Raw genomic sequence first — 72089 nt, forward strand, 5'->3', positions numbered from 1 at the left:
CTTCAGTATTTCTGCTTGTTAACATCAGGTGTTTTCAATAATGCTCAATCATCACTCAAACAATCACTTAATTATCTCATTAACTTTAACACTCTTGAGTCTGGAGCCAAATAAACTCACAGGAGAGTTCATTTAACACTGGAGTGTTTGCTGTGTGAGTTCATGGGTGGAAAAAATATATGGCAGGACTTTTACTTTCTGACCCCTGGACTCTCCACCTCTGGAAAACAAGGACCTTGAAAGTGTCTCTTCAAAGTCTTAATGCTGTAGACTTTCATCAATAAACAGCTGTAGCTGCAGACAGATATTCTTAATGCTGTTGATATACTGTGATGTGTGTTTTCCTGACTTCAGTTCAGCGGTCTGAGTCGGAGGAGAGAAGAAATGCTTCAGTGTCTGTGGAGGATCAGCCCATCCAGTCCGACTGGAGTAGACCACACATTACTCAAAGCAGCCAAGAGTTTAAGGACAGAACTCTCAGAGAAAACACAAATAATGCAAGTATATGTTTCAATACTTTTGGGAAAACAGTGCATTCAGGGATTGCTAGTCCATCTTTTGTAGGGCCGTCGTCCTGCAGAGTTTAAGTGCAGGTAACGTAACAGTGTGTTCTAGTACAAACTCCAAACACAAATTATAACCAACAACTACAGAAATGAGGAACTTTACAGAAAATGAACTAAAACGACTAGCAGGTGCGACGATTAAATGAGTTACCATAGCAACAAATGAAAGAGAGAAACATGAACAAAGAACACAGGAAATGATGAAATTCAAACTATAAGTCCATGATAGTGAAATTAACAAAGACTGAATGTCTCTGAGAGGATCTGAACGCTGATGGACTGTGGCCCTCCAGATGCTGGACACATTAATCTGGTTTTAATACCAGAGATATGTCAAATATCAGTTAATAGCCATCGTTAATTTGGTGCCGTAACATTGAATTTTCAAGCTTATGATATACCGGTTTTATGAAAAATTACGTTGTTAAACATACTCTATTTATTTATTATGGCCATTGCTGTATTTAATATTATTTTTCTCTCATGATATCAACAACAATATGGGAAAACATTCATTTATGGCCTCTAAATCTAAATCTAAATCACTTTTTATGATTTATTTTATATAATTATGAATTTTATATTGTTGAATCATCTATTCAGCCAATGCATTTATAATCACTCCTTATGTAGTTTCAGTTCAGGTGACTCTATTAGTGTTATAATTCTGCTAATACTGATGTTTTCTCACAGGTTTATATACCAAAGGACAAGCCTCAGAGGAAACGTTTAGCTCTGCTGATCACCAACATACAGTTTGAGTACTTACCTTACAGGCGAGGAGCAGCGAGAGACGAGGAGAACATGGAGTGGCTGCTGACAGCTTTGGGTTACAGAGTTGAGAAATACACAAATCTAACTGGGCAAGTGCGTATAGAGCTAGTGGACTTCTGATGTGGATATAGAAATGTGAACAAATATTTTACAATGCATTATATACTCTGCATTTCTGTAAAAAATAAATAAATTGTTTTTATTGACAGGCAATATCTGCTAAAGTCAAGGACTTCGCTGCACGATCTGAACATAAAGACTCGGACAGCACCTTTGTGGTTCTGATGTCTCATGGGAACATAATCCAAAATAATGAAGACACAGGTGTCAAATATGAGGACAGATTCCTAAATAAAGATGCCATTTTAGGTGTCAACTATCATGAGAGTAAAAACCCCAATGATTTCTTCATTGTTGACGACATCTACTCCAGTCTGAGCTCAGAGAAATGTCCTGCTCTGAATGATAAACCAAAGGTTATTCTGATTCAAGCCTGCAGAGGAAGTACGACATTATCATATTTCTGTTTCTCTTTTTACTCTATATTCATATTTTTCCTGGATTTACAGTAATATTATTATCCATATCATTAACCGTTTCTCTGTCCAGATCATGCAGGAGGTGTGTATATACAGTCAGACTCCGCTGTGCACATAGAGAAAGACTTCATCTCTTTTAAGTCCTGCCTCCCTGGTACGTGTGTCACGGGGTGACAAATAAGCCCGGGACTATCCCCGCTAGAGAAATGCCCCTGTTGAGATCTGGGAAGTGAAACACCGTCCCAAAGCTGGGTGAGTGCCTGTCGCTATGGTAACCGAGTGGCGGATTGACGGCAGGTGTGGGTAATTTGCGCTGAGCGTTTGAATGGGGCCACACTAGCTCATGAGAGTATAAAAAGTCAGAGGAAGAGAAAGTGAGGGTTTGTTCTTCCCCTGTTTGTGGTGTTCTTTCCCCGCTTGGATGTGACTTGTTCCTGTTGGGAAGTGTTCTCTGAAGTGTGTCGTGGAGGGCTTGTTGCGAGGAAAAAAGAATATCGTGTGTATGAGGAATTGAAGGCGGAAAGAGAGAGGGAAAGAGGAAAGCACATCGTCTGGATGGGAGAGTGAAGATAAGTAATTGATTATTGAATCTCCTATTGCACGCTTGATACTGAGATAGATGTGGGTTGAAGTGCTTGGAGTGCGCTGTATGAATAACACTGAGTGAAGTAAACTGATTCTCTGCCGTTCTTATCTCCTCCTTCCGTTCGGATGGTGAAGCGAATCCAGTTCATGCCTATGAAGAAGTGTTTAGAACTTCCTTTCTCACACCGCCGATCCTTCGCTCTTTAGATCGAGACCCAGGGTGAGTGCACTTAATTACACTTTAACGAGTGGACTTGTGGTGTTCGAATTGACGTTCCTATTGGAGTGTAATTGCTGTGGGTGTGTGGAAGATTGCTTTTAACTGCTGTGCACTCGCCCAAGAGTCAGGCTGGTATATTGTACATCATCAGAGCCTGGAGAGATCGAGTATGCCCAACTGGGGAAAGGGTTTGAAAAGACAGTTGGTGTGAAGTCTCTGTTTTTCCCACGACACATGTGAGAACATTAAATTGCTGTGTGAAGTTATGATTCTGTCTGCCCTAGAGAAAACCCAGCTCAGTCTGTGACTGTGAGTTCGCTACAGCCTCGAAGCCCACCTGTACGGTGTGAAGTTCCTGTCTTCCCCACGACACCTGTGAGAACATTATATTGCTGTGTGAAGTTATGATTCTGTCTGTTCTAGAGAAAGCCCAGCTCAGTCTGGGACTGTGAGTTCGCTACAGCTTTGAAGCCCACCTGTACGGTGTGAAGTTCCTGTCTTCCCCACGACACCTGTGAGAACATTATATTGCTGTGTGAAGTTATGATTCTGTCTGTTCTAGAGAAAGCCCAGCTCAGTCTGTGACTGAGTTCGCTACAGCCTTGAAGCCCACCTGTACGGCGTGAAGTTCTTGTCTTCCTTACGACACATGTGAGAAACACTAAACTGCTGTGTGAAGTTATGATTCTGTCTGCCCTAGAGAAAGCCCAGCTTAGTCTGTGACCGTGAGTTCGCTACAGCCCTGAAGCCACCGGTACGGTGTGAAGTCCCCGTCTTTCCTACGACACACGTGAGCCGTTCTACCTGTGACCGTGAGTCCGCTACAGCCCTGAAGTCCATCTGTAGGGTGCGAAGTACTCACCCGCCCAAGACACCCGTGAGAGTTGTACACCGCTCCTGAGCTTGCCCCCTTCTGCCCTAGGGGAAGTCTCGTACGGTGTTTACGGAGGACCTGCTGCAGTCCTGCCTGTCCACTTCTTACCGTTGTAATTGCCCTTGGTGTAGAAGGAGTTCGGTCAACCTACTTACCGTAAGATACCTACCTGCACATTATTGACGGCTGTGAACTGTTCCCCACGTGAAAGAGGAGAGGAAGCTTTGACCATCCGCTCATCGGAGAACTCACCTGTTCACCACCTCCCATTGGGACCCTGATACCAGCTTGGAAGAAGGAGCTCGGTCAACCTACTTACCGTAAGATACCTACCTGCACATTATTGACTGCTGTGAACTGTTCCCCACGTGAAAGAGGAGAGGAAGCTTTGACCATCCGTTCATCGGAGAACTCACCTGTTTCACCTCCTCCTATTGTGAACCTGATACCAGCGTGGAAGAAGGAGCTCGGTCGACCTACTTACCGTAAGATACCTACCTACACATTATTGACTGCTGTGAACTGTTCCCCACGTGAAAGAGGAGAGGAAGCTTTGACCATCCGCTCATCGGAAAATACACCTGTTTCACCTCCTCCCATTGTGAACCTGATACCAGCGTGGAAGAAGGAGCTCGGTCAATCTACCTACCGTAAGATACTTACCTGCCCATCATCGACTGCTGTGAACTGTCCCCTACGCGAAAGAGGAGAGGAAGCTTTGACCATCCGCTCATCGGAGAACTCACCCGTCCATTACCTCCCACCGTGCACCTGATACCAGCCTGGGAGAAGGAACGTTGACAACCTACTTACCGTAAGATACTTACCTGCCCATTATCGACTGCTGGGAACTGTTCCCCTCACGTGCAAGAGGAAAGGAAACTTGGATCATCTACCCACCTGTGAGGAACTCACCTGTCCAATACTTACCTGTCCAGTACTCCTCACTGGGAATCGCCGCCCGTGGGGAAGGGTGTGTCTGCTTGCCCCGCCTGGGATCCTCCCTGGACGAGGGAGAGAAGACTTTTAGATTAGGATTATAAATTATTTTACTCTCAATAAAATTGTTACTTTTATCCTCTGTCTCTGGTCTCGTCTCTGGCACGCTCCTCAAAGTGTTCTTGGTCTAGGGGTGGGTGTAGTCTGGTTCGGCCCATCCCGACCTGTGACACGTGCTCAGAAAACACCGATTTCTGAAATTGATTTGTAGCTCACACTACACACTGTTCATTTTGCTCATATTCAAAAATAAAGCAACTGTTGTCCTTTTTAAAAAAACTAAAACAATGTTACTTTAATGTTGATTCACACTTGAAGAATATGGGGCGCCGTTTGTAAAGCGGCTCACTCTGAAAATAACAGCAACATTTTGTCACATTTAGCTTCAAACAATGTTTAAAAAACTGGTATGAATTTTTGACGGTCACTTTTTAGCACATTTACAACAATATTTGTCAACTTAGGGATATTTTAAATAGTTAAATCTAAATACTAAATGTTACACCTAAATGCTAAATGTTAAATGTTAAATGTTAAATCTAAATCTAAATGTTAAATCTAAATGTTAAATCTAAATCTAAATGTTAAATCTAAATCTAAATCTAAATCTTAATGTTAAATCTAAATATTAAATCTAAATCTAAATGTTAAATCTAAATCTAAATGTTGAATCTAAATGTTTCGGGTGAAACTAAATATTTAACTAATACGCAAATTCAAAATGTCGGTAACCGGATTTAGATTTAACATTTAGATTTAGATTTAACATTTAAATTTAGTTTTAGATTTAACATTTAGATTTAGATTTAACATTTAGATTTAGATTTAATATTTAGATTTAGATTTAGATTTAACATTTAGATTTAGATTTAGATTTAACATTTAGATTTAATATTTAGATTTAGATTTAGATTTAACATTTAGATTTAGATTTAACATTTAACATTTAAATTTAGTTTTAGATTTAACATTTAGATTTAGATTTAACATTTAGATTTAGATTTAATATTTAGATTTAGATTTAACATTTAGATTTAGATTTAGATTTAGATTTAACATTTAGATTTAATATTTAGATTTAGATTTAGATTTAACATTTAGATTTAGATTTAACATTTAGATTTAGATTTAACATTTAAATTTAGTTTTAGATTTAACATTTAGATTTAGATTTAACTTTTAGATTTAGATTTAATATTTAGATTTAACATTTAGATTTAATATTTAGATTTAACATTTAGATTCAGATTTAACATTTAGATTTAGATTTAGCATTTAGATTTAGATTTAACATTTAGATTTAGCATTTAGATTTAGATTTAACATTTAGATTTAGCATTTAGATTTAGATTTAACATTTAACATTTAGATTTAGATTTAGCATTTAGATTTAACATTTAACATTTAGGTGTAACTTTTTATATTTAGATTTAACTATTTAAAATATCTCTAAGTTGACAAATATTGTTGTAAATGTGCTAAAAAGTGACCGTCAAAAATTCATACCAGTTTTTTAAACATTGTTTGAAGCTAAATGTGACAAAATGTTGCTGTTATTTTCAGTGTGAGCCGCTTTACAAACGGCGCCCCATAGAAGCAGTCTGTTGATGTTGGCCAGTGTTTCCTCAATAATGAGCAAAGTTTGGGTTGCTTTGTGAAGTTCTTCAACCAATGGTTTTTCTCCACAGGTATCCGTGCATACACTGTAAAAAATAATACATTGATTTTATTAATATCTAATTAATAAAAATGAGGCAACAGATTACAAGCAATATTATTAATTAAATTTAACAAATTAGAATTGAGTAATAATTAATCAAATTAATTCCTTAAAAGTTAACCATTTAAAATGAGTAAAATGTACAAAATATCTTTTATTGCCAACATTGAAGACACCTGGTGTTAACAAGCAGAATCACTGAAGGAGAAAACCATAATTAAAGTCACCATTGTGGAGATCAGTGTGTGTTTTAGTTGGGCTCTTGACCTTAAATTATTAACTTTAAGTTTTGTTCGGCTGCTGTACATGAGTTATAACAGCCAGATGAACAAAGAGAAAAGGTGATCTGATGGTGTTGGTTGTGATTTAACATAATCATTATTTCACAATCATTAGACCTGAATCACTGAACCTCATATAGAGTCCAGTTTATGAGTTAAATTAACTTTATTAATTACAGCAGTATAATATTTTAGCCTTTTCAATGAAATCCAAATGATCAAAATCAATAATAAAAAATAAATAAATATGTATGTTTTTTTTGTTTGTTTGTTTTTTGGCACAAACACATCATGATTTTGCGTATGAATCTCAGCAATGGTGACGAACAGATCACCTCTGAACATAAGCTCATTATTTATTCATGCAGCAATGCATGATGGGAGCCATGAATGAGTTTTGATTGGTGGAACCCAGAATGCACTGCAACAGGCTTTATAAATGTCACCATTGTTGAGATTCACAGGCTGATTCTTGATGTCTGTGTGTCTCCCTTTTATGTAAGAGAAACTTTTTAGAAATTATTTGCCTTACATTGTAAAAGTTAAAAATATTATGCTGTACAAGGACAGTGCTGCTATAATTAATAAAGTAATTAATAAAGTAAACCTAACTCATAAATTGGATTCTATATGAGTTCAGTGATTCAGGTCAAATGATTGTGAAATAATGATTATGTTAAACACAACCAACGCCATTAAATCACCTTTTCTCTTTGTTCAATTGGCTGTTATAACTCATGTACAGCAGCCAAACAAAACTTAAAGTTAATAAGTTTAAGGTCAAGAGCCCAACTAAAACACACACTGATCTCCACAATGGTGACTTTAATTATGGTTTTCTCCTTCAGCGATTCTGCTTGTTAACACCAGGTGTCTTCAATGTTGGCAATAAAATATATTTTGTAAATTTTACTCATTTTAAATGGTTAACTTTTAAGGAATTCATTTGATTAATTATTACTCAATTCTAATTTGTTAAATTTAATTAATAATATTGCTTGTAATCTGTTGCCTCATTTTTATTAATTAGATATCAATAAAATCAATGTATTCTTTTTTACAGTGTACAGGGATACTGACGAAGGAAGTTTTTTTATCTGTTACATCGTGGATGTGTTCTGTAAACAGGCTCATGCTGATGAAATTAAAGAGTTGTTCAGGAAGGTAAATGTTGAAAATCCCATTTAAATTGGTTTGCTTTATTTCAGCCCAAAAGCAAAATAATCTCTTCCAGTGCTTTGCTCAGGTAAAATACATACAAGAGTTTGCTTTGTCACATTCACTTGTGATCTTTTTTTATGATAGGTCACCTCACGCATGGAGAAAGACACACGATTCACGGGTCTGGAAAAACTAATGCCGTGTATTGACAGAACGTCCCTTCCCAAGAAACTCTACCTGTTCCCTGGACTCTGAGGATGTGCATTGTAACATCAGTTTAAGGCAAGACACCACAGGCTGATAGAATGCAAAGAGGCATTATCTAAATAAATATGCACGAATTTGAATACATTTTCAGACCAGAAATCTCAACATTGGATGAAGTCTTGTTCGAAACTTATTTTGAGAAATGACTTTGAGATTTTTATTGTAAATGAAATCTGGATATAGTTTAATAAAAAAGCAAAATAGAACAAAATCTCAAGACCAGTGAACGAGTTTCTTGCCTTGAATCAAGTTAAAGAGGCATTATATGCAAAAATGCATTCCAGATATATACAGGCAGTATATTGCATGCAATTATCACTTATATTCATTTTAATCTCATTTAATGAAATTTGTAATGTACTTTTCCATTTTCATATTACAATATTTACCATTTAACTGCTAAGAGTACTTGCTCTACTTCTTTCATTAGATAGCTTCTTCTTCTTCTACTTTTGATATAACTTTGATAAAAGTGCAAATTAATCAATAAAGCTTTCCTAATTTGTTCCCATGCCTTTGTCTCTTGCCTCTAGCATCTGTGTTTGTAGAAGATTTCACATATGGGAAGCGTCCGACTCATATTAAATATATCAGACTGAATCTGATATCGCTGAATAAAAGGGAAACTAACAAAACTCTCCTGTTGCTCTAAAGCTTTTGTGTAGCGCTCTCAATATCCTCATTGCTGACCAAATGTGTTTATAAAACAAAAATATATAAACAAAAAATATAAAAAGGTACTGTAAAATATCAAAGTACAAACTAAGAATTATAGTTTTAATAATTTCATTATAAGTTAATAGTGTTTAACACAGTGAGCCAAAAATGACTTTACAACAAAACACACCAGTTGAGTTGCAGAATATAATCTATATTGATATTATTTCACGGCTCTATGAAATGCTTGACTCTGATTGGTCATTCGGGATATTCTGAGGTCAGTTATTCCTCAGCAATGAATTGAAAAGTGGTTGAAGACTAGACGACCACAGACCGTTGACTGAACGTCTGATGCGTATGACACGCAAACAAAGTCATCGTCTGATTGAATACTACAGGATGTCCGGGAAAACAAATACCAATGTAAACAACTAATGGGAAAACTGAGCGCTGCTAAAAGCAATAATGAGTCATAAACAGTTCAGTAGCCTAGTGTTACGGCCCAGTCGGAGAGTCACATGATAGACATACATCAAAACGCTACAAAACAATTCGCCTACTTATACTACGCTCTAAATGTATGTACGGATTGTCGGATAACATAATATTTTTTATCAGCTTAATGTTGATTATTAGTCACTGATCAACCCTTTTATCTAACCCTTTCTACTCAACTGTCGGTCGCGCATATCCGCCATGTTTGTAGTTTTCTGATCACTTTTTACTCATGTTTGTAGTTCTGAACTGGATTCTCCTCCAAAGCGCAGGGGGTTGTGGGTAATATTAGCTGTTATAATGAGCTCGGATCAATCCACCATAAATAGTCGACCATCCGGGACTTTTTTTTTTTTTTTTTACAAATCTGCAATTGCACTCTTCAGAAGAATTTGTGGAATTACATATTAATTAGATACTGAAAGATACTGAAATAATGATAAATATAGAGACTGATATAAATGGGTTTGATATAGATTTGCTGAATGCTAGCGGTAGATGAGAAATGATTTGCCTTTCTATTACTAATAATAGAAAAGAAAACAGTTCAATACTTTTTCTTATACCTTTTACTTTGTTTTAACAGTTTTGTCTAATAAATGATCAGACAGTCACAGAGCTGTTAAACAGAGACATGAATAAATGGGAGCTCTGGCTCTATATTACACTATATTAACATATAATTAGTTCAGGAATCCTTTAGTTTTACTGGTGTGATTTTCAGAAGTCTGTTAGAAAAGACCATTACAGTAAATGAAGAGACATTTCCTTTTCATCTGCCTTGTCGGTCACTCTTTCCTAACAAAATCCCCAACATACCCATGACTAAACCAAAACAGATGATGAGCAAGACTCGATGTCTCTCCATGAACGATGGCTCCTTTTCCACGGTCAGAGTAACGTTAGCTGGGACGACACGCAGCGGGACGGATTGTTCTTCTAGGATCATGAAGGGAAAGAGTTTACTGGCCAATGGCACTCTATCAAATGCTGCAATGACGTGATTAATCGATCCAGCCGTCATCTCTCTGTACGAGTCTCCATCACGTCTGAGACCCCAGAAGCCGTTTTCAGGGGTCAAAGGTTGTGTAGGACGTTTTCCCTCCAATCCAAGACACACTCCAAGGCTCCAGTGCCGACTGTTTCCCACTTCAATATCCCATGTGTGAACACCATCACTGTATCCCACACTTCCCAACACCATCCGGTTCCTGTGCAGAGGAAGAGGGTTGGGTTCGTTCTGCCGACGGAAACATGAGGTCACAGAGGTCAGATCATCTGACACAGAGACGTCTGGTGGAGATGTGTTTGGGTTCAGGATCACGGGATCGGAGGAGAACAGGGAATAGTCATGTATGTTGAAAAGCTAAGCAGTTCTTACAGGAATGATCTAGCACTCACAGTAAGGGCAGACGTCCTTCATCTTCTCCCACACTTGGTACTTCAAGTTGCCCAGATGTTTGGGAACATCAATAAGAGCTTCTGAACTCAGTTTTTCATCTGGAAGCGTGTATTTAGCTCTACTCTCTCTCTCTCTCACACACACACACACACACACACACACACACACACACACACACACACACACACATACACAAACACAAACACACACACACACACACACACACAAACACAAACACAAACACACACACACACACACACACAGACACACACACACACACACACACACACACAAACACACACACACACACACACACACACACACACACACACACAGAGACACACACATAATCAGTTTTGAAAGTTAATGCCCATGAATATTCTAAAATGAAAAATGGAAATCAAAATACATGTTCATAGTTCTTTGATAATTCTGAGAAAAAGAACAGAAGGACAATAATATTAGACCGTATTATAATTTAAGAATAGACTATAACCACCAACAAAAGTATACCACCTCAACCATGTTGTTATTGTAATATTACGTGTATTCACTAGAAATTCAAAATATTACAGTTTTTTTCCAACTGCTTACACACGTTTTCAAAACTATGTCTCCTTTTTTCAAAACTCTACACACAATTCCCCAAACTGCACACACAAAATGCAAAATGCCTCACATCTCCTTCAAAATGTAACACTGCATTCAAAATGCCATAAACACAAGTCAGAATGAAGCATTTGCATCAAATGGCAAACACTTCTTTCATAATAGTACATTTTTGGATATACCATGTAAACACTGTTGTTCTAAATCTAAAGCTCTTTGGTGTTTCATAGGCTTATGTCTACATTTCAATACAATGTTCTACAGTGAAAGTAATCTGATGTAACAAGTACACTGTAAACACCAATGCAATGTAGAAACAGAACATATTTATTAGGCCTAACATTATTGTTGTTTACAGTAGCATACAACAAAACCATAAACATATGTACTGTAAAACAAAAGTATATTCTTTAGAATACAGTAAATAACACAATTGTGTGTGTGTGTGTGTGTGTGTGGGGTGGGGGGGTCCCAGGAATCCATTGTTCAAAACAGATCATCTGACCTTTGACCTATTTAGGCCTATACTACAGTAAAGCAGTGGTTGGTTAGTGATCATTTAAGCAATTTGTGTTTGCACATATGAGGAGTGTGTGTGTGTGTGACCTGGTGTAGCATTTTGATTGGTTGTGTTTGGAAAGGGAAAGCAAGTCACTTCCTGTTAGATTTTTGTGTTTTAGGTAGAGAATTGTGTGTAGTGTTTTGAAAAAAGTGTTTAATGCAATTTGAAAACTGAGTCAAAGGCTGAGAAATAGCTTATGGTTTTGGAGATTTGGTATGTAGTTTTGCACTTTGAGTGAGAGGTTTCAAAAATCGTGTGACATGAAAAGATTTTGTGTGTAAGCAGTTGGAAAAAACTGTAAATGTAAAAAGTGGGTAAATGTTGCAAATCTAAAAGTTATGACCCTTTTAACCCCAATGCAGTCAGTCATGGTAATATTAAAGATCAAAATATTAAGAGATTAAAATGATTCAGTCATGGTTAATATTATGTATATAAGCAGATAATTTAGATAAGAGCTTTCGAAAATGACACGCTATACACTTATGCCCTATGTACTCAATCTTGTAGCGTATGGATTTCATATTGTCCCAAACTGTGTTTTACTAACCGGGAATTTAAACCGTTTACATTGAGAACAAATGACGTTTAACACAACTTCCATTTGCCAACAAAAATGAATTTCTTTTTTTTTTTCCAGAGCTGTGTGTGGAGTGAATGGCAGGATTTACCACAGTGTGTGTGTGTGTGTGTGTGTGTGTGTGTGTGTGTGTGCAGACCTGCAGGAAGGTGATGTCCTCGTCCTCAATTTCTTCTTTCAGTTCTCTGACTCGGTCACAGAGAGACAGTATTCCTCCTTGTATTCTTCTTTTCATCTTTCCTCCCTTTTCTTTCTCTTCTTCATTTAGAGCTGCTCTCCTGCTCTCCTCCTCCGTTCTGAGGAACTGATGGAGTTTCTCAAACTCCTCCCTGATTCTTCTCTCTGTCTGCTGAACTTGAGACTGGGGGAATGTCATGTGGGAAACTGTTAATCATCCACACGCAAAATCACAAGACGAAAAAAAACATTTAGGTGTGTTATCCCACATGACAGATCTAAAACACAACATCTTCTTACTAAAGGCTGTAAGCATTTTCACGATAGACGTTCCTCCCTTTGCAAAACATACTGGAAAATTAGCAAATCAGAGAAGCTCCTCAAAAGTCAATATTTAATTCAAGAAGCCATTTAAACTTTTTTTGTGAAGAAAACAAATGTGAAATTTCTGTTCAGTCTTTATGCTAAACAAACCTCACCTGGATGCAGCTGGAGATTTTGTTATCTTGTGATGAACCATTCTGTAATGAGACCAAAGTCTTTTCAGCTGAACGAAGATCTCCTTTCTGCTTCCCCTTTAAAGGTAACAACACATGCAATCATACACAAACTCATTTAAACCATTTAAATTTTCAGGAATGAACTGGGCTGCAATGCTTACGCATTTAAAGAGATAGAGATAGATAGATCACGTTTGAGCTTCAGCAAGAACCAATGAGGTTCATTCTCGTGTTACGCAGCACGTTTGAGCTTCAGCGAGAACCAATGACAGGGTTCTTGCAGGGTTCAGTAAGTAAAATTTATAGGACAAGTTCGGTATTTTACACTTAAAGCCCTGTTTACAGATCGTTTCTGATGAAATAGAACGGTTAAGATTAAATTTTGGACAAATGCTGAAGACAAGCTATGAATTCTCAAACATCTTTCCAGCCATGACCTATATATACCCTTGCATCAGAATGTTCTAAATTCCCTGAATTTTTTGTTGAAAGTTTTTTTATTTTCCCCACATGAATCTGTGGACGCACGATCTATCACCAGATTTTGGGAGTGGGCTGTGCGGTGTTGTGTCTCGTGTCTCTTCAACCGAAATGAAACTGCCTTGCTGCTGGATGTGTGAATCCTCTACGGAGCATCAGCCTTGCACTTTCACGTTGTACTTTGCAGCCATTGGCAAACAAAAAAAGGGGCAGAGTGTAAAAAAGTGACTTTTTACATTTTATTTTTAGTTCAAAATCTCAAAAAACTATAGTTACAGATATTATTATTATTGCAAACAAGACCTTTTGTTGGCCATAATCTGAAGTGATTAACAGTTTGGATTTTCAGGATGTCAATAATCAGTTTGCATTACAATATTAAAATCTAAGAAACATGTGATTTTAGTGGGCAGTTGGTTGTGACTGGCTTAGACCTTGGCATGTTTGAGTCATTTTTCAACTGTGCAGATTTAGTTAAGATTTCTTAATTATATCTGCAGCATGCTTTGTTCAAATGTATATCTTATCTGGAAGTGAAACTGATGGTTATTATATTACACCTGTAACAGATAGGTTCACTAATTCTAAAATGTATACTTTTGCTGCATACTTGCAGCAGATTATACCTATAACAGTTGGGTTCACAAGTTATAATTTAACAGAGAACACTGTAAAAAAAAAGTAACCTGATCTTTTAAGAATTTTTTCTACTTCAGCTAACACTTAAAATGACTTTTGTTGATGCAACCTTCTGGAATCAGATCAGTTTATTATTTTGAGTTTAGTCAAATTATAATACTACAACTAATAACAATAATAACAATTAATGTAAATTATCACATGAAGCACATTTCATTTTTATTTAATTTTTTTAGGTTATTGGGGGGCACTCTTGTCAATGCCCAGGGGCACCAAAGTAACAGTAACAAAGTAAAAGTTTACAATTTAATCTGTACAAAGACAAAAAAACAAGGATTTCAGAGTTAAAAACAGACATCATCTGTTTTTGTGTGTGCGAGTTTGAGAGTGTGTTTGAGTGTTTGTGAGAGAGTTTGAGTGTTTAATCATTAATTATTTGGAGTGCAACATTGGACCCTTAAGGTGTAAATTCAGTTTATAGCTAAAAATATCCAGATATTGTATAAACCAGCTGTAGAGAGAAGCACAGTGTTCACACACAGGTACATTACTGCATGTTAGACTGTTAGACTCGACGATTGATCTTTGTAAGTATCCACAGGAGATGTGTGTGTTAGATTGGTGAGATGGTTCGTCTCTGTAACCATTCACAGCTCAGGAACTGCATGATTCTCACGCTAACATGCATGATTTCTCCCAGGTTATACAGCATGTGATAGAAGGTGTGAACCGACAGGCTGCGCGTCTCGTCTGCATACTTCAGCGCCACGATCGGAGTGTAAAGAGGATTCGTCGGGTTACGGAACGGAGGACGAGGCGACTCGATCACCTTCTTAGTGACCTTCAAAAACAGAGAGAGTGAGTGAGTGAAGCTCATGTGACTTTATTCACATTACTTTTTCATTATTTAGTCATTTTATTACATTTCAAACTAATGCAATTAATGCGAGATAACTATAATAATACCTGTAATGATAACTATATTCACGTTCATACCAGAGGACAACTATAACAATAACTAAATTAACGTCCACACAAACGGACGATATTTGTAAAGATAACTACTTTTGGTCTCCACGCCAATGGACGATAACTATAACGATAAGTATTTTTGGCCTCCACACAAACAGATGATAAATGCTTGAGCTTTTTAAAGTCGGTGGATTTGGATTGGCTGTCAATGTTTTAATCGTTCATCACCTGGAAGGAAATCTTTCTGAAAGTGATTCCTGCGATATCGTTGCTGTGTGTCGTTGTTTTAGTAATAGTGTGGACTTTGCTATGTGCTATATGACTTTAAGTGTTGTAATGATTATTAAAGCTTTGTTTCTAGTTATGGTTCTTGTTGTGAACAGGTATGAGTTCACATGCGTTCTGACCGTCTTCAGGTGTTTGTCCCAGGCCTTGAAAGAGGTTCACTTGGGTGGGCAGGTAGCAGTTCCTGAAGTGATAGAGCATCTCAGGATCAGCACCGGCGAACTCTTTCTTAGAAACATCTGTCATCAACTTCATCTCAAACTCTGTGTTTACAGGCCCGGGCTCAATCATCGACACACTGACCGACAGACAGAAATTAGAAAGTACGTCAGACTGCAGTGAGAAGCATCAGCACAGATCTAAAACCACAGGAAGAACCATCTAGAACCCTCTCAAGCCCATGTAGCAACAGATTTATGATGCTTTTGCTTTAATGACAAAGCTGCTCTTTTAGTTATAGAATACATATTAAAATAACATTTTAAGGCAATGTTTAATGGCAAACACTAAGACTCACGTGACGTTAAACTTGAGCAGCTGGATGGCGAGACCCTCACACAATCCCTCCGTGGTGAACTTCGACGCAGAGTAGACATCATTAAAGCTGCAGTCGGCAAGTCTGGCAGATTGGGTCGACTTAGCCAAAATTTTTAATGTTTACAACTCTCATCCCCTCCCCCACTACCAGCGAGCACCCTCCCATCGAGGTCGTGCTCGTCAGTGTGTACCTGATTTTCTGTGAACGCGTCCGTCTCTTCAGCATTGATCAACACCATGGACTCGGAGGTAGGCTGCCCTGGCTAATCTATCCATAGATAGCAATAACCGAGGAATTGGAAGCTTGTTAGTAGATTTTCTCTCCGCCATCACGCTTCGTACAATCTTCAGGCGAACTTCAGGCGTGTCGTGTGCATGTGATATTGTTACGTGCGCGAGCCGCGAGGTAGAGGGGATCTGTGGCGTGTGCACGACCTGTGATTGACAGTCAGATCTCACACCCCCCTGCGCTGATTGGACACGATGATCCGGGAGCGGTGGATTTTTGCAAAACAAATAACACGCTCCAGGTGGAGTTAGAAGCTCGGGTTTTTTTTTCTAAAACCACCTTATTTATGTTGTTCTATCAGATTATAGTGTCGATTTCACTGAATATGATCAAAAAAATGTTGCCGACGGCAGCTTTAAACGCACACTTGTGAAGAGCAACACAAATCTGCTTTGTGTTTCTGTACACTGATGTTTCCACTTGTGTGTCATTCAGCAGATGCTCATTAAGGGACAAGCTCTTCTACTGTTCCTCAAGAAGAAGTGTCTGTGTGTCTGACTGTCTTACCATGCAGGCCCAGCACACTGCTGATGACGAGGATGTGTCCAGAGCGTCTCCTCTTCATGTCGGGCATGACCTCTTTAATCATGCGCACAACACCGAAGAAATTAGTCAACTCCTGCTTCATTCGTTATAGCGTGACGAATTACTACAAAGAGGTACACAACAATGTAATGCCGACTTTTTCATCCATTGCAATCGCCTTTCTTTAATCTTGAATCCACTCATTACTACTTCCTAGTTTGATCTTAGTGTCGATGTCAAAACTCTTATTAGCACAGCAGATAAACCGGAAGTACTGACGCGCACTCTCATATACCGGAAGTTTATAGGTGCCATCTTGTGTGCGGAGTCTATTCTGTGCAGGAACAAGACAACACAAGAAGATGGAAACCAATCTCTGATGGAAACATTAATAACACAGAATCGTAGGTGAAATTCACAACATTGTATGTCACATGATGTCATTTCTGGATAAACCTGAATCGATTAGAAGACCATATTTCAGACTCATAAGAATCAACACAAATCGTCCCCTTGGAATTATAAGGTTCTATCTGCGTTCTGAGCAGTTTTGAGATATTGAGCTTTAAAGTTTTTGCATTCCATTCGACTGTATAGAAAGAACCTTTTTATTTTCTAAATAAAATGTTCCAAAATGTACACAACTTAAAAAACAACATCACATTATGTAAAGAAGTGGTCACAGAATAAGAATATGTGAATAACTAAATTTTGACAAAAATGTCAGATAGAACCTTATAATTCCAAGGGGACGAAATGTCACATCAGCTGAGAAACTGAGCTTCTCCAAACACTGAATCAACTGAACTAATAGTTTGACTGAATGATCCGATGTTGTTCCTGATTAATCAAATAAGTGTGTGTTTGTTCAGAGGAAAAGACTTGAAGATAAAGAAGACCAAAGCAGAGAAGTGCAGTGATGAAACATTCAGACTGTGATTCATATGGACATTTCTGTGTAATGTCATTGATCTTAAATTGACTTATGATATTATGGCCAATATTTCTGGATAAGTGAAGGTCTGAGAATGCTACTTCTCTTGAGATTATAGAAAGCAGAAGACTTTACTGACTGACTGAATTCACAAACTCTCTACTTGTTATAGGATTTCAGTGTTGTGATTGACAGCGCTCTTGATAAATGATTGACAGGCCGACTCTCATCACTTATTTTAGAATATAAACCATTCCTGGAGAGACTTGATGTGACTGATGTCTGGAGGACAAAATTCACTGATACTAAAGCTTTTACCTTGAGAAACAAGGCCGCTTCTCATTCCTCTCATATAGACTTTTAGCTGATCTCTGAATCTATTGATCTTCACAATATTTTAGTTGATATTCTTCAATTCTCCTGACTGACTGTAAGGCTATCTATATAAAGACTAAGCTCTCTGTAAGCACTTTTTAAACCATCATACATAATGAACACTGTTTTATTAATAAGTGGGAGTTAGTAAAATGTGATATTGGTAAATGAATGAGAAACTAAGTGAGTAAAACTCATGATGTCACACACTCCAGTATACAGTAGGAGGCGCTAAACATCCTTCAAGTATACAGTATACAGAAGTGCAGAGATCGTTTCCGCACAGTCTATTTCTGCTGTGCTGCAAATGCTGAATTAAAGTGACAGCGCATGTTTCGTGGTCAAAATGAACAAAGATTGACCTGAAAATGTAGTAATTTCACCATGAATGGGTTTAATGAAATAAAATGTAGTAATCTCACCATAAATGCATTTAATTATTTAGGCCTACTATTATTTTTCACAGTCATCTTTTTACTTTTAGAGGACCGGGGTAAAGCAAGGTAAACTACAATTTACTTCAACAAGGCGACATAATGAACAACACTCGTCTCATTCATGGAGGTGAAAAAACAAGTTCTTTGTGACATGCAAGATTTATTTTATTAAAATTTAAATGGAAAAGAAAAGGCATGAGAGTCGGCTGTTTTTGTCAATTTACAGTTAAATATTTGGCCACTTGCTTGAGCAACTTAATATAAGTAATGCATGGAATAATAGCCCTACGTTGTTTAAATTGTGTTTAAACGTGCATGCGTCCATTAAAGAGTGTATATGTGTACAAAGAGAATCGCAATGCTGACAAAACTTTTTTTAAATAAAAGTTGCAGCGTAACTTCTGGATTTTAAATAAAAATAGTAAGTGTTTGTGGTACTGCCGTGAATCAGTTATTCACTGCAAACGCATCATATGTGAAGCACTATAGCGCGTGCTGCTCCTGCACCGCACACACTGCACACGGAGTATGTGTGAAACGGCCGTTAGATCCACCTACAGTTCTTAGAAACTTAGATGTGTCACGCACATTATATCTCTTTATTTCGTACAACAGCAGCACTCATCTTGTTTGTTTATAGCGGATGCCGATGAAGACAGTCGTAAACCGGAAACTGATATGCCGACTTCTGACAATAGCGGAAGTTCGTCGCGACGCTTGTGCACATAGCCTATAGAACTAAACCCGCCAGAGATGGGCGGGGTTTATCGTTGATATCTGAGCCCATGTATGTATCGCTGCAGCCCGGAGACCTGCAGGTGGGAGGAGCTTACGCCGCAAGTGGGAGGAGCAGCTTATGCAGCAAGTAGGAGGGATTTCACAAATGTGCAAGTAGGAGGAGTTTACGCCGCAAGTGGGAGGAGCTTATGCGGAAATCCCCAAGCTGTCATTGCAGAGGACAGCGGTGAATGAGTATGGCAGGAAGTAGCGACAGTAATCAAAATAAACGATCAAATATTACGTTCCTCATCATGGTCTGATTTCTTACAGCTTTGTTATTGTGTGTGTCCAATACCACTCACTGTCAATGATGAAGTCACGTCTTTACACCTTTTACCATACTTAAAGTGATGGTGTTTTAAATTCATCAGGCTGTAGGCCTTATTCAAGCATATTTCTGAATATTAGCTACATATTCTACAATTCTACAGTATCAAGTAAATGAACATTGACTCAGTGAAGTGAATATGTAAATACATGAAAAACATTTGGCTAATGTAAAAAAAAAAAAAAAGTTACCATCCATCTTTACTGCATAATATTTTTAAATAGCAGACTGATGTTCTTCTGAACGTGTTACACATATATTACATTTAAATCTCAGGGTGGATAAATTATTTTTTTTCAATGAATAAAATCATGTACAAGTCACTCAGAATTGATTGCAAAAGTGTTTATTTTATTTGATTATTTTTAGTCTTTTTTTGTTATTTGTAAGGACACTATATCAGCTCATTAGAACTGATCTGCATGCAGTGAAAACTGCAAAATCCAGGGTGGAAGGTTTCTGAATAAATGCCCTGGAGCTCACCTCGCTTTCCCTTCCCAGCATAACCTGGTATATACACAATAAGTACAATAAGAACTAGGGTTTATAGTTGACATTGAACATTTACAAACATTAAGAATAAATTCTCAGCTCTGTAGGTCCATGCCATGCAAGTGAATGGTGTCCAAAACTTTTAAACTCCAAGGGATGACATAAGTAAATTAGATTTTTAGTTTTCCTTTAGACTAACAACTAGTTTATTCATCACCAATTTACACAAAACATAGCAGGTGTGCAGCATTTGTACTCAAACCCACACTCCAAACAAGTGGAGATTGAGTACATCCTCCAGAAGAGCTGTTTGTAGTGAGACGACTTATTTTTCCAGCATGCAAAAAAAAGGTGAAAAAAAAAAATTAACATAACATTTAACATTATCAATGATGTTCTTGTTATGCGTTTTATTTTTTAATGTCAATATTTACCTTCTAGCCATAAGAAGTGTGCCTGATTCTTGAAATTGTCATCCCCACCTATGTCCCTGAACCTTGAGCAAGTCAATGACAGGGGCATGTAGACAGCATCTCCTTCTTGAAGAACAACTTCAAGAAGTATGTTCTTCAGCAACGCTCCTGATAACTGAAAAGATAGCAACAGTTAGCACAGGCCGTTAAAAAATGTTAAAAAGCACATTATATAACATTATTCAACTACATTGAAGATGAAGCATGATGGAGGGTCATCGTCTTTTAACAGCTCATCCTTAAAGAAAAAATATAAGTGGATTAAAATTGTTCTATGATACACATTTTAAATCATCATTAAAATTGATTATGCATACCTTGCTAAAACCAGAGGGCACAACTGGGGTTTGGTCTGCTAAAATGAAGTCATTTAAAATTAGCTGACCAATATTATAGTTACATAATTTGAAACCCAGCATAGTATATGTATTTTGTTTCATATCAAAGTTCATACTTTCATATGCAAGTTCAGTTTTTTTTTTCTTCCCATAGGTTTCAGGGAGTGCAGAGCATTCTTCTTCTTCTGAAAGAGGATTAGAATAAAAAAAAAAGTGATAAAATTATCCATTAATTTTTAATTTGACCAAAAAAAATCAGCAAAATATAAAAAGCTGACAATACCAGCTACAACAGCTTGTGCACTTCTTTCACTGATGAACCTAAAACACAATAACATGCGTTTCACATTTATTTCACTGATTGTTATGAGTAATACATTTTATAAAATAATTATGATATTAAAACAAATGTTTCAATTACATTACATTACATTACATTGTGGATTACGCATAAAAAAGCATAACTACGATGAAAACAAGTTTTAAAAGAATTGCATGCATTGTACGAGTTAGGAGTTGTATTCTAATATCAAATCCATTTACAAAACGTTTAAGACATGTACAATTTGAAAATCAATGCAGTCCTAAAACGTACAAAAATTACACTGAAACAATACCTTATTATGGTCTTCAGAATCCATAATCTGGAGAGCAAATTGTAGAAATGGAATGCAGAAAAGATCTTGTCATGCACGTTACAGATTTTGTAATTTGTGTGCAACTAAAAAAACTACAGAAATTTATTTGGATACACTTTACCCTTATTCTTTTTTAATACATCAAGACTAAAAACAGTGTACAAACGCCATTATGAAATGGACTTTTTCTGAACTTATAATGCTTTTTTAAAAAACTAAAAACTGTACAACAAGCTTACCCCTTCATCTCAACGGCACGCTGACATGTGAAAGCGGTTTTCTTTGTTTTCTGATGGATCGCAACAAAACTTACACATTACCGCCACCAACTGTGGAGCATAAACCAATAGCTACTACAACACAGGTGATACTAAATAAACCAATCTTAATCCTCTGGAAGTTTGTACAGCCCACTTGCGGCTAAAGCTCCACCCATTTGCAGCTGGCTCCGACCTCCGTTTATACCCTACTCGCCCTCTGCGCAAGCCCATTCATTCAGACAGCGAAAGTAAAGAAGATCCTTAGGAAATGTAGTCACCTTCAGAGGTCTTGAAACATTATCACATCACGCCACGGTAAGTTAATTTATCTGTTTCAGATACCATGCCATATTATTGTAAAATGTTTTCACGTTGCTAACGTTATCATATTAAACTCGATCATCAAATTTTAACGGTCATTTTATGGACTTGTGACGCATGTAAAAGTGAACAAGTTCATCTTCAGGATTATCATCATATCGAGCTCTAGGGATTCTGCTTTTAGTTGAGATTCATTTAGCCTACAGATTCTTCACAATCTGAAATATACAGAGGTGGAAAGTAAACATGTAAAACTGAACACTTCCGGTCTTCTGTAGGGCGTCGACTCACAGACGATCAGCTTTAGTGAGGAGATTGATTATGACATGCTGATGTATTTCTGATGGCTACAGAAAATCTATACTCTATGATTAAAGCGTGTGGATTGTGATATTTAAAGGAAGAAGCCAGAGTAAATAATATGATACATTATTTAATGTTTTATTTCACCTAAGTTATGTAAAATACTAAATATTAACAATAATAATAATAAAGAAGCAACAATGTGCATTTTTGAAAAAGTTAAATGGATTTAATTTGACAATTTAACAATTTGTGAAACATTATGACTGAAATCTGAGTTGTTGTGATTCATACACAGTGATTGTATTTCTTGTATCTGATTATTTAACTGCATGAAAACTCATTATTGTGGAGGGAGAACAACTATTAATCATTAGAAAAGTGTAACAGGCTCCATGTCGAAGCGTTCAGAGAGTTCTTCATCAAATGTGATGATCAGTCAGTGTGATATGAGCTCTGACACAGAGAAGCTGTCAAGTCAAGTCAAGTCAAGTCACCTTTATTTATATAGCGCTTTTTACAATACAGATTGTATCAAAGCAGCTTCACATTGATAAAATGAAAATAATACAACAAAGTTTGTTTCTAGAAGAAAATTGCATCATTGTCCACCCTAATTAGGCAGATCAATAATATCGTTGAATATTAAATATCCCCATTCAAACACACTGTCAGTGAGTCTCTCTACAGCAGCAGAAACACATGAACCTGCTGAACTGAGAGAGATTCAGGCTTTTCCTCCTGCTGTTGAAGTTCAGTGTTCAATGAGACTCAAGAGCATCAGTGAGACACTGACGGTGGGTAATGGAGACTGAATCACTGATCCACTTCATCTCAGAGGTTCAGATCTGGGCTTTGTGCAGTCAGACCAGTTCTTCCACTGTAAACCAGTACTTTATAGACTTCAGAAGAAAAGAAGAATCCTCCACAATCTGCTGCAACTACAGTCTGAATCCACAGACATCTCTAGAGAGTCATTGTGTGTGTAGTATTGGGATTTGATTTTACTGTACTTACTGGAATAGTCTTAATCTCTTATGTATGTAGTCTTACTAATAGTCGTATTATTTTTTTCTCATTGTTTCCTTATGCAGATCTGAAGTCAGTTTCTCACTATGGGGGGCTTTGAGAGCAAGAAGATTTCATATCCAGATCCCAGCTATGTGTCTCTGAAGAGTGATGAATCAATGACAACGACGACTCAATGCAGTGATGAAGCAGGGACCTCTGACCCCAGGTGAGTGTAAACCTGTAGTGGTGAATTAACTGTTTTATGGGCGTCACACACACACACTGAATTCACACAGAGAGATGAGATTTGTAGTAGGGCTGCAACTAATGATTATTTTGATAATGGAATAATTTGTTGATTTATTCTTTTAATGAATCAGATGAAAATCCAGGATGGAGTTACATTTAATGAAATAAAATGAATAAAAATAATATTTTGTTTTCATAAAGTCATAGTCTATCTATAGGCCTGTATAAAAGGAATTAATATGCTAAATATATTTGACTTAAATAATTAACAGATTAACAAAAGAAAAGAAAAAGCTGTGTGACAGTATTCTGCTGAGTTTGGTTTATTTTTGTGAAGCGCTCCACAAACAAGTAGACGTAAAGGAAACCGAGACGGCAGAAAACACATCCTGTTTGTTTATTTTACAAAGCCACAGTGTTCTGGTTTATTGTGAGTGTACACAAATTAATTTAAATACTTAGCAGTTTAGAATAGAGATGCGCCGATCCAATACTCACTATCGGTATCCAAATCCGACATTGTACATAAAATATTGTTCTCATTTGTAAGTTGCTTTGGATAAAAGCGTCTGCTAAATGAATAAATGTAAATGTTTATGTAAATTGTTAGGTCATGTTAATTAAACTGTGTAATTAAGCTGTTTGTGAATGTAAAAGATCTACAGAGTTTCAAAGATCACAACAAATGGCCTGAAAGGATTCATCAGTAATTCCAGTCTTGCTTCCTGCAACCTATGTAACAAATTTGCATAATGCCTGCCAATGGTCTTCATTGGCTGCCCATGAACACTGTAGTTGAAGCCAAGGCCTGGAAGAGTTTGGTTTGTATTGTCGACATGCCGGGAAATCCACTTTGCATGCACTTCCAAAGGATGAGTATGCCATCTTTACTGTTCGTCTCACTGTGTGTGTATCAAGTGCTGAGGAAGCTTCCAGAGCTGACATTCAGATATGGTAATGGATGTTTCGTTTCCGACATGCACTGTAAGCAGTAGACCAATCACAACAGACTGGGCCATCTGACCAATCAGTGCAGAGTAGACTCTTAGAAAGGAGGGGTTTAGAGAGACCAGATTCTTGATCGAACACTGTGAGAATAGGGTGATGCTGCAATGTATATTATCAGAACATTAAAGTGTGTTTTTATTAACCTTGGATGCATGTAAACCAATTGTTGGAACTTTAAAATAGCATAATATGGAAACTTTAATGCATTATCTAATGGTTACAAATGAAACCTTATTGTAAAGTGTTACCAGCAGTATTGTCATTTCATGTCATTTAAAAAAAAAAAAAAAAAGATAATTTCTCCTCTCCCAGCTTATTATTCAGAGACAGCTACTGGTCCAAAAACGACACACTTCACTTCACCTCATGAAGGCTCTGTTATGAACGACTAGAGATCTGTCAGCAGCTGGTGTGTGTAGAGAGTGTATCTCACCCATAACTCTGGCCTGTAATCTAACTCGAATGCTGCTGTCCCTTCTGCTCCTGTTGACCAGAGTGAGTTCCTCCTGCACCACTCCCTCCTGCTGAGCGCTGTACTCGCAAACCACCCGCACTCCACCTTAAAAGAGCAGAGAAAGACGAAGCAGAGAAGCCAATGGGTGGGATGGATACAGATAGAGAGGGGTACAAAGACATCACAAAATTACAGGGACAATAAAAAAGACAGGTGAAAGTAAAAGTATCAGTGACCAGCATAAGATTGAAGATCAAAATCATTATAGAGAAATAATCATCTAACTGAGTGCAGAGTGCTTGCATCTTCTTTTAGAATGTAAATTGTATTCTCGGATACGGCAAACCTTCCAAGATTTCCCTAGAGATTCAACTGTGGGAAAAATGAAACCACTATAAGTGCACTAAGTGTGTTTCAGCTAATGGAGAGAATGATGACGGATTGAAATAGGAGTCTGGCTATTGATCGTAACATGACGTCTAGCATTTGGCTTGATGTTTTATTACCTGTCAGGGATACAAACAATCTTTTATCCACATTAACTGCTCTGATAGTGCTACTTACACTGCTGGTCAAAAGTTTGGAAAAATTAAGCATATATATATATAAGATTGTTTGTAACCCTGACAGGTAATAAAAAAAATGCAATTACCTGCCTCCTTGTTTATTATAGATGCCTTTTTGTTACACATATTTAGCCAATGTATTGGATATAATGCATATACAGTGCAATGCATAACTGAATACACCCATGCTAAAGTTGACTAAAAAGAGGAATAAAAAATCATATTTTGGAAATTGAACTTAATGCCTTAATTAAAAAAATTAGGAAAAATCCAACCTTTAAGGACACCAATTTTCTTTGTGAATGAATAATGTATCGTAAATAAATAAATGTTCTTCCTTAAAATACATGGTGCATAAGTGAGTACACCCCTATGTTAAATTCCCATAGAGGCAGGCAGATTTTTATTTTTAAGTATTTAAAAAAAAAAAAAATTAGGATACTATGCATCCTGATAAAGTTCCCTTGGCCTTTGGAATTAAAATAGCCCCACATCATCACATAGCCTTCACCATACCTAGAGACTGGCATGGGGTACTTTCCATAAGATCATCTCTCAATGCAAATCAAACCAGCTATTAGGCTAACTGAAATAAAATCATGCCAATCTCTAGGTATGGTGAAGGCTATGTGATGATGTGGGGCTATTTTAATTCCAAAGGCCAAGGGAACTTTATCAGGATGCATAGTATCCTAAAAATTTTTTTTAAAAAATACTTAAAAATAAAAATCTATTTTAAATATATATAAATATATAATTTATATCTTTTACTGTACTGTGTCAGTAGGAAATATCAGCTTACATTTCCAAACATTTACTTTGCCATTAATTGTAATAATCCAGTGAAATTTTTGAATGCACAAGGAGTCTGAAAATACATGAAGAAATTGAAAAAACAGAGACAGACTAAATCCAGAAAAACTTTAGCAATGTCCCTAAGATGCTTGAAGAAACCAACCTGCAAAGCTACAGTACTGTGAAAAGTTTTCAGCATTGTGTAAAAATGCTGTAAAGTGAGGATGCTTTCAAAAATCATCAGTTATCTCCCAGTTATATCAGTTAACTCCTATTAAATAAATCAAATCAATATTTGGTGTGACGCTTTGCTTTTAAAACAGCTTTTTTTCCAGGTACACTTGCGCATAGTGTTGTATAATATCAAGAAAATGCAATTACCTGCCTCCTTGTTTATTATAGATGCCTTTTTGTTACACATATTTAGCCAATGTATTGGATATAATGCATTGCATTCAATGTTGTTATTTATTTTGTTTGTAAAAGATGGCTTATATTTAGGGCTGGGAATCGATTAAAAAAAATTAACTAATTAATTGCACAATTTGCTGTAATTAATTGCAATTAATTGCATTTCCTCCAAGCTTGTAATCATCAATAATTAAACTTAGAATCACCGGAAAAAAAGGAACAGAAAATAGCCCTATATTAAAATAATATTAAACATCAATATATCAATGTATTATTCTTTTTCAATAATCAATCAACATAATCAATTTAAGATTTTTTTACTAATTATAAAAATAAACTATAGTCCTAAAAAAGCTATTATTACCAGAGCATGTGATCAGAGCAGGTCATTTTAAAGGAATAGTTCACCCAAAAATAAAAATTCTGTCATCATTTACTCTTCCTCAAGTTGTTCCAAACCTTTATGACTTTCTTTCTTCTGCTAAACACAAAAGAAGATATTTTGAAGAAAGTCGGTAACCAAATGTCTGATGGACCCCATTGACTTCCATAAGTAGAAAAAAAAAAAAATACTATGGAAGTCAATGGGGACCAGCAACTGTTTAATTACCAACCTTCTTTAAAATATCTTCTTTTGTGTTTAGCAGAAGAAAGGAAATCATAAAGGTTTGGAACAACTTGAGGGAGAGTAAATGACAGAATTTTCATTTTTGGGTGAACTATTCCTTTAACATTGTTGCCCAGCAATACTATACCAGCTCAGCAAACAGAAGTCTACAGAGAAATTTCACCTTATTTGAGCGGACTTTGCTTTTCCAGTGCTTGATACATGATTGGAGCGTTTGGGCCGTGAACGACAGAGCAGAACGCGCAGCGCAAACACGGAGTCGAACATTGAGCAGAGAGCGCAGCGCGCCGACACCTATGGCCGACACACACACACAGACACACGGAACGGAGAGTGCGGCGGCGCACACGGGGCGGAAAAGACCCGCTCATGAAAGCTGCGCGAGAATGAAACCCGATCCACATATTTTCGGCTTTTCAATAGTAGCCGCAACAGGAAATCATTAAAACGAGGCAAAAAAAAAAAAAGTGCTGTGTTAAATGCGTTATTTTTTTTCAACGCGTTAAACATCTCAAATTAATCGCAAAGATTAAGGCGTTAATTCCCCCAGCCCTACTTATATTGTTTTGGCATAGATGTACAGTAATTGGTTATGTATGTATATGTGACTGTGCCAACCCATGTTAAGAGGAGCAGGAAAGTGCGATTATGTGTGTGCGCTAGAGGACTCCCAGAACTTTAAATGAACTCAGCCATCTTAGTTGAGTTTACTGGAGTTCAAGGACATGAAGAGGTGGACCGCTTGCACCTGCCTGGAGAAGGATCTGGGAAACTTTGGAGGAGTATCAACCTAACGCCTGTTGTAAACGACAGGAGTATAAAAGACTGATGAACTGACTGCCTCTTGGATACTGATACGCCAGTGCCCCAGACGCCTAGAAGCCCAGAGCTGAGGACAAGAAACCCCAAGCAGAAGAGAAGAAGCCCAGAGCTTACTACACCTTTGATTCAAAACGTGATTATTGTATTTTATACTTAAATGATGAAGTTTTATTTGCCTTTATATTTTTGTTTATTATAAAAAGAAAAGTAACCAATTAAAAGAAATTTAATTCATTACAAAATCTGCCTTCTGAGATTTATGATGCTGGAAGACTTTTAATGAGAACATACCACAGGGGAGTCTTCTGACAAAATTGTAAGTACCTTTTGAATGCTTATGGTTTAGGTCAGATTAGACTTTCTTTACCTTACCTGAGAATAATAAATAAATAGGTAAAAGGTGTTAAGAGTAAAGTACACACCGTAAAACATGGCGCCCAACATTTTAGGGGCAATGATCCATCGACCCCTGGCCACGGTCGATCGAGCAATGCTTGCCCATTCGCTTCCGCGCTCGTACGCTTGAGTATAGAAGTACGAACTTTGAAAGCTAGTAAATTACCAACTAAAAGGCAACCTGTAAGACCCCAAAAATGTTAATAATCTAGAAAAGATTATTTAAAGGAACAACCCAGAACGGGTTAAAATAAAAGACGTCTAAGAGAAACTTCTGGAAAAGAAAGTATTTAAAAATACAACCCAGAAAGGGAAAATATTACTGTTATAATACAGACCCAGAAAGGGTGAAGATAGTATTTAAAGATAAAACCCAGAAAGGGTTCAAATTAAAGTCGACTAAGAGAAATTTAGCCAGAAAGTAATAATCTAGAAAAGATTATTTAAAGGAAAATCCCAGAAAGGGTTGAACAGAGATTATTTATAGACAGCCCAGAAAGGGTTGAACGCGCGTAGAACAAATAACTTTATGAGCGAGAGAGCCGTAAAGATTGAGAAAGCCATGAAAAAGGAGAGACAGAAAGTCTCAAACGGCTAGCCTCAGAGAGTAAGAGGCAGAGACTGGCTAAAAGATAAGACCTGTTAGTGGAGGACGCTTCGCTTATGACAGGGCAAGCAGTAAAATCCAGCAATGTAGATATTTAACATGAGTAGATTCTCATGTATTAAAATGAAAACTAGCCTTCCAGGCAGACACAACGGTTCAAGAAATGGAACGAGGCTCCTCTATAGAGGTAGACCAGAATGGTTAAAACTTAAAGACTGAGGTAGGTCTAACATGAAGTGGAAAACTGTGTACATGTAATAACATTACAGAATAAGACTTCTAGACAAGGAATAATGGTTAATAATGATTAATGACTGTTAATAAACAGATAAGAAATGTTTTTCTAAATATTACGAATGATAGAGTGCTAAAAAGAATTTAAACCCCCGGACTTGGATAGACAGGCTATATATCAAATTGATATTCATATCTTTAAACAAACAGAAGAAATGCACCTAACATTGTCAGAAGACAGTTTCATGAAGTGGAAATATGCAGGCTAAAAGTAGGACTTATAATCTGTAACATTATGTGTTGGGAAAGATGGGATGTTATCTGGCATATTAAAATAAAAATAAAAAGTGTACTGAAAGGATAATTATTGGTCCTGGAACAGCCAGGATGATTTTATTGTAAAATAGGTGTACCGGTTAAAGAGACAGAGTCTGTATTACAGAGAAGAGCTCGTACTTCAGAACGCTAAAGGCTGAAAGACCTGTATAACGATATGAAAACTTAAGGGAGGCACTGACAACAAAATAAGTCAGGTAAACTTTATTTTAATATAAAGTTAAATAATATTTTATGATGGAGTAAAACTGGTAATTGAAGGAATATAATTACAAATAACAGACAATGAAGAAAATGGGAGGTAAACTATTAACAATAAACTTGTTAAGTAACAATGCAAAGAGTAACAACTTTAGAAACGGGAAAAGATGTCCCGCAAGGACTCTCTCGGCCGTCCACCCCTCCGTATGAGAGTTTTACAACAGTCAGGGTGAGTTAGAGGGTTCAGAGAACTCCAATACCTCTGATACACAACACAGAAAGTGAAAGCAGGAAATGTTATTATTGTAAATATGTTAAATTATGTTAAATGTAGATATACTTTTAATATTGAATGATTAGTCAGAGGTTAATGTAGTAACAACAGAGGACTAAATACAAATATTCTGATAGAAAGAAATGAAGTAGGATGCTATTAAGAGGAAAACAATAAAAAGAATAATAAAAAAAAAAAAAAAAATTGTGCCTATAGAAATTTTACTTACAGAGATGTAAAGTCAGCCAGTCTAAAATGGGAACCCATTTACTGAGGGTACTGACGCAACTCCGAAGACGGGATCTTCCTCCATACTAGGAGTGATGGGAACCTCTTCAACCTCGCCCGCCTCAGAGCAAAGACTAAGGTCCACAGGGTACTCATACGGGAGATGTTGTTTGCAGATGACGCTGCTCTTGCTGCACACACTGAGGGTGCCCTCCAGCGACTTATCACTTGTTTTGCAGATGCATGCACAGAGTTTGGCCTTGCCATCAGCCTCAAGAAAACCAACATATTGGTTCAAGGTGTCAACACCACTCCTGCAATCACTATGGGCGACCACACCCTGGAGGTAGTGGAGAATTTCACCTACCTTGGCTCCACCATCTGCAGCAACCTATCCCTGGATACCGAGCTCAATATAAGGATAGGCAAAGCAGCCACCGCCATGGCTCGACTAGCAAAGAGGGCTTGGGACAACACTCTGTTGACACTCAAAACAAAACTGAAGGTGTACCAAGCATGCGTCTTGAGCACCCTCCTCTATGGCAGTGAAGCTTGGACTCTATATTCTCGCCAAGAGCAAAGACTGAATGCCTTTCATATGCGCTGCCTCAGACGACTCCTGAGCATCACCTGGCAGGATCGTATCACAAACAGAGCCATCCTGGCTCAGGCAGTTATGCCAAGTATGTTCACCATCCTCACACAGAGGCGACTGCGCTGGCTTGGCCACCTGTGCAGGATGGATGACGGTCGTATCCCAAAGGACGTTCTGTACGGGGAGCTTGCCACAGGAACACGACCAACTGGACGGCCAATCCTGCGCTACAAGGACGCCTGCAAGCGAGACTTGAAAGCGTGCAGCATCTGCCCAGCTGATTTGGAAGCAGTGACATCGGACCGCGAAAATTGGCGATCAACCGTTAAGACTGGTGTCCTTCTAGCCGAAGAAAAAAGAGCAATGCAGTGGGAGGAGAAGAGGACCCGCCGGCAGCAAAGCGTTCAGCCTGCCCCCACTGACACCACCACTGCTTACACTTGCAGCAAGTGCCAGCGGTGCTGTCGCTCCCGTATCGGACTCTACAGTCATAGTAGAGTCTGCAACCAAACCACAGACTGACCTGGGCGCAGATTCTAAACCATTGTCTCTCGAAGACAGAAGGATGCCAACTGGAAGTACAAAAGTGACTAAAACTTTAGAACAAGTAATAGTGTCATTAAAAACAAAAATTAGTTTCTGAAGCGAGACTTAGGTACCGTAATAAGTCAGTAAGAACTTCAAAAGACAAGAGAGCGTTAATATTGGTAAATGGAAGTTTCAGAGTCCAGAAGAAGAGATGGAAAAAGACACTGGGACTTAGACTATGCTAGTCTGACTTTTAACCCAAAATTCAATGAAGAATAGTTTATAAGCAGGAAAATTAGACTTATAAATCATGTCAAGTCGTACTGCAAACATAAGTCAACAGGTAGGAGTTAAAAATTACATAACCATATAGTGCCTATGCTGACAGGAGGTTAAAGCATTAGAAAATGCATATAGGTGAGCCGAGATTTCGCTACAAGACAAACGTGTATCTGTCTTAGATATAAAGACAAATATAATGACCGATTACTGAGAGAGATATTCCTAGGTCAAAAAATAAAAAGATAGTAATAACTAAATAATATGAATAATACGAAGTAATAAATACGTAAATTACATAAGTGGAAAAAACAAACAAACATAAATAGATTATTTCATATTTTATAGGCTACTTTAGTCTTGAACAAAATTTTAAATAATGATTACAGCAGAGAAAATGCTAAATACTTCAGTAACTTAGAACAGGGCTTGGTCCACTGATAAAGGTTCAAAAATGGAGATGTGACTGAGACTGAACAATAACGGGTTTTCTACAGGAAAGCTTTGCTACTCCAAGGTAAGAAAATATAATTTATTTAAAAATATGGAATTAAGGGCTAGCAGCAAGAAATTGTTAATTCATTTATTAAAATAACAAGATAAAGCAAGGTAAATCAAGTTTATTTATATAGCACATTTCATACATAATGGTAATTCAAAGTGCTTTACATAGAAGAAAATAAAATAATCAAAAGAAATAAGTTTAGAGAAAAATTAAATAAATAAAATACAGTACAAACAGTCGGACGAACAGATAAGCAAGAAGGATGAGCTATAATTAGTAAAAAGTTAATCATAACTATGAACTATGGATTTGTATACAGAAATTTATACAAAAACTTATATTGTAAACTTCTTAGATTAGGAGAGCTGTTAAAATAGTAAATTCAAAGAGTATTATTAAATGGAATGTTTAAGTTAGCGACAAGATACAATGTTGTGGACTGGAGGAAAAAGACTGATAGATGTTTTATTAACATCTGAGAAACTAAGAATAACAGATGGAAAATTGATCTAATAAATACGTTTAGATAAGAGAGGTCTATACCAATTGAAGAAGTTGTGAAAGAAGGAAAAGCTGTTTTTATGTACACTGTTAACCCTTGCTGTAAAATTCTGACAATATAATACCATTTTCCATTAAAACAGTAATATACCGTAGAAAATAAAAATAGCCTACAGGAATATACTGTAAATTAACAGTGCTCAAAGTCGACACTCAGAGGCTGTTTTCCCAATCACACCCTATACCCTCATTCACTATTCCCTACATTAGTTCACTAATATAGTCCACTTGAATGAAAAGAAGTGAGTGAATTGAGACACTGATGAACACCTGATAAGCAGAATCACTGAAGGACAGAGAAACAAGAACAGAAAAAAGAGAAACACAAAAACTACAACTGACTTCCAGCCACACTGAGTGTGAAACCAGTTTACAAACCAGTTTACGATTACTTCTTTCATACATGTACAAAAGTTCTTGTTGAGAATTAACAGAGATTTAGTTATTAATAAAATTTGTTGTCACCATGATGGAGATCAGTATTTGCTTTAGTTGGTCTCTTGTCCCTGGACTTCTTACCATTCATCTCTCTCTGACTGCTGTAACAGTGAGTTTATAAAACACATTTGTTATGGCAAGAAAAAGTCAAGAGGAAAATGATCAGGTGTTTTTATTTTTTTGTGATGATGTCACAATCATCCTGGACATGTCTGACTTTCAGATTTTTCCTGTATATAGTCATTGAAATTGTAGTTATCTCATGTTTAGCATATATCTGTGAATCTACAAAATGAAATCAATATTTCTGTAATCAGGTCTTCTGAAGAATATTGTAATCATATAGTGCATTCAATTTTATTTTACTCCTGCTTGACTCAGACACACACAGACATCAACAATCAGCATATGAATCTCAACAATGGTGAAAAGTTTCATGTCGCAATGCATGCTGGGTTCCAGGATAATATAAAACTCCCAGCATGCATTGCTACATGAATAATAATAATAATAAAAAAGAAATATTGCCACCATTGTTGAGATTCATGTGCTAAATTGTGATATCTCGGTGATTCTAAAACACAGTGTAGGTCTGTTTCTCTGGTTATGCATCATGTGTTAAAAAAAAAGAGTCATTGTATCTTATTGCTGCGTTTTCACAGTGGTGGTAATGTAACACTTTACTTGAGGATTAAACTCTGAATAAGTGAGAATGAATTCCTTAGTGAATGAACAGGCAATATGATGATTTTGTCATCATAATCATTATAACTGCAGTCATTCATAAACTGTGTGTGCACAAGTGTGACTTGCAACAACACAGCTCAAGCAGCAAAAGAAAAACTAATGTTTTAGCATCAGCATCCCAACTAAAGCAAGCACTGATCTCTATAACGGTAACTTCAAGCCAAACATTTTCAATTAAACATCTCAATAACAACTTCTGTATGACAGAAATAAAGTCATACTGGTTAATAATAAGTGTAATAATGTGTAATGGCTGGAAGTCAGTCGTAGTTATTGTGTTTCTCTATTTTCTGTTCTTGTGTTTCTCTTTTCTTCAGTGATTCTGCTTACAATCACTTACATATTCCCTTAATTATCTCACTGCATCGTTACTTTTTACTCGTAGTGTGGATTTCCCTGAGGGGTTGAAAGGGTTAACTGTGTAAGATAAAAAAGACACACCCACAAAATGTATTTTAACAGTAATAAACTGTAAGTTATAAAACAGGTTTATACTGGCAACACTGTTGCCAGTAGTTTACTGTAAAATTTATTTTTTGGGTCACCGTTGTGCAGAAGAGTAGAGCCTGTGCTTCAGTCCAGGAGAAGATCTACAAACATTGATGATTTGCTGCATGTTGCTTTATTTAACAGGCGGTGACTGTGTAGTTGCTGATCCAGTGGAAATCTTTTTATGTACAATAGTTTTTTAGTGGTCTCAAATGAAAAGTTCACAGTAATGCTTTGCTCACATTATTAATGGATTATAAATTTTAGTTAATACATTTAAATGACAGTTGGTCAATTTAAGGCAGTCGGTTTCTGCAAGTTAACTTGAGTTTTAGTGCATTTTTACAGAAACAAACTAGATTACAGTAAAGAACTGTACAATTAACAGTATTTTACTGGCAACAGTGTTGCCAGTATTTTACTGTAAAAAAACCCGGTAAGGTCTAACAGTGTATATATATATATATATATATATATATATATATATATATATATATTCTTTAATACTATTATACTAATGGTAGAAGGTTTTAAAGGAGTTGAAATGTCTATCATTCCAGCCGCTCAAGATAGCTAAGGAAACACCCTGGACAGTGAAATTTAGATTTAATAATTTGATTGAGGAATCAATAAAGCAAAACTGTTTAAAAGCTGTAGAAGTTGTGTTAAAATTGCCTAGGAAGTCAAGTTTGAGGATTTAATAAGTATATATACGAAAGATAATTAATGTTTAACGAGTCTGAGTTTAAGAGTTTTAGATTTTGGAATTTGAAGTGGTTTATATGCATAAAATACATAGCTTAATGGGATACATTAAAACATGTTATTGCTAGCAAATGATGAAGCATATTTACATATTAGATTTTTTTTTTTTTTTTTTACTAAACAGGAATAAGCTGAAATGTTAGTGCAATTAAAGAAGCCATGTGAAAGACGTCGAATTCTATATATATATATATAAAAAAAAAGTGGTTGTAGTTTGTGCCGAATGTGTGAATATAAAACCAGCTTTACCCAAGTATTAATAATAATACATTTATTTTATATAGCACCTTTAAAAGTTGCTTTCTCAAAGCGCTTTACAGGCAAACACAAGAGGGAAAACTACACATTTTAAATACAAATATAAACAAATAAAATGGAAAATCAAGTAAATCCTAATAAAACGTTTTAAGAAGAGATTTAAGTCACTAAAGTGTTGCTTCACTGCTGTTGTATTGTCAGTAACTTTACCCTAAGTATCTAGTGCAATTATAACTAGACTAATGAGACAAAAACATTAGGGCATTTGAATATTGATATTGATACAATATGATATCAATTAATAAAATAAAATAATAATAAAAACATACCTTGCTTCTGAGAAAGGTTTAGCAGTTCTGTGCAAAAGATATTCCAAGTTGGAATTTTTGACTGAGGTCAAAAGATATGCTTCATTTGACAAACAACTACAGTTAGAGAGCCTCAAATGTGGACACATTGAAGTGAGGAAGAAAAATAAAATAAAAATAAAAGCAAAACATTATAATAAAAGGACGATTGATATCTTATGTTGTAACAACTATTAATAGCCAGATAAAAAGTCATAAAAAGGAAAGAGGTTTCTTAAAAAAGTACAATTGTTTGTAAAACTATGTGCACTGAAGACTGAAGATTTCAGTTTGAAGTCCGAAAAAGACGCATGTTAGGGGGAGTAATTTTTCTCCTGGTACAGCCGCACGCAGAGCTCACAGGAGTATCTCAAGGTCGCTCAACAGGAGTTTTATCAGACATCCCAGCAATACATGTGGAAACGGGAAAATAGACTGCCAGGTAAACTAACTGATTTAGCTCTAAAGCTTTAAAAAATGTTGGGGGGACTTAACCTCTTGTATAGACTATTTTTTTTTTAACCTTTTAGACCAACCAGACAATTTTAAAAGAAAACACTGTGATATGATAGTAATACAGCTGATAAGCTAGCTTGACTTAAAGAAAAGTAGAGAAACGGAAACAGAATGTATAATATATAACAGATATTAGACCAAATTTAACACTTTAGTGAGAATTTAATCTTTGAAGTTTTGACTGATAACAAGATACATGTTCCTAAATGGGGACAGACATTATAATATTATTGTATATGTTAAAGATATAATACTATTTTATGTTAAAGATATGCAACAATTATAATGGAGTTATTTAAAAGTCAAATATGGAGGTTAAATATAGTAAAAAAAGAAATAAGATATTAAAATAATTAAGTGGGTTACATATTATAGTAGTTCATGGATTTTTAGGAAGTCCTAGCGACTGGCGTTGCATGAGTGCACTTTCAATGCTGGGTCGCACAAGGAAAGGAATTGGTTGTTAAAGGAGAACTTTTTTGAGAACTTCATTTTTTTGTAAATTTGGAGTGCTGTCAGTACAGAGAACAACGACAAAAATCGGTGTTGCCTACACCGTGTTATCCTCTTTTTAGAATTTGCACCCTGTTGACTTAAAGTCTGCCTGAACCGGAAGCTGCAAACGACTTTTCTCCAGTGTTGTGACGTATTTCCCAGTGAAACGGAATATTGAACAGAGGGCAGGGTTACTCTAGCGCTCCTCCTCTCCATCTCTACTCATAACAGACTAACGGTTTGAGGGGAGTGGTGAAGCGTTTCCCAACCCAAGCCGTCAAACCTACATCATCAGCCATTCCAGACCGGAAGTAACTTTTCAGACTTTGATTAAAGATTATGACGGCAAACAATTTTTTTCTGTGTATTAACTTGCACGGATTAATTTTTCACCACAAGACTAGTAATATGCGCTAACAAAGTAAATAGGGTCAATTTTGATTATAGTTGGACTTCAATGGGGCATATTTTAAACCTGCTTTTAGCCTCTTAACATCCTTGATGTGTCATTTCAAGTGCCCAGCCAATGTGAGTGATTCCTTCAGAGTGAACACAGTGAATCTGACTGCAGTAGATGTGAAAGATATGAATAAAAATGAAGTTAATTCGGCCAGCGCTCATACCTGTATTTATTTCCTGTTTTCGGTCAAAGTCCATAGTAATGACACATGGCTGGGCACTTGTAATGACACATCAAGGATGTTAAGAGGCTAAAAGAAGGTTTAAAACTTGCCCCATTTAAGTCAACAGGGTGCAAATTTTAAAAAGAGGATAACACGGTGTAGGCTACACCGATTTTTGTCGTTGTTCTCTGTACTGACAGCACTCCAAATTTACAAAAAAAGGAGTTCTCCTTTAACCCCAATGCCAAACAGATATGTGGATGATCCACTGTGGTGACGCCTATAACGGGAGAAGCCGGAAGAAACATAGAGAGAGAAAGTAGATGGATCGTCGGAATGAATTTAGAAAAATAATAATAATGATAAAATAATAATGTACATAACAAAAGTAAATGTATAATTATTACTACGGTGGAAGAGATAGTGACTGCTTTAGACTGACCACATAGTTTTAGGATGTTTAGAACAAAGACAAGGTTTGAATATTGATTAACTGAAATTAGTTTTAATATAAAGTATTAAGATATGCAGGAAAGTGATCAAAATGCAAGAACAGCTGTTAATAGCCTACTAATAAAAGTTGCAGGCAAGATGTGATAAATTAAATTAATACTTTTCATTTTATAGCTATTTAACAAACTGAAAATCAACAAGTACTGCATACAAAGTGACTGTAAGAAATGTCTGAATAAGCTTACATGGAGATTAACCATTTACAGATGTAAAAATAATGATAAAAGTGAGGATAGTTGACTAAAAAACTTGTAGTTATTAGAACATTTCCTCTGATTTAAAAGGAATTTGATCCTTGCTATAAAAAACAAGGTGACAAATGAAATTTAACAATAAAAGTATGATTAAGATAAAGAAAAGCTTCTTAAGTTAGAGATAACTAGAGAGGAATGAGGTTAATTTAATGATAAATTGAAAAAGAAGATTGTCAACAAACAATTAAAGAACCTAGTGCGTTGTTGTCTGCCAGGAATGTAGGATGAGTTATCCTCAAAGTAATAATGAATGACCCAGTGACTATTGGCGAGCACATGGATGCATAGGACTGTTTATGTAACAGGGTTGCAAATGCGATGAATGTTTGAAAGACATTAACCAAAGTAATTTGCTGGTATATATGGTAGGCAATAGGCATAGAATTTGGGGCATGGACCTTTGGTGATTTAACCATTTAAGGCAAAATTACGGAACAAAGGTGTACAAAGAAATCAGACTTGGAAACAGCTGGGTATTTCTAGCGTCGTAAATATGGTCATAATGTATTGAAATAAATACAAATGACGTACAAAGCAAGTGGCTGCTGGTTTTGTGCCAGGAGACTTGGGAGAAAACTAGAGAGCCTAAAATCTTGCTTTGAAGTAGGCAAAATATTACAAACAAAGTGAGAAATGGTTAATGGAAACAATTGCTAAAAGCTATTTGCAATATAGCGTAAGAATTGATCACAATAAAAAATCTACCAAAAAGGGGGAATGTGATTAAATGCATAATATATTAAAAAAGTCCCAATGACATGATTGAAAGGCAGAGCTGATCCTGTGTGCCAGTGAACTTCTGGAAGGGGGAGAGCCTGCTAGCAGAGGTTCACTGCTAGGCTGGTCTTCAAGGAAATAGAGAACAGGACAACCAGCAAAGCACCTCGATTGCCTGTGCCAAGAGAAAGAGCTGGCACAAGATTAACAAAACGGTAAAATATTAAAAGTTTTTAATGTGGGTAGAGTGATACTTTGGAATTTACTTATTAAAAACAATTAAAGTAAATAGTCCAAAAAGAGGGAAGAATAATGCTGAAATATAGAAAAATCCTGCTATAAATCAATTGCTGTGGGTAAATGATAATTATAGATTGTTTAAATTATTATGAATGTAGCAGAAATTTGGCATTTTGTTGATTTTACTGTAGCCTAACTGTACAAGCGATTTAAGTGAACTAAAGCTTTTTGTGAGCAAAAGAAAGCAGGAAGTTGTGCTATAAAGCTAATGTGGAAAATCTACAAGTATAAAAGATAGAAAGTGGAAAAACATATTTAATAGTACATAAAGGAAGAACATTTGAATAGTGCACTATGGGGCTACTGAAATAATGGGATTCTCATATCTGCATAATCTTGCCTGATGAATCCACCGTATAAAGCACTAGAATATAGGTGAAGTAAATTAGGGTCAAAAATTTGAGAAAATTAAAAAACCCCAATGATATTAGTATTACAAACGAAAAGAACAAGATGTTTAAAGTGAATGTCCTGATAGAAATATTTAATAGGAAGGTAAACTAAGATTATTCACTGTAAGGTGAATCTACCCTAAAGGAACATTACAGGGAATTAAGATTTTGTCGATAAGAGAGAAAAGTATACATTTGGTTAGAACTGGAATATTTGGGGAAAATGGAAAGACATCAGTAAACACTGCAACAGTATAGTCAGTCTTAGCAAAGTTTAAGAAGAACATTCATGGACAAATTAAATATGAATTGTGTAAGAATGTAATTTAGAAAATGGCATAGAAGCAAATCCTAAAAGTCTCAATACAGTTATGGAGTCTTATTTGGTGATAATGAAACTAATATTTTGAAAACTATTAAATAATGTGAAGAATATTCTAGCATTGGTTAGAAGGAAATATAACCAAGAGATAATGGTAATATAAGATAAAATAATTCATGGATAGGAGGCTAATACCTCCTACTTGTAGTAAGAGTGAGAAATGAAAAATGATATAAAACGTGGGTTATTTTTAAACATCATCCTAAATATCATGATCAAATTAAAAATGAAAATAGACAGTCTTCTTTTTAGGAAAAAAAAATGTGTGCACGTACTTGGCAGCAGAAACAAAGAGTGATATTAAATCACGAATACATGATGATAGCATATGGAGCATGTAGGCCAATAATATTTAATGAGAGTCACATAAAATAGATTAGGATTATGGAAAATATAGCAGTGTCTGTTATATTAAAGTATTCTAATATGCAGAAAGAAGACTAGAAAGACTAGGAAAAATTGGGAGAGAAACTGGACAAGGATGGTCAATCAACTTGTAGAAGAGTGGAGAAAACAACTTAAAGTTAATTTAGTATGTTTCCATAACAAGCAAAAAGAAATGAATAATTGAAAATTAGCACATTATAAATAATAGGTGCTAGTAGACATATTGTAATGTTGACCTGATTGACACTCCTGTATGCAGGCTTATCATGCAGGTGTTTGAGAACAGCAAGAGAGCAGATGAGGACAAACAAGCTCTCATTATGATCCATGCAAGAGCACCAAATGGCCTAGACTGAATCTGGAACCCTTCCAAAGAAGGGGGCGGAAATAGCATAAGAAGTCCTATATAGTTTTTATATGCCTCTTATTCAGTCACAAAATAGACTGTACAACAAGATAGACTGTAATAGCAAGAAACGGCCGCTCTGCATCCACCAGCACTGAGACCTTAGCTGGGGTCAGTTAAACCTTTTGGGAAATCCTGGTAAATATTATTACTTTATTATTTTAATGATTTATAAAAAATAAATAAAATAAAAACCATAGAACTAAAAGGACTATTATGTATGAAGGACTAAAAATGACAGAACGAAAAATAAATAAATAAATAAATAAAAGTAGAAATAAATAAATAAATGCAGAAATAATAGTGAAAATAAATACATTTTGGTAATATAAATGGCTATTTCTGTATTTTTACATGTATTTATTTATTTATGCATTTCTATATGTATTTATTTATGTATTTATACATTTATTTATATATTTATGTATTTATATATTTATTTATTTACATATGTATTTATTTATACATTTATTTATTCCTACATTTATTTATTTCTGTATTTCCACTTTTCTACATTTATTTATTTCTGTATTTCCACATTTCTACATTTATTTATTTCTGTATTTCCACATTTCTACATTTATTTTTCCCTGCACATGTATGCTAATTGACCAATGGCTAAGCCACGCCCCCTCCACTCACTCAGACAAACAGTCAACATTCGGTAACAGGCGCTATGGCAGCTGTCACAGTAGGAGACATTTCACAGGAGGCAATTGATGATTTTTTGGAGACAGAAAGATTATATATCATCTCGATGTCACCAAAAGGGCCTTAAATATGCATTGGAGGGTTATATTAATAATGTTATTGTTGAGAAGGTCGATAAGCTTCAGCTCCAGAACAAAGATTTACAGTTCACAGTGTAAACGTTATAGTTTGGTGCTATTTCGCTTCAAACGCTCGCTTTATACGCGCGTCCTATTCGCTTTGGATTCAAAATGTTCAAGCGTCGAACTAGACGCGGATACGCGCGAATTTGACGCTCTATTCGCGTTTGGTGTGAGCGCAGAATAATGAACAGGCTGCGATGTCAAGATTGCATTGCTGGAATGTGTGTGTGTTTGTGTGTCTCTCTGTGTGTGTGTGTGTGTCAGAGAGCGGGCGCGATCGAACAGTGGAAACATAAAAACATACTCCATTTTGTTCATACAGGACATAATTAAAACTGCAAAGTGTTTAGCCTACTTATATTTGTGTAAAACATAACATTGTGCTTTTGTCAAACTGTAAACTCTTGTCAAACTGTAACCTACAACTGTCACCCAACCAAAATCACACACACATGCTGTTTAAAGCCAAAATGACAAGAAAAAACATAAAAACGAATGAAAACTGATAACCGCAATGCATTGCAATGGACGAGGAAGAAGAGAATGTCCGAGTGTATTGGGTTAGCTATGCGTACTGTGATTGGCTCATCGCGTTTGGGGGCATACATGCGCAGGGAAAAATAAATGTATAAATGTGGAAATACAGAAATAAATAAATGTAGAAATGTGGAAATATAGAAATAAATAAATGTAGAAATGTGGAAATACAGAAATAAATAAATGTAGGAATAAATAAATGTATAAATAAATACATTATAAATATATAAATAAATAAATATATAGATACATAAATATATAAATAAATGTATAAATACATAAATAAATACATATAGAAATGCATAAATAAATACATGTAAAAATACAGAAATAGCCATTTATATTACCAAAATGTATTTATTTTCACTATTATTTCTGCATTTATTTATTTATTTCTACTTTTATTTATTTATTTATTTATTTATTTTTATTCATTTTTAGTCCTTCATAATTATGAAGTGGGTGTTTGATATTGTAAACACGAATGTACTTATGATAAAATTTAATAATTTTATGTCATCTATAATGCCAAGTATTTATGGTTTTTACTGACTGATAAATACATGTTGATTTAAGACAACGAAATATATTATTGTAAATGAATAAATAATATTTTAATTGTATTATGTGAAAAGGTATTATACTATAGTAACAAACAAATCTGGGGTTAGAAAAGATTATACCTTTTAGATTTAATTAAGGAGACGTTTAGGGTGAGAACTCCTGATAAGATGATTTAATCCCGATTTAATAAAAATTTCTGGTGTGAGAACGCTAGGCGCGCTTGTGCTGCCGCTTCACGCTGGTACCTGTTTGTCTGCTGTTGTTATGTATGTTTTTTGTATATGTTTTTTTCTTGGAATCGACCTTCTTGGATTATTCACTGGACTATTTTACACTCCTGAAACACGTTTTGGATTGTTCTCTGGACTATTTACACGCTCAAAAGTTCTTGGATAACTGACCTGGCTGTTTCCGTGATCCTGTCACACTAGTTGCGTTTACATGGACACTTATAATCGGATTGACGGCTCAATCGGACTAAAAAACCTTCATGTAAACACCTTAATCGATCCGATTGAGCTCGATCCGAATGAAATTTCGATCGGATTGAAAGGGGTGGTTTATCCCTTTTGTAATCTGATCGAGAGAACATGTAAACACTTGATCGGATTGAAAACCGAAACTGAAAGGACTGCGCATGTGCGATGACGTTAACTAGCGTAATGACGTATGACGCGCGGAACGAGCTGTTCTGTTGAATAAAGTGTCATATTAATAAGTTTCCCGTCATTCTAAAATTCTCATTTCACTCGCGCGTCTGTGAAGTGAAGCAGGACAACATCCCACCAGTCCTTGTTTTGGATTCTCATCCACAGACGACTGGTTTTGGCCGCGGGGAGGGGCATTTTTACTGCGTGATCAATAAGCAGCACGGCAAAACGGTTAATATGCTCTAAATTATGACCAGAGACAGATTAATATTACGTCTGCTGTTTAAAACAAATAAAGAACCAATAGAGGAGAATATTTATGCGCGGAAAGCGGGAAACTCTGTATATTTGTGCAGTGTGCGTATGTCAAAACATCAGATCCGATTTGAAACTTGTGACATATAAACGCGCACATCAACCCGATTACATTATTTATCATTCATGTAAACACCTTGTTCGGATTCATCAATCGGATTGATTTCATTCCGATTGTGTCCATGTAAACGCAGCTACTGATCGGCTACGAGCCCTCTCCATTCCTATCCTCATATCCCTCGCGACATCTGATACTGTGAGTCTCCCCTCTCTTTATCATTTTGTGGTGTCAATCCTTGGTACTGTATGGTTGGGTAGCCTTCCCTTCTGTGGATTGTGTGGATTGTGGGTCTGATACGGACCGGTTCTGGCTAACGTAGTTAAACCGATAAATTGTTGTGTAGGTCGCGTTGGTCGTCACTGGTCATGTCGTCACGTATCCACTTGCCGGTTTTGTTTTTTGGTCTTTTTTGTTTTTTGCTGTTTTTGAATGACACTAGTTTCCCTGAGATGGCTCTACAATTTTCTGCAGCCCATCTCAGAACATTTAAAGGATCGTTCCAATTGGCTCCGGAAACTTATAAATGGTGTGAACAACTTGGAATTTTACGCCGACCGCGCTACATTCACCGGTCGCGGAAGAAACTTCGGAATTATCATTACTCCTCTTCTAATAACATTCCAGTTGTCCGTACCAACACCCGTGCGTTGGATACAACACGGCTGGAAAATCGTTCCATTAACCTTGGAAATCTAAGATCATTACGTTTTGATCCTGACCTCGGAACCTGCAGACACGCATCTTCAGACCTGCAGTGTGCGCTGTTGAACACACGCTCTCTAACTGATAAAGCATCAGTGCTGAATGACATAATCACTGACACAAACCTGGACATGCTACTTCTGACGGAAACCTGGCAGGTTCCTAATGACCTTTTCAACCTAAACCTCTTAACTCCACCTGGGTACACCTATTTCTCTCAACCACATCTTCATTGTAGAGGTGGAGGGCTGGCTGTAGTTTGCCGTGAGACAATTCAAATTTCTAAGATCGAGTTTCATGATGTTTCAGCATTTGAATACCTTGCGCTGAAAATGACTGGCCAAACGCAACTGGCTGTAATCTTAATTTACCGACCTCCAAAATGTCCGTCTGACTTTTTCTCTGAGATTAGTGCATTACTTACTCTTGTCTGTGGTAATTATTCATCTGTAATTCTGCTTGGTGATTTTAATATACATGAAAACACTGCACAATGCAATGAATTGATGTCTGTACTGGACTGTTTCAACCTAACTCAACATGTAACTTTTGCTACTCACTCCAGGGGTCATATACTGGATCTCTTATGTACATCTGGCTTAAATAATATCCTTGTAAAAGGTTCTGACTTTGCTTTCTCAGATCATAAGCTCATAAGCTTCAGTTGTAGCTTTCCAATACCTATATCACCACTGAAGAAAATGCTGACTTATCGTAATATTAACTCTGTGAATCCATCTTCCTTCTCTGCTTCAATAAGGGCTTCCACCTTGTCAGAATGTCTACTATCTAACTGTCCGTCAGAAATCTGCTGTATATACAATAACGCTTTGTCTCAAATACTTGAGAGCCATGCTCCTGTTAAAACGAGACTGGTTCCATCTACTCGTGCCTCACCCTGGTTCACTCCTGAACTACGAACAATAAAAACTGAGGGTCGCCGCCTAGAAAGACTATACAGGAAAACTGGACTTATCGTGCACTCTTTGGCTTTTAAAGAACACTTGCTTAAGTACCGTACAGCCCTTAACGATGCTAGATCCTCTTATTTCACCACTACCATTAGGAATTCCAAGTGCAGGCCCAAATCACTCTTTGCAATGGTTAACAAACTCACAAATCCACCACAACATGTTATTTCGGGCTCTGTAAGGCTTGTAAATAGCTTTTCTCAATTCTTCTCTGATAAATTGAAGTCAATCACTGCATCCATTATCAAAAACACTCCTCATATAAGTGACTCAAATGTTCATTTAAAGTTAGCTACTTCCGCTCACTAAACAAACTATCTCTCTGCTTTCACTCTAACTACTCCTGCTGCCATAAGTGACCTAATTGTGACATCAAATTCCACATCCTGCCGGCTTGATCCTACACCTACTGTTTTGCTTAAGTTGTGTGTGCCCGAGGTTGCACCCTTCTTAACACACATGATAAACTGTAGTTTGGCTTCTGGCATTGTTCCAGCAGAATTAAAAATGGCTGCGGTGACCCCCATTCTTAAAAAAACAGGCCTAGACCACCTAATTATGGACAATTACAGACCAATATCCAACTTAACATTTTTAAGCAAAGTCCTTGAAAGGGTTGTTGCTTCACAATTGCGATCACATTTGGATGGTAATGGTCTTTTTGAACCTTTTCAGTCTGGTTTTCGCCCATCACATAGCACTGAAACTGCCCTTCTTCGGGTGGTTAACGATATTCTTTTGTCCATGGATTCAGGGCTGATAAGCATCTTGATGCTCCTTGATTTAAGTGCTGCTTTTGACACAGTCTGCCATGAAATAATGATCTCTAGGCTTTCTGATATTGGCATCACTGGCTCTGCTCTTTCCTGGCTCATTTCCTACATCAGCGACAGAAAGTATTACATCACTATACAAGGGTTTAGATCTGCCACTGCTTCACTTACACTGGGTGTTCCTCAAGGTTCGGTTCTTGGCCCGCTATTGTTCATCATCTACATATATCCACTTGGTGACATCATACGCAGGCATGGACTTAAATTCCATTGCTACGCTGATGACATTCAAATCTATCTTACCACCAGTTCCGATAGGCCATTTTTGCCTGACTCACTCACTGCATGTATCAGGGACATCAAGCATTGGATGTCCCTGAATTTCCTCAAATTAAACGATAAGAAAACCGAGATATTAGTGATTGGTTCAACTGCCTCAGTCAAAAGGATGGACCAGTCCTTTGATATTGATGGAATTCACGTTAAGCCTTCGTCATCAATTCGTAACCTTGGTGTCTTATTCGATCCAACTCTATCTTTTGGCTCTCATATTTCTTCTCTTGTTAAAAACTCTTTTTTCCATCTTCGTAATATTGCTCGTCTACGAACTTCTCTCACTTTAGCCGATGCTGAAACATTAATTCATGCATTAATCACATCACGCCTGGACTATTGTAATGCCTTATTTCTTGGTCTTCCCAAAAAACTTATTTCAAGATTACAGTATGTTCAAAACTCTGCAGCAAGAGTTCTCACCTCCACTAGGCGTTCTGCTCACATTACTCCTCTGCTTCATGACCTTCACTGGCTACCTGTGGCATCACGTATCCACTTTAAGGTATTGCTCTTAACGTTCAAAGCATTAAATGGTCTTGCTCCCCAATACCTGTCTGACCTACTCTACCCTTACCACCCTGCCCGGTCCCTTAGATCAGCTGAACTTGGTTTATTGTCCATCCCTCGTTTCCGGCTGTCTACTGTAGGTGGAAGGTCATTTAGTGTTAATGCTCCTCAATTGTGGAATTCGCTACCTCTCACACTACGTAATACCTCATCTGTGGCTACTTTCAAGACCCAGTTAAAAACATATCTATATAACATGCATTTTGGATAATGTGACTATCTGTATCCTATGTGACTGTAATGTATGTGTGGGTGTTTAAATGTATTGTAATGTACAATGTAAAGCGACCTTGAGCTATGGAAAGGCGCTATATAAATAAAACTTCTTCTTCTTCTTCTTAATTATTGGGTTAATTTTTGAGGATTTAAAATGTGTGTGATGCCACCAAATACTGATGTAACAAAGTGTGAACCTTATAATGGGGATGTAAAGATAATTTATAGTAAGAAATTACTGAAAATATTGTTGTTGTTTTTTGCTTTTGAAATATTTTTAAATCTTTATGAATTAAAGAATTCATTTGGCTTCAGTGGACTTTGAATGTGTATAATATATTAAGGAAATTAAAATATATACTATGCTAATTGAAGAAGAAACTCTTGTGACCGTAGGGCATGTTAAAAGATGAACTTGTAAATGTAATTTAAAATATAAAAGGTTTAAAGATGGACATTATTAACTTGAGAGATTGTTTACAAACTTTACAATGGGAACCTTATGTATAACAAGGAACAAATTGATTTATATAATTTATGTTTGAACATTTATAGTGTTCTCAGAAATTAAGGGAAACTCTGGATACAAAGGTTTAATTACTGGATTGTTCTGATTATATTAAATGTATGAAATGTAACCATAATTAACCAGATAAATAATTGTAGGATGTGATATGTTTATGCAACAATTACTACAAAAGGGTTTTGTTATATTTGATAGTACAATTATGATATCTGAGAATCTGTTAATGCTTAAGAAATGATTACTGGATTTAGTGTAAGATATTTGAATGAGAAAATGAGTTGCTTGAAAATATTTGACCCAGAGGTTTGGAACTGGACGTTTACAAGCAATAATAAAAAAGAAACCTTGTGCACTGTTTGAACATTGAAGAAGTTTCAAAACTGGTTCAAACCAAGGGGGATGTTTAAACTTGTAGTTGGGGCAAGAAAACCCATCATAACCCAGATACTAACTTTGTGCCCTAAAGACCTTAGGAGATGTCAGCTGCTAACGTTTCCAAGGTACTTCACCTGGAAGCGCATCCCCTAGCTGGGCTAGGGGTGGAGCCGCGCCTCTAAGGGGAGACCGGGTGCTTGAAGTACTGGATTCTATTTGAGATCTAAATTGGCCTAATATATATTAAACAAGCAGAGCACAAAGTTTTGCCCCTTGATAAATAAATAATTTTAATACAATTACAAAAGAAATATAATTGATTGGGAGTATATAATTGATATATATATTTTATATATATAAAATATAATTGATTGATGGGAACCAGAAAACAAAACTGGGTGAAATATTGCATGAACTGTAACAAACCAATCTATTTAAGAATGATGGACAAATGTCCATGTTATTGGTCAAGTTTGATGAAGTGAACAAAGTTTATGCTACAATTATGAGAATGCAGGATAAAGAGTCAGGATAATTGCATGAAGGGGGTGTTGTATAATATCAAGAAAATGCAATTACCTGCCTCCTTGTTTATTATAGATGCCTTTTTGTTACACATATTTAGCCAATGTATTGGATATAATGCATTGCATTCAATGTTGTTATTTATTTTGGTTGTAAAAGATGGCTTATATTGTTTTGGCATAGATGTACAGTAATTGGTTATGTATGTATATGTGACTGTGCCAACCCATGTTAAGAGGAGCAGGAAAGTGCGATTATGTGTGTGCGCTAGAGGACTCCTAGAACTTTAAATGAACTCAGCCATCTTAGTTGAGTTCACTGGAGTTCAAGGACATGAAGAGGTGGACCGCTTGCACCTGCCTGGAGAAGGATCTGGGAAACTTTGGAGGAGTATCAACCTAACGCCTGTTGTAAACGACAGGAGTATAAAAGACTGATGAACTGACTGCCTCTTGGATACTGATACGCCAGTGCCCCAGACGCCTAGAAGCCCAGAGCTGAGGACAAGAAACCCCAAGCAGAAGATAAGAAGCCCAGAGCTTACTACACCTTTGATTCAAAACGTGATTATTGTATTTTATACTTAAATGATGAAGTTTTATTTGCCTTTATATTGTTGTTTATTATAAAAAGAAAAGTAACCAATTAAAAGAAATTTAATTGATTACAAAATCTGCCTTCTGAGATTTATGATGCTGGAAGACTTTTAATGAGAACATACCACAGAGGAGTCTTGACAAAATTGTAAGTACCTTTTGAATGCTTATGGTTTAGGTCAGATTTGACTTTATTTACCTTACCTGAGAATAATACATAAATAGGTAAAAGGTGTTAAGAGTAAAGTACACACCGTAAAACAATAGTTTTTAAAGTAGCTTTGCAGGCAGGTTTCTTCAAGTCTTGGAGACGCGATTGCTTATGATTGCTGAAACACTACAGCAAAATATACAAATAACTGAATTTGTTGCTTTTACAGCTACAAAGCTGGGAGCACTAAATGATATTCAAAGTCACATTGCACGCTTTTAACATTAAATAAAGCACATAAACAGTACCTGAGATTATCATTGCCACACTTTGTGTTTGTTGTTCCAGCTGCGACATCGCAGAAAAATAGAAACTGTTACTTAAATAAAATTGTCGCGTGTCGCCGTCACGGATGGTTAGGGCAAAAACTCTGATTAACATGGAAAATACACCTGTTATCGCGCGTCGTGTCGCGTGTAGTTAGGACACGGTGTTAATGTGGTCTACATCTTTAGCAAATGCGCACAAAGTGGAAAGGGCTTGAATGAAGCGCGTTTGGCTCTAGACACAAATATTATAGGATGTAATTTTTTTAATAAGTGCCGAACGATCATTACCGTAAAAGACCCTAAGCGCTTTTGGTGTGAATCGCTCCATTGTTTTGAGGCGCTGCTCATTTTAATCTGTAGAAATGGTAAAATGGTGCAATTATGGTCCGCCGTTTGAATATCGCTGCCATAAATAGCCTAAATAAGAATTTAATTTTGATTTCATTGTGAATGGTTAATAATCTGGACTGTTTTAACAAAGGTTGCTTGTTCAATCCCAAGCAAGACTGAGGCTGTTTCAAAATCAAAAGTATTGTTCATTAATATTGTACCCCTGAGCAAGGCACTTAACCCAGGTTGCTCCAGTGGGACTCTGTCTGTAATAAGGCTACAGTAGCTTCAGTAGAAAAGCCTCTGTTTAACTGCTCTTAATAGGGTTAATGTGAATATATGAACACACAAGAGTGGTAAGCAGCCTTTGATAAGTGATATAGAGTATAGTAAAAGCTGGTTTAAAACCACCACAAAAACACATAGCCTACCCTCAGGGCGTGGAGTGATGTGTGTTGCACATAGCCTTGGTTTTGCCGTAGCACGAAGCGCGGGGGAAAGGGTGACATCTTTGCCCAGAGTTGGGACTTGGGGCAAAGAAAAGACGATTTCATATTTGTGATGGCTCCTTAAAAATCCCACCTGAATAAAAAGTTAAGCAGTCAGCGATTTCAGCATGCAAAACATCTTATTCTGGCAATGCTATTTTTTTAGATTATAAAATGTTATTGAAATATATATCTTTTTTCATTGCTTGTTTAATTTTTTAAGGTTTTTATAACTCAAAACTGGAGAAAATGCTTTCTTTCACATTGCAGTCTGCACATATGCTTCAGTTATTGTGTGTGAGAGAGATCTCAGGACTGGTGGGAACATACAACACGATCTCATGAAAGTGCATATCTATACCACAAATTTTATTTCTCGTGCCATTTATACGCCAAAAATAGTTTTTGCATGCAGATATGCACTGTAAACCCCTTGGATACGATTAGGGGTGTGGAGTGCATGTGTATTACACGCCATAAAGTACATATCATATGCACGTGAAAACTGCGTATCATATGCACTCAAAAACAATTTTTGGCGTAAATGGCACAAGAAATAAAATTCGTGCTATAGATACACACTTTCATGAGATCGTGGCGGGCTTTAACGAGGAGCAGCGGGTCTGAAATTTTAGGATGAGCAAGCCAACCTTTGATATGTTGTGTCACCGTGTGTCCACATTCCTCTCCTACGACGACACAACGTTTCATCGGGCCATCCGTCCCTTTGCAGATGTGTGTCGGGGTTTCTCTCATCATTAAACCGCGGATATGTAGCCTAATGCCTCAAAAAATCGGATCTGTCTGTTTACATGATAGTCGCATTGGCACGAAATATCCGAATGCATGCGCTTTTTTCCTGTTTACACTGTCATAGAACACATCCGATCTGTGTCGCATATGAGCAAAAAATCGGAATTGAACCCGGTAGTATTTTCGAATGACCGTGCTTCCCTCACTCATGTCCCCCTGAGATGAGAGATTTCTGTATCGTGTGTCTAGAAAAAAACCTCAGATGATGCCAAAATCATAATTTTGCGTCATCGGAGGCTAGAGACTACAGGCGGTAGTAGGAGCTAGTTCCGCATGTTTTCAGCCTGCCCATAGGGGGGGGATCTCACGATAAAACAGCGTCTTTTCAGTTTCGAGTCGACTAGTAGCCTAGTTGTATCACTTCTTCCGATACGGCCCTCTGTAACCGGTAGGCGTGGCTTGGGAGTGGCCTCGTAAGGCAGCGAAGCAAGTGCATTCTGGGAGTTGTCTTTCATCCACATGAGCCAAAAATACATTTTCTGGCTTTTCACATTTCTACTACATAAATGACCCAATTTAAATCCACATTCTGTCAGGGTTGTTGCAGGATGCTGAAGACGAGGACACAGGAACTTCAATGTAGTTGATTTATTTACAAACTAAGCTTCCAGAAACATACAGGAACAAAGGAAAAACTCCAGGAATTCACTACACACAACCATACATGGACGACGACCAACCCACACTGAGGGAAAACACAGGGATTAAATGTACTGGGGCTAATGAGATAATTAACAAGACACAGGTGATGGGAATTTCTAATTAAACAGACAGGGAAAAACTAACAGGATTAAACCAAAATCACAAAGACAGGGGAAACCAAGATCACAGAACAGAACTCAACACATCAAAACGTGACAGAACCCCCCCTCCCCGAAGGCGCGTCCTCGCGCCGTATAACATCCAAAGGGGTGGGAGGGTGGGCGCCCTGGAGGCTGACGAGGGCGTGGTTGCACAGGACGGGAAGCCTCCAGGGCGAAGCAGGTAGCTCGGGGAACCAGGGCGGAGCAAGCAGCTCGGGGGACCAGGGCGGAACAGGCTGCGGGTGTGGCCACGATGGAGCAGGCTGCGGGTGTGGCCACGACGGAGCAGGCTGTGGGTGTGGCCATGGCGGAGCTGTCGGACCCTCGGGCGTCCAGGGCGGAGCTGTCGGACCCTCGGGCGTCCAGGGCGGAGCTGTCGGACCCTCGGGCGTCCAGGGCGGAGCTGTCGGACCCTCGGGCTTCCAGGGCGGAGCTGTCGGACCCTCGGGCTTCCAGGGCGGAGCTGTCGGACCCTCGGGCTTCCAGGGCGGAGCTGTCGGGCCCTCAGGCGTCCAGGGCGATGGTGACCCTTCGGGTGGCCATGGTGGTAAGGACTCTTTCGGCAGACCTCCATGGTCCCCTTAGAGGACGTACTGCGCCCCCCCCCCCAAATTTTTTTTATGAGAACAGGACTGTGAAGTGTGTGTCTGAGCGTCAGCCGTATCCTGATCATCCAGAGAGATTTGATGGAGTTGTTCTTCAGGTTCTGTGTGGAGAGAGTCTGACTGGACGCTGTTACTGGGAGGCTGAATGGAGCGGATCTGTTGCTGTCATATCAGTGACATACAAAGGAATCAGCAGGAAAGGACGGAGTAAAGACTGTGTGTTTGGATTAAATGACAAATCCTGGAGTCTGTCCTGCTATAATAACAGATTCTATGTTTGGCACAATAAGAACAGAACTGATATTCCTGTCGTCTCTTCATCCTCTAAGAGAGTAGGAGTGTATGTGGACGTGTCGGCCGGCACTCTGTCCTTCTACAGCGTCTCTGACACATACACACTCACACACTTACACACATTCAACACCACATTCACTGAACCCCTCTATGCTGGATTTAGGCTTTATTATGACTCCTCAGTGTCTCTGTGTGACATTAATAAACAGCGTCCTGAGAGAAACACCAGTGATACACACACAACCAGGTGAGTGAAATATACTGTGTCTTAGTGAAGGATTTTTCCAGACTGAATAATAGTTCAATCCTCTGTTCTTCATACATCACTAAACACTAGAAATGCACCATATTGGGTTTTTGCTGATACTCCATATGCTGATATTTCACAACATGTTTTGGCCAGTATCAATAAATACATATTTTCCTTTGTTCTGAAACAACACAGAGTCTCTCCTGTGCAGAGACTATAAACACATTATTCTTCATGTTAGTTAGTTTAGAGCTAAATCTATTTCTCCTTCAGTTTCAGAGTTGTGAGGTCTCTGTGAAGAGGGCTTAAGACTGATTTACTGTTTCTCTAAAGCTCCTGATCACACACGATCTCTAAACTGTAATTTGCTATTCATTTTCTGTAATTTTCTAGCTGTAGTGTGATCTTCTTTTCTATTAATATTCCTGCAGACGAGGAATAAGACAGAAATAGTCAAATTCACTCAGTATTACTTGATCTATTCCAGCACTCCCTCAATTACAATCAAGCACAATTAACTGTAGACAGTTGTGTTGTAAGCAGTAATACAGTCCAGTTCTTTATAGTCAAACTCATTTATTATGTTTGATAATGCACATTTCTGTCCACCCCAGACTGCTGATGGTCTTTATCTGTCCACCTCTGTGAAAATATCCACAGTTAAAAACACTGATTTATAGAAGACTGGACACATTATTCAGCTTGAGCTTATTGATGGAGAATATAGAGTTCATGTTGGCTAGTTAAACATAAACATAACTGGACAATTATGTGTGAATTAAACTCTCATTATAGTATATATGTGTTTGTTATATTAGATTGTTTGTTATTAGTGAGTGACATCACAGGTGTCAGTCGCAGCATTATATACTAGCTTTATATTTTCTCTCTGTCAAACTGCCTGTCAAAAATAGTTTTTATAGTAAACTGTTTGTATGTTGTTGGTTTTGAATTGTTGGTAATACTTTACAATAAGGTCCCATTAGTTAACATTCATTAATGCATTAACTGTATTTGTTAACGTTAGTTAGTCAACTGAGGGTTGTTCCATAAAACAAGATTAGAATACAAGCCAGGCTTATTTTGGTTAGTCAGACTTATTGTCGGTGGATTCTTTTTCATAAAGCAAACATAAAATAGTTCAAACTCAGTTACCCTGGCAACTTATGCTGGGAAACTAGCCTGGTCCAGGGCAGGCTAACTGTCAGGCTAAGCCTCAGTTGTTACACAGATCCTCTAACACTGACCAATAGGAACACAATGATATTACCACTGACACTCTCTAATACCATTATTGGACTTTATTAACCACTATTAGTCCAAAAATAAATACACAGTATACAGAAAATCAACTTAAATAAGGCTACAATGATAAATTAGACAATATAGACCTATATATATATAGATGGATGGATGGATGGATGGATGGATGGATGGATGGATGGATAGATAGATAGATAGATAGATAGATAGATAGATAGATAGATAGATAGATAGATAGATAGATAGATAGATACAATATATATATATACAGGTTTTCTTTTTTTACTGGCTGAATGTTTTGTGCCCAAGATTTAATTAGATAGTTTTAAAGATTTATGAATTCATTTCTCTCTGGTTTTGTTTGGCAGCTGTAGTACGTTTATGATAATTAGAAGAACATTAGAACACAATCTAAAAAAAGCTTTGTAAAGCAGAAGTTAAAATCACAAAGTTAAAAATAAATAATTACAAAAGCACAGTACAAATTTTAACTGGTAAGATGAATCTGAGCTTAGTAACTGACAGTATATTAGCCTACATTTGATTTACCTCATTACAATAGTCCCTTTACAGTTATTGCTATCATAAAAATACACTTGTAGGTTTAAAATTCTAAATAAGGCACATCTAATGTCCAAATAACAAATATTTTAGCATATATATATACTTGATTATGTCTTTCAATTCAAACACATTTAACACAATTATACAAATTGACAGTTCCTTTAAAGACATCATATTTTCCCCCAATAAATATTCCTTATTTTTCCTTCTACTTTTTTTATTTTGTGATAATACCCACCAACACATAGCCTAAAAAACACATGATTAGAACAATAACCAAAAAGTACATAGTTAGACACTTTTACATATGATTTAAGGGGGAAAGGACAAAAAACAATAAATAAATATTAATAAAAAACATTCACATATTTATATCAAACTCTTATAATGACACATAATTCCTAATAGTTATTCATATTATTTGAATATCAAATATTCAATATTAAATAAGTAAATAAATAAAATAACAAATAACTAGAAATAAAAGGGAGGGAGGGTTATATAAAAATGTAGTTAATGTAGGCTAATATACTGTATATTCCTTTATTTTATTGAATATTCTTTGATTTTAGAGTTGTACATATCTTTTCAAAATGTATACATTTGCTCTTAATTTCATGTTATCCTCTCCATTATGTACTTTAGAAACTAAATCTACTCATTTAAAACTGGGGATTCTTGCTTTCTCCAAAAAATTATTGCATTAAAAGCTGTAATTCTCAGCATTCTAAATAAGTATACATCATCTTTATTAAGTAGCATAGGTCCTATACCCAAAACTATATTTTATATCTTTATATATTTAGTTTCTTAAAAAAAAATCTTCCCTGAATTAGGCTACTTCTGTTCACTGAAGTACTTCTGTTCACTAGAAGTTCACTGCAACTTATCCAACATCCTAAAGATAAATTATTATAATTAGAAGATATTTCTAGTGTTATAAAATATCACATATTAATTTTCCAAGCAAAATGTATGTTTTAGTCAGAATTATTGCGCTCCTATTTGGCGCGCATGCACGCAACAGCGCTCGTTCAATATGAAGATTATCAGCAAAATGGATACATTTGCACGACTTTCTAACATTTACAGATGGAGAATATAACTGTAAAATGTAAGTTTTGCACTGAGGGGAAAAAAACATGTCACAAACGCATAAAACAGCACAAAATATACGCTGTTTGATGGTGGATTGATTTGATCCACGATCGACCTCTAGGGCTGCTTCAGAAATGCGTGCACACGCAATTATCTAGACTAGATAAACCTTGATCAAATTAGTGAGATTGCGTGAACTTCAATTACCTTTTATGGAACCACTTTAGCCCCAACTTATTTGTTAGGCTCATTCAAGTCCGGTTTTGGAGTTTAATCCCCGCTTTTCTAAGCGTCTTTTATGGAACAACCATAAACTCTGTTCATTGTTAGTTCATGTTAGTTCAGGTCCATTAAATAATATTGACAGATCCAACTTTTGATTTTTGATTTCTCAAAAGCTCCTGATCACACACGATCTCTAACCTGTAATTAATTTTTTGGAAACTGTAACTTTGCAGATGTTGTTTATGCTCAAACAGCAACATTACACACTAACTAAAGTTAGAAAAGTGAAGTCATAATCAACCAAAGTTATTAGACAAAAGAGACAAAAGATAGGACCAACAATAAAAACGTACTCGGTTACCTAACGTAACCTCGGTTCTCTCTAGAAGAGGGAACGAGTATTGTGTAAGTTGCTTACGCTACGGGTAAAGTTGTCTTTTCTCGAGATCTGAAGCCAAAAATTATCCTTAATTTTGTATATTTATTGTCAACGCAGTGCAGCAGCCAGCAGACCATAGCAGGCTTTATAAGCGTGCTCATTGGCTGACCTGCGGCAACTGCAACAGCCTACCGGTGAGCCCTGCGTGACGTCGCGCCCTTCACGCGTCACAGCCCGCCAGAATGGGTGTGGAAGGGCTCACAGGCTGGGAATCTGGTTTTCATAGACTGAAGCGAATAAGCTTGTGGCGCGACATGGCAGGTTATGCAATACTCGTTCCCTCTTCTAGAGAGAATCGAGGTTACGTTCTCTTACGAGAGGTTCTCTCGTATTGTGTAAGTTGCTTACGCTACGGGAACCCCTTGTCAATGCCGTGCACGCCGAGCATCCACTGCATGAGTCCCAGGGGAGCCCGGGGAACACAACATGCGGGAACAGGCGGCCAGCAACGCAATAAGCACTTCATAGGAATACAGAGCGGCTCCGCCGGTCTATGTATAACGTGTGGGGAAAGACGGGCAGCAGCGCGGGCCAGCACAGTACATAAGCACATCATAGGGAGAATAAAGAGCGTAAGACGTAAAACGGGGTGTTAAGGTATAGTGGAGGATCTTTCCAAATTTTAGATAAGACCCACCCTCTCCACTTTTTGAATAAGTTTGATTGATTCACCAATTAGGAGGACCAATAGTATAGGTGATCCACCCGGAAGTAAAAAAATCCTCAGCTATACCTTTAAAATATACGGCCAGTGTCCCGTTGGAAAAGACATTAATCACCTCTATAAAAACGGGTCTCTTAAATGCACAGTCCATATCGAACAAGGCTTTTATTTTGAATGACTTGGTAACATCGCGTTCGCTGGACTTTTTGTGATGTGGTTGAATCCTGGTGATCAGATGGCGCTGGGTGAGTTGACACCACCAGGCTATGACTTTTTTTAATTCCCCTCGGACCGCAGGGCGAGGAGGTGGTGTTGCCACTGTTTTCCGAGACACTTTTAAATGCAGATTACTATCCACAGAAAACTATTTGAGCTTCGAGGTACAGTTACTGAAGATTGATACTCTTGATTCTTTTTTCTGTGCTTTGGTGTATAGACCCCCTAAACTGAATAAGGATTTCATCCAGGTTTTTTCTGATTTTCTCTCTACATGGTGTCTCGATGTCATAAACCTTTGATCCTGGGGGATTTTAATGTTCATTTATGCTGCCCATCAAAGCCACTGGTTAATGAATTTCTTTCTATCATTGAGTCTTTTAATTTTATACAACATGTTACTTAGGGTGACCATACGTCCTCTTTTTCCAGGTCATGTCCGGCCGGGATTTCGAGATCGCCCAAAATATACGGGATTCGGCTTTTGCTTTCTCGTCGCCATTCATTTTGTTTAAATGCACACCTTTTGATTCAATAGGACTGAATTAATTCCGATTGGTGAATCTGAATGTAGTGTTTACATGAACGCTAAACAAGTGATCGGTTGATGTGCGTTTTAGCATTGCTAAGAAAATTCCTGTGTTTTCGTCTCGATCGGGATCCGTGTGAAGCAGAATGCATGACCTGCAAACCTGGCATGTACGTGTCAGTGTCAAATAATGTAATAATGTAAACATGACTGTAGAAAGCAAAAGCCGAATCCCGGGCATTTTGGGCGATCTCGAAATCCCGGCCGGACATGACCTGGAAAAAGAGGACGTATGGTCACCCTAATGTTACTGGTTCTACACATAAGAAAGGCCATACACTAGATCTTGTGTTATCATTTGGTTTTTCTGTATCTAATTTGGTGGTTTCAAACGAAGGCATTTCCGACCATTATTCAGTGGTATTCGATGCTGTTTGTTCTTATCCATCCAACTTCTTCTCAGCCTTTACATTATGCTGATCCATTATAGGTCCATTAATTCTTCAACTGCAAACCTTTTTTCTGAATTTTATTTATCACATGTTACAGACAAAGTCTTAAGTGATGAGGACACGGAAGTCCTGGTTGAGGCTTTTACTAAGTCGTACTGTTGCCTTAGATAGTGTTGCCCCTCTTAAATTAAAGAAACGTAAGGGAAAATCTCAACCTTGGCTAAGCAATATTACTCGCTCTCTTAGACAAGAGTGCAGAAAAGCTGAAAGGAAATGGAAGAGAGATAAACTTCAGATTTCATATGAGATGTAAAAAGAGTCCCTGGCTAATTATCAGAAGGTTGTAAAGGAGGAAAAAATGATTTTTTTTCTCTAAGGTAATCTCAGATAATGAAAATCGGCCAAAAGTAATGTTTGACATAATTAATTATATTTTAAATCCCCCAGGGAATGTTATGAGAGATGCCACACAAGAGACTTGTGAAGAGTTTTTATTATTTTTTACTAAAAAAATTTAGAAGATCAGAAATGAAATTGTACCTTTACATTCCCATTCATCAATTAATCCTGTGCTGTCTAACTTTTTCACTGACTTTGAACCAGTTTCATCAGCACAGCTGGCAGATATTGTCATGAAAATGCATGGAGGTAGCTGCAGACTGGATATTCTCCCTACTCATCTTTTTAAAGATGTTTTTCATACTGTGAGTTCTAGCCTAACAGCTATAATTAACAGCTCCTTGAGGAATGGAGTAGTACCAAATAGTTTCAAACATGCAATTATTCATCCCTTGTTAAAAAAAAACTAATTTGGCTCATACAGTAACAACTATAGAACTATTTCTAAACTGCTTTTCATCTCCAAGATTCTAGAGAAAGTGGTCTATTCACAGCTATATTCTCATCTGATTACTTTTGATATTCTAGACACATTCCAGTCGGACTTTAGGCCCTGTCATAGCACAGAATCTGCATTGCTCAAGGTCACAAATGATATATTATTATCGTTGGACTCAGGATCACATGTTGTTCTAGTTTTATTAGATCTAAGCGCTGCCTTCGATCCGATTGACCATGAGATTCTTCTCAACCTTTTGGAGTGTTGGATTGGTGTCCAGGGTACAGCCTTTCAGTGGTTTGCCTCATATTTTAAAGATATGACAGTTGCTGTGAATCTGGGAGACTTCTCTTCCACATTGGCCCCTTTAGTTTGTGGTGTTCCTCAGGGGTCCATTTTGGGACCGTTGCTGTTTTCTCTGTATATGCTTCCTCTAAGCTCTATTTTTCGGTGCAATAGTTTTTGATATTGCATACCACTGTTATGCTGACAATCTCCAGTTTTATCTTCCTGTGAGCTTAGATAAAACCTGCTCGCTGGACAGAGTACAGGAATGTTGCAATGACATTAAACTATCCAGTAAGGATTTGGAAATAGTGGTTCACTCTTTACTCCTATCAGGCCTTGCCTCCCAGTACATCTGTGATTATTCCCTAATCTACGTCTAGAGTTCTCAGGTCCTCTGACCAACGTCTTTTAAAGGTTCCTCGTTGTCATTTAAAATCAAAAGGAGATTGTGCTTTTTCTGTGGTAGGTCCCAAACTCTGGAATAGTCTCCCATTCCACATGAGGTCAGCTCCTTCAATTGCTACTTTTAAGTCTTATTTAAAAACATACTTATTTTCTTTAGCTTTCGAATAAGTTATGTTTGCTTTGTTGTATGATTTTAATGTTTTTATTTTTGTAAAGCACTTTGGGGCAACGTCTGTTGTTTGAAAATGTGCTATATAAATAAAGTTGCTTGCTTGCTTGCTTGCTTGCTAAATATGTTTTTGCAGAACATTATGATGTCACTGTGAACTTGACCTTTGACCTTTTGTGAAATTTAGTCATAATTATCAAATACATTCTTGAGTTATGGCCCAAAAAGTATTTTGTGAGGTCAACTTTGGCCTTTGACCACAAATTCTAACATTTTTAGTCTAATTAGACATTAGTCCAGATTAAATGAAATTCATTCCAGATGTTCCTGATATACCACATTTACAAGAATGGGAAGAACGTGAAGTTATAGTGATCTTGACCTTTGACCACCAAAAATCTAATCACTTTATCTTTGCATTTATGTGAACATTTGTGCCAAATGTGAAGAAAGTCCTGTAAGCCGTTCCTGAGTTATTGCGTTCACAAGTTGAATTACAGCCAAAGTCATGTTTTGTGAGGTCACAGTGACCTTGACCTTTGATCTCCAAATTCTGTTCAGTTCATCCTTGATCCCAAGTGAACATTTGTAACAAATTTGAAGAAATTCCCTCAAGGCTTTCCTGAGATATCGCGTTGAATATATATGCGGCGCAGTGAACATGGAAAGACAATAGGGGGCGATAGAGAGCAAACCGTGAGTGTATGCAGAGGACATACACACAATTTTTTTTCTCATTTTACCATCTATCTGAGGACCTCTCTGAAACTTTGAGAGAAGCCTTTAAATAGCCAATGGAGACCATTGCAGTGAAAACAAAGTGAGGACCGGCATAAATGTCTTCACTTTACTTTGCAAAAAGGTCCTCACTCCAAAGGTTAAAAACTCACACTGGTCCTCACAAAGATAGCCATGCAAACACACACACATACACACACTCTTGCGTTCAAAGGGAGGATGATGCGCACATACACACACACACACACACACACTCTTGCGTTCAAAGGGAGGATGATGCACACACACACACACACACACACACTCGCGTTCAAAAGGAGGATGATGCACATACGCACACACACACACACACACACACACACACACACACACACTCTCTTGCATTCAAAGGGAGGATGATGCGCACACACACACACTCATACACACACACACACACACACACTTGCATTCAAAAGGAGGTTGATGCGCACACACACACACTCACATACACACACACACTCTTGCGTTCAAAGGGAGGATGATGCACACACACACACACACACACACACACTTGTTCAAAAGGAGGAGGATGCGCACACACACACTCACATACACACACACTCACATACACATACACACACACACTTTCTTATGTTTCCTTTAGAAATGAATGTGAATCATGTTTGTGTTTTATAGTGTGGATCATTGTGGAGAGTTCAGAATGACAGCAGAATTACACAAATGTAGGTCTACACACACAATCATTTAGTGATTTATTGTTGATTTGTGTCATTTAGTGAAATGTTTCTCTTCTTGTGTTCAGATGCCTGTGGTCTCACACTGGATCCAAACACAGCACACACTCGTCTCATTCTGTCTGATGAGAACAGGACAGTGAAGTGTGTGTCTGAGCGTCAGCCGTATCCTGATCATCCAGAGAGATTTGAGTATGATGATGTTCCTCAGGTTCTGTGTGGAGAGAGTCTGACTGGACGCTGTTACTGGGAGGCTGAATGGAGAGGAGATGGTGCTGGTATATCAGTGACATATAAAGGAATCAGCAGGAAAGGACAGAGTAGAGACTGTATGTTTGGATGGAATGACAAATCCTGGAGTATATACTGTACTGATAACAGATTCATTGTCTGTCACAATAATAAGTACACTGATATTCCTGTCGTCTCTTCATCCTCTAAGAGAGCAGGAGTGTATGTGGACATGTCGGCCGGCACTCTGTCCTTCTACAGCGTCTCTGACACAAACACACTCACACACTTACACACATTCAAAACTACATTCACTGAACCCCTCTATGCTGGATTTAAACTTTATGATGATAACTCCTCAGTGTCTCTGTGTGACATTAAACAGCGTCCTGAGAGAAACAACAGTGATACACACACAACCAGGTGAGTGAAATATACTGTGTCTTAGTGAAGGATTTTTCCAGACTGAATAATAGTTCAATCCTCTGTTCTTCATACATCACTAAACACTAGAGATGCACTATATTGGGTTTTTGCTGATACTCCATATGCTGATATTTCACAACATGTTTTGGCCAGTATCAATAAATACATATTTTCCTTTGTTCTGAAACAACACAGAGTCTCTCCTGTGCAGAGACTATAAACACATTATTCTTCATGTTAGTTAGTTTAGAGCTAAATCTATTTCTCCTTCAGTTTCAGAGTTGTGAGGTCTCTGTGAATAGGGCTTAAGACTGATTTACTGGTATTTCTCTAAAGCTCCTGATCACACACGATCTCTAAACTGTAATTTGCTATTAATTTTCTGTAATTTTCTAGCTGTAGTGTGATCTTCTTTTCTATTAATATTCCTGCAGACGAGGAATAAGACAGAAATAGTCAAATTCACTCAGTATTACTTGCTCTATTCCAGCACTCCCTCAATTACAGTCAAGCACAATTAACTGTAGACAGTTGTGTTGTAAGCAGTAAAACAGTCCAGTTCTTTATAGTCAAACTCATTTATTATGTTTGATAATGCACATTTCTGTCCACCCCAGACTGCTGATGGTCTTTATCTGTCCACCTCTGTGAAAATATCCACAGTTAAAACACTGATTTATAGAAGACTGGACACATTATTCAGCTTGAGCTTATTGATGGAGAATATAGAGTTCATGTTGGCTAGTTAAACATAAACATAACTGGACAATTATGTGTGAATTAAACTCTCATTATAGTATATATGTGTTTGTTATATTAGATTGTTTGTTATTAGTGAGTGACATCACAGGCGTCAGTCGCAGCATTATATACTAGCTTTATATTTTCTCTCTGTCAAACTGCCTGTCAAAAATAGTTTTTATAGTAAACTGTTTGTATGTTGTTGGTTTTGAATTGTTGGTAATACTTTACAATAAGGTCCCATTAGTTAACATTCATTAATGCATTAACTGTATTTGTTAACGTTAGTTAGTCAACTGAGGGTTGTTCCATAAAACAAGATTAGAATACAAGCCAGGCTTATTTTGGTTAGTCAGACTTATTGTCGGTGGATTCTTTTTCATAAAGCAAACTTAAAATAGTTCAAACTCAGTTACCCTGGCAACTTATGCTGGGAAACTAGCCTGGTCCAGGGCAGGCTAACTGTCAGGCTAAGCCTCAGTTGTTACACAGATCCTCTAACACTGACCAATAGGAACACAATGATATTACCACTGACACTCTCTAATACCATTATTGGACTTTATTAACCACTATTAGTCCAAAAATAAATACACAGTATACAGAAAATCAACTTAAATAAGGCTACAATGATAAATTAGACAATATAGACCTATATATATATAGATGGATGGATGGATGGATGGATGGATGGATGGATAGATAGATAGATAGATAGATAGATAGATAGATAGATAGATAGATAGATAGATAGATAGATAGATAGATAGATAGATAGGCCTAAATACAATATATATATACAGGTTTTCTTTTTTTACTGGCTGAATGTTTTGTGCCCAAGATTTAATTAGATAGTTTTAAAGATTTATGAATTCATTTCTCTCTGGTTTTGTTTGGCAGCTGTAGTACATGTTTATGATAATTAGAAGAACATTAGAACACAATCTAAAAAAGCTTTGTAAAGCAGAAGTTAAAATCACAAAATTAAAAATAAATAATTACAAAAGCACAGTACAAATTTTAACTGGTAAGATGAATCTGAGCTTAGTAACTGACAGTATATTAGCCTACATTTGATTTACCCCATTACAATAGTCCCTTTACAGTTATTGCTATCATAAAAATACACTTGTAGGTTTAAAATTCTAAATAAGGCACATCTAATGTCCAAATAACAAATATTTTAGCATATATATATACTATTATGTCTTTCAATTCAAACACATTTAACACAATTATACAAATTGACAGTTCCTTTAAAGACATCATATTTTCCCCCAATAAATATTCCTTATTTTTCCTTCTACTTTTTTTATTTTCGTTTCCGATGATGACACTTGCTTCGGGGTTGGGGAGGGGGTCAACGACATTGCCGTTGGTGCCACTTCTCGTGGGCGTTGAGGCCGATCCTTGAGCCGCACACTCGTCCGCAGGTGGAGCAGGGGAAACCAAAGGACAGAGGAGCCCCGGCTGCCCTCTGGTGTCTTTGTCTGCGTCTCTCGGCTCTCCGCTGTTGGTCTTTGTCGTGGATTTGTGAAACTATTCGGGCACAGGTAACCTGCCAGGCTGATCTGTCCTGTGCCAGAGCTTCAAGCTGCATGGGATTGATGTTGGAATACTTTAAAAGACCCTTGGTGTAGTCCTTATAGCGCTTCTTTTGTCCACCAGCTGCTCGTTTGGCGCCTTGTAGTTGGCCATAGAGGACTTGGCGAGGCAAGCGGTGGTCCGGCATACGGATGGCATGCCCTATCCATCGTAGGTGTTTCTTAGCCACAGCGGCTTCCATGCAGATAGAATTGGTGCTCTGTAGGATTTCCGCATGTTGGACTCGGTCCATCCAGGAGAGGCCGAGGATCTTCTGGAGGCAGCGGATGTGGAAGGATTGCAAGAGTGGGATGTGTCGGCTGTATGGAGTCCATGTTTCCGCCCCATAAAGCAGGGTGGAGACACACACAGCATTATAAACAGCAACCTTGGTGCTGACCCTCAGGTTTCGGTTTTCAAAAACCCTACTACGAAGGCGACCGAATGATGAAGAGGCTTTTTTGATACGGGTGTGTATTTCCATATCAAGGGAGCAGCAAGAGGACAGAGTTGAACCGAGATAGGTGAACTGATCTACATTTTTAAGTGGGATGCCGTTTATATGGAAGCTGGGGGGTGGAGAGGTTTGAGAGAAGATTTGGGAAATAACTTCAGTTTTTTTAATGTTAACCTGAAGACCAAAGGATTGGTAGAGACTGGCTATTGTGTTGAGGGCGTGCTGCATGGATTCAGGACTATGTGCTAGAATCGCGCAGTCATCAGCATATTGTAGTTCAGCTATGCAGCAGGATTTGGTCTTTGTGTAGGCCTGCAACCTCCGGATGTTAAAGAGGCTTCCATCAAGGCGGTATTCAAGAAGAACACCATCCTTGTGTCCTAAGGCACAATGAAAAAGGTGAGTGACGGCAGAGAGAAGGAGGTTGAAAAGGACTGGAGCCAAGACACAGCCCTGCTTCACCCCAACATTTACATTAAAGAACTCTGACTGAAGTTCTCCTGTGGTGACTCTGGCTTGCATCCCATTGTGCAGCTGCTGTAGAATGGTGAGGAACTTGGGTGGTACCCCAAGTTTGGAAAGTTGTTTCCAGAGCATCTCACGGTTGATAGTATCAAATGCATTACTGAGGTCAATGAAGGCTATGTGGAGGTCTGTGCGCTGCTCTCTGCTTTTTTCCAGCAACTGCCTTAAGACAAAAATCATGTCAGTGGTGGATCTAGTCTTCCGGAAGCCACATTGCGTTTCCGGGAGTGCAGCTTCTGAGATGTACTTAACTAGCCTATTGAGCATGATTTTTGCCAGAACTTTCCCTGCGATGGAGAGGAGGGAGATTCCGCGGCTGTTGCCACACACGGCTCTGTCCCCTTTTTGTTTGTAGATAACCACAATATCGGCATCCTTCCAGTCTTGTGGGAGAGTCTCACATTCCCAGATGTGACAGATGAGGAGGTGCAGGCGGCGTGTAAGGAGGTACCCTCCATGTTTGAAGGCCTCTGCCGGAATGCCATCAGGTCCAGCACTTTTATTGTTTTTAAGACTCGCAATGGCTTGGCGTGTCTCCAGGAACTGAGGGGGATTATTTAGGAGTGTGACTGGTGATAGGCCGGGGATGTTATCCAGGATAGAAATGTCAACAGGGTTATTGAGGTTGAGGAGAGTCTCAAAATGGTTTGCCCAGCGGATGAGGATCTCATGACGGTCCTTGAGAAGAGTCGAGCCATCAGCTGAACGAACTGGAGCAATCGCTCTCTTCCTGGGGCCGTAGAGAGTTTTTATGGCATCATAGAAGCCCTGCGAGTTGTTGCAGTCTGCCATGCGCTGTATCTCTTCTGCCTTCTTCACCCACCAAGTGTCCTCCATGATTCGGAGGGCACGCTGGGTTGCAGATCTCGCTGTATTAAAGGTGGCTTTCAAGGTAGGAGATCCAGGGCAGGACAGGAGATTGAGAGAAATTGACAGTTCCTTTAAAGACAACATATTTTCCCCCAATAAATATTCCTTATTTTTCCTTCTACTTTTTTTATTTTGTGATAATACCCACCAACACATAGCCTAAAAAACACATGATTAGAACAATAACCAAAAAGTACATAGTTAGACATAGTACATAGTTAGACACTTTTACATATGATTTAAGGGGGAAAGGACAAAAAACAATAAATAAATATTAATAAAAAATTAACATTCACATATTTATATCAAACTCTTATAATGACACATAATTCCTAATAGTTATTCATATTATTTGAATATCAAATATTCAATATTAAATAAGTAAATAAATAAAATAACAAATAACTAGAAATAAAAGGGAGGGAGGGTTATATAAAAATGTAGTTAATGTAGGCTAATATACTGTATATTCCTTTATTTTATTGAATATTCTTTGATTTTAGAGTTGCACATATCTTTTCAAAACGTATATATTTGCTCTTAATTTCATGTTATCCTCTCCATAGTGTACTTTAGAAACTAAATCTACTCATTTAAAACTGGGGATTCTTGCTTTCTCCAAAAAATTATTGCATTAAAAGCTGTAATTCTCAGCATTCTAAATAAGTATACATCATCTTTATTAAGTAGCATAGGTCCTATACCCAAAACTATATTTTATATCTTTATATATTTAGTTTCTTAAAAAAAAATCTTCCCTGAATTAGGCTACTTCTGTTCACTGAAGTACTTCTGTTCGCTAGAAGTTCACTGCAACTTATCCAACATCCTAAAGATAAATTATTATAATTAGAAGATATTTCTAGTGTTATAAAATATCGCATATTAATTTTCCAAGCAAAATGTATGTTTTAGTCAGAATTATTGCGCTCCTATTTGGCGCGCATGCACGCAACAGCGCTCGTTCAATATGAAGATTATCAGCAAAATGGATACATTTGCATGACTTTCTAACATTTACAGATGGAGAATATAACTGTAAAATGTAAGTTTTGCACTGAGGGGAAAAAAACATGTCACAAACGCATAAAACAGCACAAAATATACGCTGTTTGATGGTGGATTGATTTGATCCACGATCGACCTCTAGGGCTGCTTAAGAAATGTGTGCACACGCAATTATCTAGACTAGATAAACCTTGATCAAATTAGGATTTGGTCCGGTTTTGGAGTTTAATCCCCGCTTTTCTAAGTGTCTTTTATGGAACAACCATAAACTCTGTTCATTGTTAGTTCATGTTAGTTCAGGTCCATTAAATAATATTGACAGATCCAACTTTTGATTTTTGATTTCTCAAAAGCTCCTGATCACACACGATCTCTAACCTGTAATTTGCTATTCATTTTTTGGAAACTGTAACTTTGCAGATGTTGTTTATGCTCAAACAGCAACATTACACACTAACTAAAGTTAGAAAAGTGAAGTCATAATCAACCAAAGTTATTAGACAAAAGAGACAAAAGATAGGACCAACAATAAAAACGTACTCGGTTACCTAACGTAACCTCGGTTCTCTCTAGAAGAGGGAACGAGTATTGTGTAAGTTGCTTACGCTACGGGTAAAGTTGTCTTTTCTCGAGATCTGAAGCCAAAAATTATCCTTAATTTTGTATATTTATTGTCAACGCAGTGCAGCAGCCAGCAGACCATAGCAGGCTGTATAAGCGTGCTCATTGGCTGACCTGCGGCAACTGCAACAGCCTACCGGTGAGCCCTGCGTGACGTCGCGCCCTTCACGCGTCACAGCCCGCCAGAATGGGTGTGGAAGGGCTCACAGGCTGGGAATCTGGTTTTCATAGACTGAAGCGAATAAGCTTGTGGCGCGACACGGCAGGTTATGCAATACTCGTTCCCTCTTCTAGAGAGAATCGAGGTTACGTTCTCTTACGAGAGGTTCTCTCGTATTGTGTAAGTTGCTTACGCTACGGGAACCCCTTGTCAATGCCGTGCACGCCGAGCATCCACTGCATGAGTCCCAGGGGAGCCCGGGGAACACAACATGCGGGAACAGGCGGCCAGCAACGCAATAAGCACTTCATAGGAATACAGAGCGGCTCTGCCGGTCTATGTATAACGTGTGGGGAAAGACGGGCAGCAGCGCGGGCCAGCACAGTACATAAGCACATCATAGGGAGAATAAAGAGCGGCTCCGCCGGTCTATGTATAGAGAGTATCAACCCTTAGCGCAGCTGTGTGGAGTATAGGTGGCCAGCAACGCGGGCCAGCACAAGTGCACAGGCGCACAGCGGGGAAAATACAGAGAGGCTCCGCCAGTCTGTGTATAGAGAATCTCACCCTTTAATGCAGCTCACCAGAAGAGCTAGCAGTACATGAGAGTAGTCTACACATGAACAAATGGGCAGAACATACATGTCACTCATACTGATAACAGTTTAGCCTGCCAGTCTGCCGCCATACAAATGTCGTGAATAGAAATCCCGCTGGACCAAGCCCACGATGAGGCCATGCCTCTAGTGGAGTGGGCTATAATGCCCATAGGGCACTGCAGATGTTTGGCACTGCACACATAAGCTGCTGTGATAGCGTCCACTATCCATCTGGACAGGCTATGTTTCGAGGCAGCGAGACCTTTAGTGCGCCCACCAAACGAAACAAAGAGCTGCTCAGAACGCCTGAAGGCGGCGGAGCGTGTGATGTAAGCTCTCAGCGCCCTGACGGGGCATAGGAGGTTATCACTGTCCTCACTATCGGATGCTGGCAGAGCCGATAGGGGGATGATCTGCTCCCTAAAGTTTCAAGTTCAAGTTTCAAGTTTGCTTTATTTGTATAGCACATTTAAAACAGCCAAAGACTGACCAAAGTGCTTCACAACAGAGGAAAAGCATTAAAATACAATCAAAACAAACAGACAGATTAGACAACAGCGAGAGTTAAGAAAAAAAAAAAAAAAAAAAAACTAATATGCCAAAGAAAACAAATGGGTTTTTAAGAGAGACTTAAAAATGGTCAAACTCTGAGCCATTCGAATTTCCACAGGCAAGTCATTCCAGAGACGCGGGCCAAATACCGAAAAGGCACGATCACCTCTACGTTTAAGTCTAGATTGTGGAATTGAAATAAGATTCTGGTCTCCAGATCTTAGGCTTCTTGAGGGGGAATACTGATGCAGCAGATCAGATAGGTAGCCAGGTGCTTGATTGTGCAATGATTTAAAAACAAATAATAAAATTTTAAAATGTATTCTAGATTGCACTGGCAGCCAATGAAGTGCCTTTAATAGTGGAGTGGCGTGATCCCTTTTTTTCTTTTTCAGAAGAAATCTTGAGGCAGCATTTTGAATCAGCTGGAGACGGGCAATTTGGGCCTTAGAAATTCCACAGTATAATGAATTACAGTAGTCAAGACGTGACGTAATAAAAGCATGCACAGCCATCTCCAAAGTCTTATCAGTGAGGAAGTGTTTAATTTTTGCAAGTGTACGGAGCTGATGAAAGCTGGACCCAACTACTGAAGAAATTTGTTTGTCAAATTTTAGAGAGTCATCCAGGATAACACCCAGATTCCGTACCTGCGGGGACCTAAAAGGCGCTAGTGCTCCCAAATCCAGATTAAATGCTTTCGTATTTTCAGAGGGTCCAAAAACAATTACTTCCGTTTTCTCATTATTTAAGGATAGAACATTTTCAGACAACCAGGATTTAACCTCATCTAAACAAGACGAAAGAGCAGTCAAGGCCAGTGGATCATTTTTCTTAAAAGGCAGATAAATCTGCGTATCGTCGGCATAAAAGTGATACGACACCCCATGTTTTCTAAAAATAGATCCCAGAGGTAGCATATATAATGAAAATAGAGAGGGAGCCAAAATCGAGCCTTGCGGAAGGCCACAGGGGAGAGAGGCAGTGGAGGATAAAAATTCTCCTGTCCTAACTACAAATTTCCTGTCAGATAAAAATGACTGGAACCATTTTAAAACTGTGCCAGAGAGACCCACCCAAGATTTCAGTCTATTAAGTAATACAGAGTGGTTAACAGTGTCAAAAGCAGATGATAAATCTAAAAGAACGAGAACCACAGAGTTACCCGTATCAGTTGCCAAATAAATGTCGTTTAACACTCTCAGCAGGGCAGATTCAGTACTGTGGGCAGTTTTAAAACCAGATTGAAAGTGCTCAAACAGAGAATTTACAGCAAGGAAGGATTGAAGTTGAACAAACACAATCTTTTCCAAAACCTTGGAAATAAATGGTAAAACAGAGATAGGGCGAAAATTTGTTAACATAGACCGATCAAGTGAGGGCTTCTTGAGGAGAGGTATGACAGTTGCCACTTTCAGATAAGCAGGAACCACCCCAGTTAAAAGACACTTATTTAAAAACGACATTAGACCCGGTCCAACAGAGTCAACAATTTGCTTTAAGTGCCTAGGGTGAATAACATCATATGAAGAAAAAGAAGGTTTCATCTTGGCAATAATGTCACTTAGTGTCAGAAGGGAGACAGGTTCGAAGACATCCCAGGAGATAGACAACTGTGGAGGGAGAGGCAGCTCAATAGAATGAGTATGAGATAACAGTCCTAAATTAACTGCTTTATCCTTAAAAAATCTCAAGAAGCTTTCAGAAAGAGCAGCAGAGGCAACAGACAGAGAATTAACTGGAGGATTAACAACAGAATTAATAACGGAAAATAGAACTTTAGGTCTAGAGTGATTATGTAATATTAAGTTTGAGTAATAGGTTGCCTTAGCCGATTTGGCGGCTCTCTGATAAGCCAGTAAACTGTCTTTAAACAACTGTAGTGAGATGTAAAGATTATCCTTCTTCAATTTACGCTCAGCCTTTCTACAAGCTTGCCTTAACACCCGAGTCTCAGCGGTATGCCACATTTCAGATTTATCTTTGTGC

At 37.5% G+C, this 72089-nt stretch overlaps 3 protein-coding genes across 3 annotated transcripts in view; 1 reads left to right on the top strand and 2 right to left on the bottom strand.

The window, feature by feature from the left end:
* Positions 1-3310, top strand: part of LOC311077918 (caspase b-like) — a gene marked incomplete at both ends in the record, with an annotated part of 4993 nt that extends 1683 nt beyond the window's left edge. The window contains 6 exons of the mRNA XM_084106564.1: positions 355-497; positions 1260-1433; positions 1550-1844; positions 1950-2033; positions 3108-3132; positions 3247-3310. Of these exons, the coding sequence (XP_083962690.1) occupies positions 355-497; positions 1260-1433; positions 1550-1844; positions 1950-2033; positions 3108-3132; positions 3247-3310 (785 nt within the window). The remainder of the gene's footprint in view (positions 1-354; positions 498-1259; positions 1434-1549; positions 1845-1949; positions 2034-3107; positions 3133-3246) is intronic.
* Positions 3311-9413: 6103 nt separating this feature from the next.
* Positions 9414-12670, bottom strand: LOC311077919 (E3 ubiquitin-protein ligase TRIM35-like; the record flags this gene model as incomplete). The annotated part of the gene is made up of 3 exons (XM_084106565.1): positions 9414-10470; positions 10543-10672; positions 12434-12670. The coding sequence occupies 3 exons, from the start codon at positions 12668-12670 to the stop codon at positions 9914-9916; spliced, it is 924 nt and encodes a 307-aa protein (XP_083962691.1). The 3' UTR covers positions 9414-9913.
* Positions 12671-14703: 2033 nt separating this feature from the next.
* On the bottom strand, positions 14704-16801 carry LOC311077920 (retinol dehydrogenase 8-like; the record flags this gene model as incomplete). Its single annotated transcript, XM_084106566.1, has 4 exons — positions 14704-14931; positions 15444-15645; positions 15865-15951; positions 16674-16801. The coding sequence occupies 4 exons, from the start codon at positions 16799-16801 to the stop codon at positions 14704-14706; spliced, it is 645 nt and encodes a 214-aa protein (XP_083962692.1).
* Between the last annotated feature and the right edge of the window lie 55288 nt (positions 16802-72089).

Source organism: Abramis brama (genome assembly GCF_963993115.1).
Source record: "Abramis brama genome assembly, chromosome: 2".
NCBI classification, from domain to species: Eukaryota; Metazoa; Chordata; class Actinopteri; order Cypriniformes; family Leuciscidae; genus Abramis; species Abramis brama.